Source organism: Haplochromis burtoni, unplaced genomic scaffold (assembly GCF_018398535.1).
Source record: "Haplochromis burtoni strain Fernald_Lab_line unplaced genomic scaffold, NCSU_Asbu1 Contig_68, whole genome shotgun sequence".
NCBI classification, from domain to species: Eukaryota; Metazoa; Chordata; class Actinopteri; order Cichliformes; family Cichlidae; genus Haplochromis; species Haplochromis burtoni.
In genome coordinates this window covers 2,007,815-2,079,085 of record NW_024582429.1, presented here as the reverse complement: position 1 = coordinate 2,079,085, position 71,271 = coordinate 2,007,815, and the positions used below count along the sequence as shown (strand labels likewise).

Genomic DNA, 71,271 nt, shown 5'->3' with positions numbered 1-71,271 from the left:
CACACACACACACACACACACACACACACACACACACACACACACACACACACACACACACACACACACACACACCTGCGTCAGCAATCCGTCCTGAGGCCATTTGCATAAATGTCATTTACTGGTCAGAATAAACATCTCCTCACACTCTCCCATCCAGACACATAATTGGAAAAACAGAACCAGGTGAAATCTGCTAAGCGTGGAATTGATTCGCAGGTTATTTTCACTGCAAACTGCTGCTCTGTCTCCCTCCCTCCTTTCTTTTTTTTTCCTTGGACAAGCGTGTCCAACAAGATGATTGACTGAGGTAAATACAGGTGTGAGGAGGAGCTGCAGCGGGGAGTAAACCCACCGCCAGCCCCGTATCGCTTTATGGCCAGTCTGTTCACATTAACTCGCTGCAATGCAGTCTCACAGCAGTCTGTGAAATATTCATGACTTTCAGTCTATAGATTCGTGTTCATGTACATGAAAAACAACATGGCAGTCCACCTTAAGAGACTATAGTGGGGGAGAAAGTGTCCCAGTTTTAACCCAAGAAACCAGAGCTGTGTTCATACATTACGCTCAGATAATTTTGGGGTAATTAGGCAAAGATACTCTGCTCAGCCCACTCCACATGTGTTCACACTGTCTTTTAAAAAAAAAATAAATTTCATTTTCACTACCTTCAGTGGGTTTTATTGATTTTTATTTATTACAGTTACTCGAAGCTGAAACATGGGAACAACCAACTTAAACGATTATGGAAGGAGGATCGCCGCAAGTGGCAGCAGCCACATAAGTTTATTACAGTTCAGTAGTTGTGAAAAGTGAAACCTATTCAGATTGACTATGTTTCTGGTCAGAACATCGTGCGACGCTTAAACACCTCACTGGGGATCGTCCCAGCTGTCCAAATTGGCCTCTAGAGATCGTGCACGAGCCAGACCATAGCAGCACAAAGCGTGAAACTCGATCTTTGGCCTCCAGTTTAAGCCTCGAATAAAGAATTCGGGCCTCTACAGACTCAACATTCCCACATATCTACATGGATAGGACACCGGTCAGAGAAAAAGTCAAGAAAAAGATCAATTTGGAGCTCAAAAAGGCCAATGGCATCAGGTTTAGCAAACGCTTTGGTTCAGAACTCTAAACACGGTTCATTTCTGCTCCGACGCAAACTGAATATAAAACAAACGTCTAATGAGAAGTAAATCCGTACTCGAGTCCCAAAGATCTCAGCTCTAAATCTCGGCTCTCCGCTGACCTCAGCGCTGCACCTGCATTTAGATGATCTTACCAGCTTGTCAGTCACTTGTAAAGTTGACACAAAAATAAAGTTTTATTGATCCGAGTCTCTGACCTGAACCACCGACTGTGATTAACTACAACATTCACTTTACTTCACAGAGCCGAGTTTCATCCAAGGTCACTTTGAGCTGGCGACGGCACTCAGCCACGAGCCGAACGTCCGACCGGGTGTTTACCGCATCACATCTCTGAGCGGGAGATAGAAATGAGCAGAGGTGCTGAGTGCATTTTTCCACCTCTGACATCTCCTACAGGGATCCAGATGTTGACCAGAATATTTCCCATGAGGTCTATTTACCTGCAGTCAGACCTCAGATGAGTTCTGTGGATAAGAATACGTCACTTTTGTCCGTTAACTTGTGGCGTATATTTTAATGAGTCATTACTTTTCTCTTCACTTCCTGTTTTTTTTTGTTTGTTTTTTTAGTTCCTCTGGTGCCTTTGTGGGTTTTCACCTCCCCAAATGTTAGACAACGTGCTCATGCGTATAAAAAAGCTCTTGTACGAATGTGTGTGTGATTGTGTGAACGAGATTAAAGACATGCTCTATGTTGATGCCTTTACGTTCATGTTTTGGTGATGTTCTAAACGTCTTCTAGAGATTCCAAAATGGGAATTCGTCTGTGATGTCCTGGTACCTTTATTACCATTTTATCACTGCTGCTCGCATTTCATTATCCACAAGGTGTCTTTGGACACTGGTGCTTTGACGTAAGAGCAACCTTGGCCCTGCTTAATAGACCCAAGAAGAAAAGTTGGAGATGTACGGAGGCACAAGGTGAAAGTTTCAAGCAGAGAGACTCTCTTATTGGTGCTGATGTCAGCCCTAACCCTAACCTGAACACTCACCCTCGGCAATAAGAATATGTCATGTTTTATTAAGTTGTCCTCCAGAGTCTTTTCAGCCAAGGCGTAAAGACGTATCATTTTAAATGTCTAATTTCTTTTCAGTCTTTTCTGCAAACATCTGTTTGGACTCCAATTAATAAACTCAGAGCGAGGGCAGGGTTCGTGTTAGCACCTGTGATGACTTGGCCCTCACAGGGTTGAGTGCCCTTCATCCCCGAGACCACAGAAAGTCAATAACATTCAGCAACATTCAGAAAACATGTCTGATGACTCAGATTTGTCCGGTCCTGAATCAAACTTCTCCTCAGCTGTGAGGGAAGTGATTGATCCGACAAACCAATGAGAGCAAAGAGGCTGCTGATTGACACGCAGGAGAATTACCTGCACAGCTGGAGCCTGTAATGCCCACAAGTGATGCACAACGAGTGGATTGCTTTATACGTGCTTTAGTTTCTTATTTTCCATCTCGTTCTTCTTCTCTGTGCAGTTTCTACCAGATCAGGGTTGAGATTAAAATCAGGACTCCTCGTGTGTAACTAAGACACTGAGCACTGACGTTTCAGAAATGACCAGTCCAATTGTTTAAGCAGAAACTTGCACTTGTTTGCCCTTCATGTTGCTAAATTACAAATGATTTGTTGTGTTAGGGTTAGCTACTTTAGAGTTTCCACTATACCTGCTTTCCAAAAATCAGTAGCCTTGCTGACTGCATCAGGCCTCGTTATCAGCAGTCAGGTAAACGGCAAAAGTTGATCCAAGAAAACTGGAACGAGGCGTAAAAGATTCCTGAATTTGAATTTCCTCACTTTAAGATTCTGGGTGCACACTTGAAGATAACTTTGGGTGGTGTGTGGATATTAGGGGTGTGTCGTTGTTGTTGTTGCCACCTGGGGTATATCGTGTTACACACCGCCGCTGGAGGGAGTTGTGTTAACTTGGCCATCGTGATCAACTCGCTGGTGCCAGGATTCATTTCAGACGGCAAACAAAGCCTGGGCGAAGCCACAGATGGTCCCATACATCCAATGGGAAATCTAGTCAGGGGTATCAATCCAGCAGCACTGCATTTATATATGTGTGTGTGTGTGTGTGTGTGTGTGTGTGTGTGTTTTCAGGCCAGGAAGGGGATTTGGTCCTTGCACAGATGAAATGATTCAAAGATTGATTCAAACCGAATCATGTGCTGACGTAAAAGCAGAAACTAAAATATATTTCATCCTCTCAGTGTGTGTTTAAAGCACTGAGGTCACAGTCACCATGTTTTCTACTCTTACTGTGATGTAAACATTTAACAGGACTTGCAGGGATGATGTTAGATTACCCTGTTTGTGTCCAGTGGTCTCCTGTGGGGCTTTCCTGCTTTCTACCAACTCTTCAGTCTCATTGTCGGCTCTTCGGCTCGCACTGCTCATGTGAAGCTCATCTTTGAGTAAAGTAACTGCTGCCCAAGGGTTCAGTGTCCCAGACACCAAATATTTAAACACTTTAGAAAAGCATTCAAATATTTGGTGCCAGGCTGACTGATTGTTCGGTGTGGACATGAAGCTGAGGATCAGCAGAGTGATGCAAACCATTAATGACTAACCTCATGTTGTGACCTCAGACTCTCTGCTGGCTGAAGTTTGAACGTTTCTCAGGATCTTATTTCTGCCACGTGATGGCGTTTGTGCGTTTAAACCAGAAACATGAACTTAATTATAATAATAACTCTGCAGCTTGGCTAAGGCGGCTCTCTCTCTGGGGAGTATTTGCTTTAACTTTCAGTATATTCATTTTGTTTTCTTTTGTCCTTTTGTACTTTAAAAAGTTGACAGTGCAGTAAAAACCAGATAACAGCAGCATGACTGGCTTTGATACACAAACATGACGCAGGAGCAGAGAACAGTTATTAACTGTACCTGAACAACTTGAGCTAATTATATGACTTTTTATAACTTTTTAACTGTCGAGTTTACAGACATAATGACACGCAGACACCAAACACCATTATGAGTGTTTAGTTGTGTAATTAGCCCAACTTCACTAACCCTCCAAACATGGCTGATGTTTAGTGTTTGTCTTTTTGTCTTAGTTTTAGCAGGTGTATCATCAGATACAGATAAAGCTGAATTCCTGCTTCTAACCTTTAACTCAACCCCCAAATGCAAAATGACCCGAGACTGGAAGCATCTGAAAAATAAAACAGGGGATTATGGGAGACTAAACACAAATAAAAACACAAACAAACACAAACAAAAGGCACAACTAACACCATGAAAGCTCGTTTCTTGGTTTCCTCTGCTCTGATATCAGGACTTCTCCAGTTTGGACTTTTTCCAGTTTGTACTGGAGTTAAAAGTGAGCTGGTTGGTCTCGATGAACCAAGCGTTAATATTTTAAGTGTTCAGATCTGACTGCGGATAAATCCAACAGCATTATAACACATTTATCAGTGCACCCTGTTCTGCTCTGTTTATTGACTCTCCTGAGGTTCTCTGTCAGTCTGAATCGGCCTCAGCTTCCACACATCACATATATAACACACACACATACTCACACACTTGCCGGCTGTATTGATCTGGAGGTGGGAGCCATAAAATGAGCGGTGATGGATCGGAGCGGTGGGCGGCTCGGCCTTGTCGCTGGTGATTTTCGCAGCCGGAGACGTGAGCTCTCTGCTCGGCTGATCGATAAGGAGGGACGCTCGGTTTCTACATATTCATCGAGCAGGTCACACCTGCACAAACAAACAGCAGAGAGGCAATTTCCCTTCTTTCACGTATACAGCCTGAAATACTCATCGTCTCCTTGGCACCATAACCTCAGCGTTGCCATAACCTGACAGGTTGATTTTGAGTTCAAAGCTTGCACTGTCTTCTCTGTAGGGTGAGACTGATAAATCTTCTTAGACTTGCATAAAGTAAAAACCACGAAGCCCTGGTAGGCTGCAGGACACTTCAATCTTTATCGAGCCTTATAGAAAAGTCACGAATGCTGTGCAGATGAAAAACAATATCTAATGCCACAAGCCTTCACATAACTGCCCTCCCGTAAAAAACGACCCTGCAGGCTGTTTGTGCACGCGGCGTTTTACGAGCCCCAGTGATGTTTTTATCGTGACAGCGTGATTAACGACGCATGTTATATAGAAGACATCAGGTGACGTAGAGACGAGGCTCAGCTCCACCCCCTTCTGTTTTTAAACATGACCAGCGCCGTTTTCCAAAAAATGATGCATTTAAAGAAGCAGTCACCAGGTAAAACCACGATAAAATATAAAATCTGAAATGGGTGGAGCTTCAGTTTAGTTAACACATCTGTATCTACTGTTTTCACCAGTAGCAGGCAGCTAGTAACCACCAGGATGCCACCCTGGACTCTGCAAGTCTCACACTGTGTTGGCTTATGGACTCATTAAGGAAGTGACTGAAGTAGCTTCTGGGTTTGCTTGGAAGTGGCTTAAACCCGCCTCCTTTTTAATGGCCACATGGGGGTGATATCTACAGAAGTGTACGGGAAAACAGGCTTCAGCCCAGAATCCTGCTGAGGTTATGGGCTCAGTCACTTATCTGACACTTACTGGTCATACTGAAGACCCAGAGAACTGCCGGTTAATCCATTCATGTTGAGTCTGAGTCTGCAGAGGGTCCCATTGCTGAGGATGACATCGTGGCTTGTTCTTGTAACAAAGACGTCACGTCCCAGTGGCCCCCAGGATTACAGACCTGTGGCACTGACCTACCACGTCATGAAGACCCCCTTCAGTTTGCTTACCAGCACGCCTTGAAGCTCGGACACCATCATCTACCTGCTCAATCGTGTCTACACCCATCTGGACCAGCTGGCAAGCACTGGGAGAGTCATGTTTTTTCACTTCAACATTGTGTATCTGAGAAGGTGATCAGCAACACAAGGGCACCACAAGTTACCGTCCCGTCCCCATCCCCCCGGACTGGGTTAAACTTCTTTAGGGTGGTGTCAGAGAGGCAGATGTTGTCCAAGATAAGAACACTGCTGAACAATACACCGAAAATCATCCCTGCCTGTGGCTATCTCTGTACAACTCCTCCATCTGATGCACAGCACACACTGCAGTTGTAACACCCTTTTGCACATCCTCTACAGTAAAATAACGAATAACAACGCTTTACAGTTTAGAGTAAAATGTCAATCCTTGCAGGCAGCTTGCAGCTACAGCCACCATCCACCCGTCAGTAAAAGATGCCACACCTCTAATAACGCAAGCTTTAAGCAGGTGAATTATAAGAAAAGCCCTCCCCCTGTACAACTGTTATAATGGGGGAAATTATCTATAGAGACCAAAACATTTCTGTCTATAGCAGGGGTCTGCAGCCTTTAACACCCAAAGAGCCATTTGGAGCCGGTTTCCACGCAAAAGAAAACACTGGGAGCCGCAAATACTTTTTGACATCTAAAATGAAGATAACACTGTATATATTGTTTCTTACCTTTATGCTTTTTGTGAACAACTAAGGTGTGTTGCTTATGAAATCCATGAAGTGCTACAGAGAAAATTGCATTTTATTTATGTAATGAGCACATTTTGAACTCTTAAAGAAATATAACAAAAGGAAAGCTGAAAATGATCCATGTAGCAAACAAAAACTGCTGTGAGCCGCCATCCTTATATCGCCTTTGGGCTTTTGGAGCCTTCACCTGACTTTTAAAAAATAATTGAAGAAAAAAACATTCAGCCTAAATATGTATTTTACCTGGTTAACGTGTGTGTCGGGGCGTGGTCTGCAGCGGCGCTGCAGGGGAGGCGGACGCACCTGAGCGGCACCCGCAATCACGCCTCGCCGCCTTAACGTCTGTGCCATCTCGGGTACACCGGCGAGTGTGACGCTTATTTTGAGCGATGAAAAAATAATAGAATATAATTTTATTTTTATATTTCAATATTACAATAATCTTCCAATTTAGAACTATTAAAAAAAGAACTAACATAAATAAAATACACTTCAGCTAAACACTTAATTTATTTTCCCAAACCACGCGGAGCCGCAGTATAAGGACTAAAGAGCCGCAGGTTGCCGACCCCTGGTCACCCCTGGGACTGACTTACTGCTGGAACCCCTAGTGGACATGCAAGGAACTGCAGGGTTTTTTGGCACTTCTGTGTTGGTTTAAGTTTTTTGCTGCTTGGATAAAAGTAAAATTTCCAGTCCTTGTTGCAGTTTCAAATCCCTCTGTGGTCTGGTGATGAAGTGAAGGGATGGCCCATTTTCATTCCCAAAGTGTTAAACTCTGCTGTACCATCGAAACTGTTGGTGTCTCAAAGTGTCCTTCTGTGTCCATGTGTCATGGCACCAACACTGAAAGCTTGTCATGCTCAGCTTGTCATGAGCATACTTAAAAGGGTATCACAGTACCCCAGGATCATATTTAGAAGCAACTGGTAAGCTTATTTTCTTGTTTAGTGCCTTTGAAGCCAAGCCAACATCTTTTTCTGAACATAACCAAGTAGTCTTTGGTGCCCAAACCTTACCAAGTTCATAAACAACACACAGACTTACTCAACTGTCAGAACCAGAAAACCAAACACCTCCAAATTTATAATTAATCAATCCTTAAGAGGATTGTTCATTCGAATATTGCTTTAACCCAGTTCACTAACCTCAGAAAGCATCTTATACATGTCTCTCTGATGTCAGCAGCATCTTTCTCATTTCTGGCAGCCTGTGACTGATAAGGTGTGACGAGCAGTCCCAGCCAAAATACCCAAGTGTGCGCTATCTGCAGGGGGCATGGATGTGCATGTGGCCTCACGGCTTCACAGCTGTTACTGACTGGATTTAGGGATGTTTTTCTCAGATGGACAATTAAAGAAAAAGCACAAAAACCTGAGGTTTTTATTGCTGTTACCATGACGATGATGATCCTGTAACCTTAGAAGGTAGTTATTTTAACCCTGGCTGTGATCGTTCTCTCAGTCTAATCAAGTTGTTTTTGTGTTTAAACCAACTCTTCACCACTGCTCGGTCACATGGTGGCTGTTTATCTCCTGTAGCTGGTGTTTTTCCCCTCCAGCCTCTCTCTTCACGCCCTGCAGAATCAGAGCATCACTTTGAACTTTTTACTGCAAACATGGTCATTGTCCTCTCTTTCTCCTGTCTCAACTCAGAGAATCAAAGGGTTTTGTTTTACTTGAGCTGCTGCCAACAGTTTTTGTTTAACTGTGGAGATCAATCTGCATATAATGAGACACTGTGAGGAATTTCTAAACCAACTAGTAGATGGATATGTAGATGTGGACACAAACTATCGTGCAAAAGGAGTAACTTTAAAGAACTTAGAAATAAAGAAAAACAGCAAAAACAAAATGAGAAACTAACAAATGGAAACAAACCTTCTTAATTCAAGCAATTAACACACAATTAACACACAATTAACACACAATGACTAAAGTAGGAGTGTCGTCACATGGACTTACCGGAGGTGCACACAATCATCAGCAGTAGGACTGAAACCAAGACAAATAATTTTACAAGTGAAACTGTCAAAAGAAATCATGAAGAATAATCAAAACTGAAGAAAGACTGAACTAAATGCTGGAATCACAAGAAGATCAATATCAGTTTTCTTTATCACATTTAAAAGGAACAAAGTTGACCAAAGTGCTCACAATTAGTTAAGAACAAGAGGATCAATAGAAGTTAGATGAATCGAACTCTGTGATGTGTTTTTACTGTTTCTGGGTTTTTGATGTCTGACTGCGGCTCCTTGTGTTCTTGAACTGTTTGTCATCCTGTCTCTTTGGTGGATACATTTTTATTTGCAACAAACTCAAATGAAACTTTGGGGGGAATGGATGTTTGTGTCTGTGTGTGCCTGTATGTCTGTGTCTCTATGTCAGGTTGGGTATCAGACGCCACCTCTCTGGGGACATCTCAGGCCCTCCAAGGTTTGGAGGCCTATCTCCACCCACCACCACTTCCCCTGCCAGTGGCGGACTCCCTCAGGTGTCGGTGCGTTGGTGGTTCTTTGTGTCTGGGGGTGGGCGTCCGGGTACACACCGGCTCACTCCTTGGCGGCCGCTTATCGGGGCCTGGAGCCTGGGGCTCGCTCGGTCACTCAGGCACAGCTGGCTGCCGGCGGAGCTCACGGGCGCGTCACTGCAACTCCCCCTGGCTTCTGCTCCGCGGCTGCTGAGTGAGCCCTCATCTGGGACTCTCCTCAGCTCTTTCTGGGACAGTGGCGCGGCTGCCCCTCTGTTGGTCTTCCTTGGTCTCTTGTGTTCTGGGGGCCTCTGGATGTCTGGAGTTTTGATCTCCTCCATACCTGCTTCACCCTGGAGGACGGGGCTGTGGCCCCCCCACACTCCCTAGCAGATCGTTACATGGAGAAACCTTTGGAATACAAGCGCGCTGATCCACACAGGTATGCACACGGGTGTTCACTGCTCGTAGACCCAAATTACACCTTTCTTGGCTGCTACTTCGAAGCACATCTGTCCTGCGTGCTGCACAACAACATTGAATATTTAGTATTTACTGCTGTTTACACTTAGCTAGATTAATGCGATGGTGTTGTGTTTAGTATGTTGCTTTGTTTTTGGTTTTTTTGTCTTTTTTTGCTTGTTTTCTATTCTTCTCTCAACAGGTGATCCAGGAGATTTTTATTTTTTTTCTCCCCCCCTTTCTCACTGTCCCTCTCCCCTTCTGTTTTTCCTTTCCTTCCTCTTTCTTTCTCCCTTTCCTATCTCTCACTCATGTCTGTCCCGTCTGTAACATCTGAAAATAAAATATAATAAATAATAAAAACAAAGATCGACCAAATGGACCAATACGGCAATGCCACGATGATCCATTTGGCAAAGTAAATCCATTGGGTATCCTTGTTGGTCTTCAGACAACAATTCTGATGGCTAAAGAACCAAATGGGACAGGCGAAAAAAAAAAAAAAAAAAAAAAAAATGAAACTTTGCTGGTATTTGGTCATAAACTGGAACAGCACAACCCGATGATGGTCCCAGTTATTAGAATTCATCCTGAGTGAAACGAGTCAGGCTCGTCACTCTGGAGAAAAAGTCTGATCACCAAAGTCACTGAGATTCTTCTTCCAGTGAAGGTTGTGACTGACGCTGTAAGGACTCATTTAAACAGAAAGTAAGGTTAGAAGTTGAGTCTGGTATCCAAATGTAGGCAAAAAGCAGAGCTTTAATGTGCTCTAGAGCACATTAAAGCTCTGCTTTTTGCCGGGTGTCTGCTCAGAACATGTTAGACTAAAATGTTCTGAGCAGACATCCGCCCCACGAGGGAATCTTTAAGGTTTACCCAGAATACTTGTTTTGAAGGGAGGAAGGTTCAGGGCTGAAGCAATCAGCTTCATGGGCTCATCCGGTTAGAATAAGAAAAGCAGCCATCTAATGCAGAATTATTTTCAGGGTACTCCTTTTATTCTCAAATAAATAAGGCAAAAAAGGAAGGAAACAAAGACACACATGGACTGCCAATGCTGAAAGAAAACAGAGATTCAAGTTACTCATTACCTTAACATTACATAAAATAAAAACCCAAACAGAACCTCACCTCAGCTGCCGCCCCGTGTGGAAGTGAGGAAAGAGTGAGCCAAAAGTGAATGCAGTCCTTATGTACTGTGTGACATATAATGTGTGACAGGTGAGTGCAATCAAGGACAAGCACCACACCCAATCAAAGGTGAGAGAACTAAACAAGGTGCATCTGGTGAAGTGAGTGGGTGTGCTGGGATGTGCTAAAAGGTGGGTCTCTACAACAATACTCTTCTTGTTTTCTACAGTAAATGATCAGAAAACAGAGCAAACATCCAGGGTACCAATGCTTCCGCTTAGTGAAATTATAATATTTATTCTGATGCTGAAACTGATGTTCAGAGAAATGAGATTTTGCCTTTGCATTGTGACACGTGGAGAAAAACTGATTTGATGACATTCACAGCTTGTAACAGAGCCTAAAAGTGTTTTTCAGTCTGGAAATTTCACGTGGGCATCTACTGTACTTAAAAAGCATCAAATTTTAACCTTGCAGATGTTTTTATGGGGGCTCTTACACTCATCATTTATATGCAGGTAAAACTTAACTTGGCTTCATTTGATATGCAAAAGTTTTTATAATAAAAAATCAGCTCATCTTTGGGTTTTTTCCATTTCTGATGGATTTTGTTTTGGATTGACCCAGTAACACTGTGTTTACATACACTCACTGCCTGACTGGGTCATTGTGTTAGTGGCTGTCACAGTTGGGTTCTCACTTCTATAACGTTACAGTAATACTAACTGTGAGTTGGTTGTCGAGCTGTTCCTGCGGCTGAGGTGGGAATCGGTGCCCTTTTGCCAAAACTTTTTTTTAACCTCAAACCAAAGGCGCTTGTTAGAGCTTAAACCAAATGTTTACGCAGTTTTTACCTTCTAGTGTCAACCAGGAAGGTCAAGTCAAAGCAAAATGAATGAATAAATAAAATAATTTAAATAAATAAACAAAACAGATTAGATTAAACTAAGAGAGTAAATTAACAAAATAAGCCAAAGGAAAAAATTCACAAAAGTGCGAAACACAGTGGTCCCAAACTGGAGCCTCACCTCTCCAAGCTCCTAATGCACGTTGTCATTAAAGGTTTTTCAGTTTATTGAGTCTGTTGGCATCTGTGACCCTTTGTCTCTGAAATGAGACTAAAATTAGATTTTTGACTTTCGCAGGACACCTTGAAGGTGGAGAGGAGATGCAGGTAGCATCAAACAAAATGATATCATATTACCTGCTGTCACATTTGAGCTGGGTTTCTTTGTGATGGATTCAACACCCCCATAAAGAGTCACAGATTTAATACCAAAAGATCCAAAATGACTGATTTCTAAAAGGGAAAACGGGAGTAGGTGTGGCTGAGGTGTGAGCTGTCTGGGTGACCGGTCACTGTGATGACGCACACGCAGGGAGGGAGAGCAGGAGAGAGAGAGGTGCTCCGCTCTCAGCATCACGTCTCCTCAGTGAGCCTCCTGCTCTGTGACGGAGGAGCAGCTCCCCGTCTCCTCTCCGACGCCGGAAGCTCTCAGTTGTGACGCTGATGGAAGATTTAAATTCTGGGTCCGGAGCTCCTCACTGAGGACACGCGCGTAATTTTCTGTGCGTCCTCGCAGCGCCATGCCGCTCTTCCTCGTCTGACCTCCTCGCTCTCCTTCTTGGATGAACTTTCTCGCTGCCTGCGGGGACGCGGCCGCTCGCTCCGAGATCATGAAGACGACGCGGAAATGCCGCGCGCTGCTGTCGGTGGGTCTGAACCTGGTGGCCCTGTTCTTCTCCACCACCGCCTTCATCACCACGTACTGGTGCGAGGGCACCCAGCGCGTCCCCAAGCCCAACTGCAGCAAGCAGCGGCACCACAACTGCATCGACTACGGCGTGAACGAGACGGACCAGAACAAAGTGCACTACAGCTGGGAGACCGGGGACGACCGCTTCCTCTTCCGCCGCTTCCATACGGGCATCTGGTACTCCTGCGAGGAGAACATCCACGAGTCAGGTGGGTCCATCAGTCCGAGAGGCTGGGGAGATTCTGGGGTCGCTTAAAGTTGTTAAGAGAAAATAAAACTAGAGCAGTGTCGGCTTTAAGATGAGTGTGAAGTATGTGGAATACTTTTTCCTCTTCACTTCAGTTTTTATTTATTTTATTTTTTAGCTCACCTGCAGTAACAGGTCAGACAATGTCCCCCTGAAATTAAAGCTAACAGGCCAGTCACGTCATTTTTACGCACAACCAAAGGAAAATGTTTGTGCGTAAAACCTGTTTTCACTTCGAGTTTGAGCCGCACTGATGTTTGTTTAGTCTTTGGACAGAATTTTAAAATGATAGGATGCGGTGCGTTCAGAGGACACTGCTCTCACTCATTGCACGCTGATCGATGTGGACAATTTAAGTCAATGCACTCTCATTTTTCAAGCAGAAATTGAGCTTCTAAATCTCCGTTTCCCTCAATAACAGGACAACAAATGAAACATTTTTAGATTTACATTGAAAATAAATATTTTATGCTTTTTCTTCGGTCTGTGCTTCATGTCATAAAGATAAAAGTTGACAGAATTCAGGGAATTTGTTAGTGCCAGAAAGGAGCACAAAATCTTCACTCCAAACCACGTCTGAAGTCAAGCAATCCTAGATGGAAATTCATCAGTTAGGACCAGAGAGTGTGGCTGCACTGAGACTTTAACCTTTCATGTGATGGTGGATGATGCTGGTGTGGGTCTGCTCTGTGCAAACATGATGTATTCACACTGTTTTGGATAAATGTGGAGAGCGGGGTGATGAATATGACTGAAGCTGGAACTCTGAAAAGAACAGCCCCGTTTACCTCCATACTCTTCTCTGCTCTGGTTAGTTCCTCAGAAAAGCAGAAAGATCTCAGCTTAAACACATTCAGCATACCTGCTGCTGAATTGAAAAGCATCATAAGGAGTGCAGTGAAGGAGATGTGAATGTTTTTCTTGTGAGGTCTCTGGTGGGTTTTGTTGTGGGTGTTTGTATTTTGTATAAATTGTTGTAAATCTTGAATTTTCTGTTGTAATTGGTGCATTTTTAGCATGTTTGCATCATGGCTGCTGTCTTGGCTGGGTTTCTTTGTGAACCTTCTGGTTAAATAAAGGTATAAATAAATAAATAACACATGAGGCTCTCTGCTCACATTTTCTCTTCCTGCTGATGAGACGTTTAATGGAAAACTCAAAAATTAAAAGTTCAGGTCTTCAAATCACTTATTTTCCCTCAGTCCACAGTGAGGAGGCGCTCAGGTGATGTGCTGGACGCCCTCACATAGAAGCTCATACCAGTGGGACTTTTTGCTGTAACCGTGTTATCCAAACGGTGTGTTGAGGAGGTGCTGCCCTCTCCAATCTCCTGGATTTCCTCTCCTGTGTTTTTGGATTTATAGTTCCAGCAGTTTGTTTCCTGAACTTTGTTATCAGCTGCTGAAGCTGGCTTCCTGTTGAATGGTAAATGGCCTGTATTTGTATAGCGCTTTACTTGGTCCAGTTCTGGTTAGTTCTAAAGCTGCCAAACAAAGTGCTTCACAGGGGAAACAAACTTCATAACAAGCAGGTTTTAATAACTCAAAGTTAACTTCTGGTCTTTTGAATGAAAGATGGCAGAGGATGAAAAACAGAGATCACTGATCAGATTGTTTTTGTGAATGCTCTGATGGTGGACGGCTTTGAACTGTGGGGTGTGTCACCTCCTTACCTTTCAATAAAGGATGGTCTAATGTATCCTCTGCCAAAAGAGGCAATAACTCTGAAGCATTGTTCTTAGTATTTACATAATCCGGTGAGACTTATTGTGGCTCCCTCACAGACATTTCCACATCTGTCAGGACTCTTATTAAGAAAACCGTTTCTACCTCAGCCAGTGTCTCTTTACTTTCTGACTTTCCTTCTCTGTTTCCATCTTTGTGATGAACTTCCTAAAACTGCTCCACGGTGCAGTTTTTGACCAAACAGGAGAAACCTCTGCTTGTCAGGGACTACTTTCAGCTGCGGATTGATCCCCATTACTTGGAGCTTTAGCTGTGAAGTCTACAGTGAGCTTTGCCTCTGTGGGTCCTGTAAGTGTTTCTGATATTTTGTCCCATGTGAGAAGCTGTAGACAAACAAACAAACAAACAGGATCTGTTCTGTGCAGAGACGAGTGGGAGTGAAGAGGACAAAACAGTCTGTGTGGATCTGTGCGCTGTAACTCTGTGAGAGTAAATAAACATCCCAGGGACACAGAGGTAGGTAGGTGTGTGCGTGCGTGCGTGTGTGTGTGTGTGTGTGTGTGTGTGTGTCTAACTGATATTATGAGCTTTCCTTCTTCTCCACATTTAAAGACCACACCGTGCAGGAGCAGCAGCATCTGTGAAGTTAAAGTGTAAAAAAACAGCAGATTTTCTAAAATCCTTTAACTGTAAAGAATCATTATTTGCATCAGTGGCACGCGGCATTGTTCAGAATGTGAATGCATTTTTAACCTTATTTCTCTGTGAGAATTTTCACATCAGCGGCAAATAGGAAATAAAATGCTCAGCCTGAGGCCTTAAGTCCTGACTGATGACCACCAGTAACCCACATGGGAGGGATCCTTTAATTCTGCAGAAGCAGAAACCAGAAACTCGTATTTAAGCTCTTGCTGTAGCGCCCCCTTGTGTTTTTAATGTGGTCTTTTAGCTTTTATTGCGATAGGAAGGTGGAGGACAGGAAAGCTGAGACCAGGGGAGCATTTCTAAACATCACAGCACCTAAAAACTATTATTCATGTTTAATACATTAAACCATATTCATATATATTATGTAACTGAGACTTAAACGCTCATATCTCCTCAAGCATTACTTAAAATAAGTTATTTATGAGTTTATTTAGACACAAGTTGTTTTTTTTTTAGTTAGTTTTAATTTTGAGCTCATTCTTTGCATTATTTGATGTCAGAGGTCTCTCCTCTGTGACAGACTGGATATCTGGGGGCTGTGCTACTAACTTCAACATACCCAGGATAACTTTCTTATCTGGCTTCACTTATCCTAACATCTGCAGTCAGTTTGAGCTCCATCTAGTGGCTGTTCAGCGGCCTTGCACAGTGTGAGCAGGAGTGTTGCAGATTCGGCCTCAGGAAGGTTGAATCTGTTAATCTGCTCTAAATTTTCTGTTAATACATCGACTCAAACTGAGCTCTGACAGCTCAGATCTCAGTAAGTACAACACTAAGAAAGTCTCCCGTCCAGCACATCAAGTATTGAACAAACACACATCCCGTCACGCCCCGAAGCTTAAGCTTGTTAAATTCCTCCCTCACATTCTGAAAGGATCGGTTTGTTCCAGCTCTTCATTAAATCTACAGGATGTTTACACTGAGACCAACACTGGAACAGAAGCTGCTGATGGAGCAGCACCTTTTTTTGTTTAACAGGGTGTTTATATTTTTGCTCTCGGCGCTGCTCTCACCAACAGGAATGCACATTTTATTAGACTTAAACCCAAAGCTGCATTTTCATCAAAGATTTTATGCATTCATCTGTTTGTATTTTAGATCAATCCCAACATCCAGTCTAAATTATTGGTTGTCTTTGAAAACTTTGGGATTTGCACTAAGATTTCTCTTTGCTCTGCTTTGTTTTTCACTTTCTTTTTGCCTGATTAAATTTTGTTGCTATCGATACATGTGTATTTGCCAACTGCCCTGTTGCTGCTGGGTGAAACTGGTTGCAAAGAGTGTGGTGCACCAACCTCAGCAGGAGCTTGCAAGGAAACACTCCCCAGCGGACTCTCAATGAATAAGTTTCGAAAGACGCAGCTTTTATTTTGAAGGCGACAGTTTCCATTTCCAGCTTGCATCAGGTTTTTTTTAGTCTCATTAACATTGTGCATGTAGTTGGTGTCACTGGAATCAGTTTGTAGTGTTTGGGTCTTGGGGTAAAGTCTGATTCCCACTTTGGTCTTGAAACTTACCTGAACTTGCTCACCTGTCTTCTCCGAGTCAATACTTCCCTGTTAAGGATTCTTTCAAGGAGTCTTACCTTCTTGCCTCACCTGCCTGCAGACCCTCCTTACAAACCTCAAACAGTTCCTGGAGAACAAACCAGCACCATTCTCTGAGATTACACTCACGATTCTTTTAAACTGTCTTCGAAGCAACTCTCTGTGAACCATCCAAACACCATCTGAACTGCTTAAGTGTCCAGCTGCCTGGCCTGGCCTCCACGGCTTTCCAGGAAAGCTGGTGTCTTCCATGAAAACTGTGGGTAACCATGGCAACCTACAAGCAACCGAAACAATTGTGAGGAAGTTTTTGGTCCAACACCGTGCACCGACCGGTCTGTAGGCCGGTGTGACTGAGGCGCTGGGCGCTAAAACTTCTTGGTTAGGTTGAGGAATGCCAGTTGAGGTGATTGGATTCAAACTGAGTTGAAGACCGCTGATAATTTGTATTTGCACTTTTTAAAAATGTTTACAGCGCCTGTCACTCTTACTAGTCCTGATGGCTGAACTGAGCGTGTGCCGACTTTAATCAAACCATGTAAACAATCCACATTAATATGCAGATATTATACATGTGCTGCAGAGGCTGAATAATGATGGAAGCAACTCCAAACACCAGCTGTTTAATTATCAGCTGATAAAGATTCAACATCATACCCGCCTCCTCATTTAACCTGATGCGTAACAGACCAAAGAGAGTGTTACCTGAGATCAGGTACGCAAACACCTGTGACACAGCGCAGAGCTTTGGGAAGAGCCGGAGAGTTTGTGTGTGTGTGTGTGTGCGTCTGTCTGTGAGTGTGTGTCTGTGTGTCTGTCTGTGTGTGTGTGTGTGTGTGGTGTGTGTGTGTGTGTGTGTGTGTTGTTGTTGGGTGGAGTGTGAGTGTGTGTTTTTGTGTCTTCTGTCCCAGTGATGATGAACTCTACAGAAAAGCCCAGCAGCAAAAATATGGTGGATTTCCTGCCAAGCCCAATGTTTTATTCAGCTGTTTCCTCAGCTCTGGAACAAATTCAGAATACTGGAGATGCTGGCTGTCTCGACTGTGATAAAACAAGTATACGTATAGTTTATTTGTCTGGACGACTTCTTTGGCGTGACGCAGCACTTGCTGATTTGCAGCTTGGCCTGGATGATAAAGTTGATGTTTGGACCAAAGGGTTGTGGATTTTTGCCTTTTTTCCTCACAGATTCGAGCTGCTGATTGGTGATGCATATAAAACTAATCTTGGCTCATTCTTTGGCTCTCCCTGTGTTGTTAATGATAAAGAGGACTTAAACCTGTTAATGTGTGGTAGTACTGGGGGGCTGTGGATCATAATTCATAAACCTAACATGTTTTCCCACCATGAAGGCTGCTGCAGTGATTCCAGACAGTTTAATGCAGAGGCTGGGATGAAGCTTTGCTGTGTGGCTGAGATGTGCTGCAGAACCTTTAGACTAAGTGCAATAACATCAGTGTCACTGGGTCATTATAACAAGCCTGCTCCGGTCCCTGAGAGGGAAAAGATTGCTGTACTTTATCCAAGTGTTTCCTGTTGTCTGCACGTGTAGCGCATTAGCTGTTGCTAACATCAGGTTAATGCTAACCAAAGCAGGAGTAAAAATCATTTCCTCTGTGTGGGTTCAAGGTGCATTGTTTTGGTATGAGGTGTTTGCACTTCTACAATTTTAATTGCACTTTGTGTATGTTAACAAGGTTCAAGGTTCTTTATTTGTCACATGCATAGTTATACAAGTATAACACACAGTGAAATGTAGCCTGACACGCTCCTCGACATGTGCAAAAAAATTGGGGGGGGGGGTGTAGAGGAAAAACATTATATATATATATACACACACACACACACACACACTGGGTGAATGTGCAGTAGTAGCAGCAAGCAGGTGAATTCTGTACATTAATATGAATAGACATCTGACTATTTTACAGGATAGACAATATAAACATATTTAAAATTAAAGGAATTGAAATGTACATTGTGCCTTGGTTTAGAGTGTCTGGAAGAGTCCTGTCTCAGTCAATTATAGATGATGTGAGAGGGCGGGTGTGTGTGTTTAGGGCACGGATGGCTTGGGGATAGAAGCTCCTCTTGAGTCTCTCTGTCCTTGCCCGGAAGATGCGGAACCTTCTACCAGATTGCAGAAGTTGGAACAGTTTGTTGCCAGGATGGGACGGGTCCTTCAGTATCTGCTCTAGTCCGGCATCTCCTGGTGTAGGTGTCCTGAAGCGGGGGGAGAGCAATCCTGCAGCAGCGTTCTGCTGTACGGATCACTCTCTGGAGAGCTTTTTGGTCCTTCACACAGCTGTTCCCAAACCACGATGTCATGTTCTGTGTGAGGATGCTCTCCACAGCGCCTGTATAGAAAATCCTGAGGATCTTTGGAGAGACCCTGAACTTCCTCAGTTGTCGTAGGTGATACAGGCGCTGCCTAGCCTTTTTGGTCTGGACCTGAATGTGGGCAGCCCATGTCAGGTCTGAGGAGATGTGGACACCAAGATACTTGAAGGACTGCACCCTCTCCACTGGAGCTCCATTGATGATAATGAGCTTGTAGTCTCTGTGCTGATCCTTCTGAAGTCCACCACCAGCTCCTTGGTAACATGAGTCCAGTGGGAACCTCCAGGCGGATGAATGGGGTTAAATGTAGAACTGTCACACAAGAGACTGAGGTTAGAGTCTAGTATGAAGTCAAACATCAGTAATGGCTCATTGTTTTTAGTACATCACAGCCGTACGGGAGAAATGTTTTTATAATGCATCTATTTGGATTTTGTTAAGGCATAAATTTAGGAGCATGGGAGCTGTGGTTAGTGGGTAGCGACACAGGCGGCTGTAGCTGCTAGCTGTCTGCTCGGCTTCACCTCAGCTAACTGGAGTCCCTGAACTGGACCTCTGGACTGTGTTTGTGCTGTCGGAGCACCGTCCAAGAAAATTAAGAGGACAAAAACTGTCTTTAAAAACACAAATCATCTGTAAAGTAGGGGTGGGCGATATAAACGATATACGATAGAAACGATATAAATTTGGCCAACGACAGAGATTTTGACTATACCGCTCTATCGCGATAGCGCATGTTGATGATGTCATCAAGCTGCGCCTGTTTTGGTCAAAAGCATCGCAGCGGCTACAACCATTATCATCTGCAAATTATGGCGGGCGACAGTCATAACAAAGAGATGAAGCACTTTTGAAATATGGGGAAAGCCAAAAACTGCGCTTCTCTACTTCGGTAACATTGATTCATTAATGCTGAATTCTCTCACAGCTGCTCTGTTCCCATGTTGTTGCAGTATATTAATGACTAACCTCGTATTGTGGATGAATAATCTCAGTTGTTCTCCTGACTGAAGTTTGGCCCGTGTACAGCATCCTGCTATGCGATTGCATTTGTCCCTGACCACCAGAATCCCTCACGTTAACTTTTATCGAGTGGAAAAAAGTTGGCGTTCATCCTCCAGCTTCACTGTGCTAATGTTATGCTAACATAGCTGTGTCGCTAGCAATCACGTAGCACAACATTATATACCAGCTAGTCCAACTTCAGTAACCCTGCAAACGCCACTGCTGTTTAGTTTTCTGTCTTCATTTATGTTGGAAGTGGTAGCAGAGCTGTACGTTTGAATTAGTTTCAAAAATCTCTCAGTCAGAACATGGTATCAATGTTTAGGTGGAAACTAGCGAGCTAACTTCCTGTAACTTCTAACTCCGTTAAATTTAATAAATTCTGTTTTCATGGATGCCTGGATGTTAAACTTAATTGTTACACCTGGTAAAGCGTTGCTGCTTTACCAGGTGGAATTTAGACCGTTTTTAACTCTTAGTGTTCGTTTGACTTTGGGAGCTGAAGCAGACGGAGTTTTGGACCCAGATTACTCTGAAGCTCCTCACTACGGCAGCCGTAATGCTCTGACAATCCATCAAGCAGTGCGGCTTACCAAAGTTGTACTAAAATATTTTTTAACAGATTTCTGCAGCCCAAATCGGTTCGAGGTCAGTAAGCAGAACCAGAATTCATACATAAGGCACACTCTCGATTTTTGAGAAAATTAAAGGATTTTAAGTGTGCCTTATAGTGTGGAAAATACGCTATACAGAAGAAAAGAATATATCGCGATATATATCGTTACCACACATGCTTCAAATTATATCGCGATATGAATTTTAGGCCATATCGCTCAGCCCTATCGATTATTTCCCGGTCTGCACACAGACTGTGTTCACTGTGCTGTTGATGGGATTTTTTCTGAGTTTTTGTTTTAAAAAAAATCAAACATCTGTTTGAATATAACTCACTATGAATTGCCTGTTAGTAACTGGTAATTTCTCCTTTCAGTGTGATTGGTCTGCGAGCTAAAGGCCTGTATCTTTATTACAGTGTGGTTCGCCCAGCAGTGCTGGATAAAAAGGCATTCTGGCATCGCTGAGCGGAGAGTTATAATAATAAAATTTTACAGTGTGACTCCCTCTCTCAGCCATCGATTCCTTTTTCTTCTCTGACTTCGCTCTGCTTGTTTGTTTTTACAGAAATAATTATTAGCATCACCTTTGAGGATTACGAATGAGATCATCCTGGGGAGGTGATGGAGACACCGAGAGCATCACTAATTAACATTGATTAACCTCCAAAGATGTTAGGACTTAAAATTACATGTACGTTATACATAATTACTGTATGAATATGACACTGTCTGTCACAGATTTAAGCAGACTCTCGGTTACCTTTGTTTGCAGTAATATTCTCTATAATATTTTGACACCACTTTTATCAGTTTTGGGCTCTGTGTTGCTGCTCGTGTTGTTCACTGAAAGCTCAAGAAGTCAACAGAGAAGCGCCAAAACCTGCAGTACCTCTAGTGTCCAGCAGAGGTCAGTCCCCATAGACTCCCATGTTCAAATGTCCAACTTCACAGCAGAAATAAACACGTTTACAGCCTGATACAGAAACAGTTTTGGTCTCTACAGATAATTTCTCCATTTATAACAGCTGTACGAGGGTGAATTCCTCTGTATAAAGTTTGCATTATTATGGGCGTGGTCTTTTGGACTGACAGGTTAATGGTGACACAGGCAGCTGGAGCTGCTAGCTGTCTGATAGGCTTCACCTCAGCCAACTCAAGTGTTTGTTTTTGTTCTGTTGGAGCTTCCTGTTTGGGATTGAAGTTCTGCTTGCCTGTCTACAGCTTATGGATCCTGCTTTTAAGCTACTAGAGTCCACGATATAATATAATTCTACAAATGTATGTGAGTTATGCAACTTCCTGATGAAGCTGCACACAAAACACAAAAACAGCAGTATTTTATTTATTCATCACAATGTCATGAATTTCTTAGAAGAAGTGTTTCAACATCTTTATCTGTTTTTTGCATTCAGCATACCTTGGACTTGAAAATAGGATCCACTTTTAAAATGATCACGCCGATCCTTATCTCTGATGATACTTTAACAGACATATGGGCCTTAAGTTCACCAGTACTGAATATGCTGTTGTGTGCTATTAGTATTACCTAGTAAAATAAATTTGTCTTCTTTTAATATTTTCTTTTGTTTGAAAAAATATTTGTAATTGTTGTAAAGCGGACCCGCTGAGCTCAGTGTAGCTCTATTAGAAAGTGGGCCAATTCATCCTCTACCTGAAACAAGCCATTTCGGTGTGTTTGATGGCTGCACATACGCTGAGCTCATTATTGGAATACGTGGCCATCAGCCATTGGAGCTGGAGCTATATGTGACCTGTTGCACAGGTGATCCGTATATTACAGCAGCTTATTATTAAAAATAGATTAATAATTGAATTAATGATTCAAGCTTTTCTGCTTGTGTGAAACTTATCCAAGCACTACACAGTAATTATTTATCAGTCTGCTTTCCTATGAAAGGTCCGTACTTTGGAGCCACTGTGAAAAATGACACATGGAGGGAAATAAATGATTCAGTGGGAGTTTTTCCTTTAAAAACAGCCATCGTCTCAGAGCTTTGGACTGCTTCAGAAGGGGCCAATCTCAGAGTTACTGAAGCCCGCTCGGGCTGATCGATGCGTACGACTTTACTGCTTCTCTTCATCAGTCTCCCTGTGCTGCTCCTCACTGTCCCTGTTCTCTCCTCAAACACCCTGCTGGGAGACTCATGTTGGAGTCTCGCCGTCAATCCAGACTTCACTGAACTTTTAAACCTTCTTTGACTATGATTTGATATCGCATCTGAATCCAGACATGCTGTATTCCACCCAGGCAATAAGAGGTTAAGTGAAAGCATGCAGCCATGGCGTCATGAAAGCTTCAGCGAGGCTTATTCACTTCATTACATCACTTCAATCTGGCACGACTGGCAAACAGACTCCTAAGGAGCTCATCTCGCAGTGACAGCAGTAATGAGAACAGAGTCGGTCGCTCCAAAAAGAGGCTTTAATTTGCAAAAAAGTTCAATTTACATCGACGTGACCTTTCTGTGAAATCCTCACTGTCACTGTTTGAGCCTTTTAACAGCCTGTTTCATGTCTTTTCTCTTTTTATTATATTGTAGAAGGAAGAACCTGTTTCACCCCAAGACCAGAGTGCGTAATACTCAGAGAAACTGCAAACAAACCCAAGAGCTCCATCAAAGACTCTTCAGGCCAGGTTAATGGTTCAGGACAGCACAGTTAGAAAAAGACTGAACCCACATAGCAAAATTGGTATGGCCCGGATCTGGCCCACATAATGTGCTTACACATGGTCCACATACCGCAAAGAATGACGGCCCATGTGTGGCCCAGATCAGGTTTGCCAGATCTGGGCCACACGTGGGTCAGCACAAGGCCAGTTGAAGACACACTGGTGGTCCTGTGCTGGCCCATGTGTGGACTACCTTTGGCAAACCTGATCTGGGCCACCAAAGGGCCGTCATTCTTTGCAGTATGTGGACCATGTGTAAGTTGTGTGCTGGCCCAGAACAGTTTCAGCTCTGGCCCCAGATGTCAGCCTAATGTGTATCTTAATCAAGCCATGTAATAACAACATGTGCCAGAACATGCAAAACAGTGCAAAAGTAACACGATGAGACTCTGTTCAGACTGACTGAACAGAGCGCTTTTCTAGTCTCCCGGATTACTCAAAGTACTCTATACAACATACCACATTCATACACGGAGTGCTTCCTAACTACATTCATACACATTCACACTCTTAACATGCAGACTAGAGGAGCCAGTGATCGAACCACTAACCTTCCGATCAGTAGGTGACCTGCTTTACCTCCTGAGCTACAGCCACCCACTGGCAAAGATGAGTAAACCGTCACTAGGTTTTGGATAAAGTGTACACAAACCTGTCAAACCTGCATTTGAAACGTTGGCTACCATAGCAGTATAGTATTGCAACATGGCATTTGGGTCTTTTAACAAAAATAGGAACATAAACAATGGCATCATTGCGGTTAGAAGTGCCAGCTTGATGCCGGATCTGGGGAAGACCTGTTTTCTATGGGCCTGGGCCACATACACTAAACCACAATCGGGCCAGATATGGCATGCCATCACATAAGCAGTGGCATCATTGCCAGACCTGGCCCATATCTGGTTGACATACACTCTGCCATGACAGTGGTAAATCAGAAGTGCCAGCTTGATGCCAGGCCTGGCCCATATCTGGATGACATATGTCTTTACATGCCAGAAGTCAGCCAGCAGTGCCGGCTTGATTCCAGATCCGGGCCAGACCTGCTTGCTATGTGGGAACAAGTATGGCTGTGTGGAAGGGATGCAGGAGAAAACCTCTTCTCTCTATAAACAGCATGGCAGCATCTGAACTACCAACAAGACTTCAGGACCAATGAGGCCAAAGTTCAAACCCAGCCTTCACCACAGCGGTGGACCGATCATGATTTGGGCACCTTGCAGTCACTGAGTGTACTGTGACCTCACCAAAGTGTTCTAGAGCCAAATGTGAGGCTGTGTCCCACAGCTAAAGCAAACTGGGTCATCAACAGGACGACGATCCCGAGCACAGCAGCACATTTCCAACTTAAAAAAAGGAGGAGCTGCAGTGATCCAGACCTCAGCCTGACTGAGAGGCTGTGATCTTTTCAGTCTTTTCTGTGCATAAATGAATGTTGCAAACCTCAATGATCTGATCAACGCTATAAAGAAGAGTGGGCCAAAACTCCTCCACAGTGATGTGACAGACTGATGAAGTCACACAGGAAACCATCACTGCTGAAGGAGGTTGCATTTGAAAATGATTAGGCACATTATCAAAGATGCACAGCAGAGGTTTGTGCAGACATATTTACTCATTATTGTAGTGACGATGAAGGTAAAAGTACTGTTCTTCCTTCCCGGACCCATAACGTGAATCAGACTATTAGTTGTGCTCTGGTGGGCGGAGCTGGAGATGCTGATTGTGTTGTTGCCGTGGATGGAGCCTTCAGTGAAGCTGTGTGACTGTGACGTAGAAGTATAACCTGTGGAGGAAAAAGTCTTTAAAATGTTGCTTTGAGGCAAATCCACCAAACCTTTGGAGCTGATCTGACTGATGATGTTTTCATATCTGTGAGCACAAAAATTATTCAGTTACAAGCGAGACGGCTCAGGATGGCTGCTGAGGACTCTGGCATGGAGCAATGTGTGAAATACTGATGTTCTGTCAGATGCTGCAGGCGTCTCACCATTGCAGACAAAGTGTCCTGACTCTTGGGTTTATTTGTGTAACCTTGTGTTTTCCTTTTGCTCCTGATTTCGGTGCTCACAGTTAGTTAATTAGGTTTAGGTAGAAGTTGTAGTTTCAGTTCAAAGCACCGTCCTTCACAACATTAAGCTTGCACACTGCCACTCACCAGTCAACACAGACAGCCAGTCAGTCACACCCGATGGGTACTTTAGAGTCACCAGTTAACCTAAACCCACTAACTGTATGTCTTTGGACTGGGAGGACGTCGGAGTACCCGCAGAGCAAACACTGGAAAAAGTGAACACAGCCACATGGTTGATGTTCTTGCTGTGAGGCAACGGAGTTAACCACCATGCTGCAACTCCTCGGGCTTCCACTGGTCCGTTGCCTCGCTCTGTGGGCCCAGTAAACACTTTCCTGATGGGTTTATGGTCTCAGTCGCTGGTTTGAAGTCTTGTTGAATAAAACGTGGTGTTAATTAAGAAATTTATGATCCAATTAGAGATAGAGGAGGACGTGCTTTAACGCAAGTCATAATTGTGTGACTGTGCAGCGTTCCTCAGTTTCTCAGTCACGTCCATCGATCACTCGGCACGTCCAGTTTTGAACTGCGGTGTTGGATCAGCACAAATGAGACTGGAGCCTTTATGTTCTTCAAGTTCATTCTCAATCTGACGTTTTATACGGTCGGTTTTAAATGTAGAAGTAATGGCACATTAGGTGTTGTTTCACAAAAGCATTCATACTCATTACAGCTGCAATTAACCCCCAAATGACATCGGATCATTGATTAAACAGTCTGCAGAGCTGCAGGAAGGGAGAATAATGAAAGAGTGGTGCAAAAGTGAGAGCCGGGACTGTGAACCAAAATTACAAGAGAAGACACCTGAAGCTTCTTTAAATGGATCTGTTTCATTACAGCCTGATAGACTGCGAGCGTGATTTTCTCTCTTTTTTTTTTTTTGATAATTGACATTTTAGAGCAGCGCGGGCTTCTGTGTGCGGCAGGAAGGCGTAGGAATACTGATTGTGCTGTTAGTCCTGTCATCAGGTCACAGACGAGCCCGCTCACTCTTTAATTACATTTTAGATTCATGTCCTAATCAGACGCTGAGACGCTCACCTTTTGGCTGCATCACAGCTTCACTTCAGTTCACCAAGGTGTGAGCAAATTCACATTTAACCTTGAAAAGATGAAATATGACCATCCTCTTCAGATTCTGTCAAACAGGCGCTTAGAGGAAACAATCAAAGAGCTGATTTTAGCTACAGTCATACATTTATTCTTATTTCAGTTTAGTTCCCAACAGGAAGCCAGGGGAGAACAGAGGAAGGAAGGATACAAGCACCAGGTGGAGAACAGGTAACAGGAAGGAGTGGGTTAAGGGTCATTCGGCTCATTTCCAGCAGCGTTTTTACTCTGTTATAGGAGAAGCGGAAATGGCCCATCAGTCATGAGATGGGCTTGACAGGGGTAAGTGTTTTGTGGTTAAGAGGTGACCCAGTTGCCAAAGAACACCTGAAATTTGGTCCATGTGAGCTGAAGCTATGGCTAAATTTAGTCAGCCAGACAGACCCTGAATCATAGCTGTCAGCCAAGTCTGAATGCAGCCCACATTTAGGCCAAACACAGATTGCTCTCTAGGTTAGAATAACTGCCCATAGGTGATGCAACAGTAGATTAACAGGAATCATGGGAGCTGAAACTGTAGAATAAAAGTACCAATTAGACATAAAAGCTATTCTTCTGAATGCACTGTTGAGCTAACGGGACTTCCAGAATCTCAGAGAGTTTCTGCAGGACTGACGTTGAGTTTCTGTTCTTTTTCTTTCACCACAGGAAACCTAAATCGTCCTCAGCATCAGTGTGATCAGAGTGTGTCTTCATCTGCTGTTCAGCGAGTATGGCTCTGTGCGTGTGTGGGCGTCGGTGTTTGGGCTGGTTATAGATGGGCCCGCCTGCTGCCCGTGACACTGCACGGGCTGAATTATAGCTCGTGTTGTGGCTGCTGATCTGTGACCTGCAGGGTCCCGTGAGCTCTGATGAACTCACCGAGGCCCGAGTGTGCCAGGAAGAAATATAATGAAGCCAAGAGGACACTCGAACCTGAAACTAGAACAATCTGAGAAAGAGTCACACTTTTTCTTTTTTACACATTCAGTATTGCTCCACATCACAAAGTTATGAGGTTAGCAACCACGAGCAAAGAAGTTTAATCACATGACAAACTTGTAATTGACAATTAGAACTTCTTTCTGACTCTCAATAATCCCAGAACATCCCATGGAGCCCACCCTGTCCGAAATCCTCACTCTGATCTAAATACAAGAGAAAGCGAAGCACTTCCTTAAAAACTGTACTCAAAAACACACAAACTAAAAATGCTGTTGGATATAAATTGCTAATGCTACCCAGTCATATGCAAAGTGTTAAGGCTAATATGTGACCCACCTGCCACTGAGACAAACCTTAATACAAGAGCAGTAAATCTAGGTCAGAGCAATGAGTAATATCACAAACTAACCACCTGCTGTTACCAGTTTTAATTGATGATAAGAGGCAACGAGTCTTTTACAGCTGTGGAGGAATTTTGGCCCATTCAGCTTTGCAGAATTGTTATAATTCAGCCACACATGAGCCGCCTTCAAAGGTCATGTCACAGCATCTTAATCGGATTCGGGTCAGGATCGAGTGGCTTAAGAAAAGCAAAATGAAGACTCTGGATCGGCCTAGTCAGAGGTGGACTTGCTGGTGTATTATGGTTTGGTGTAATGGGACACACACCTTCCAAAAACTTCAGCTTTTGTCTCGTCAGTCTACAGAATATTTTCCCAAAAGTTTTGGGGATCATCCAGATATTTTTCTTTATGTTCCTTTTGCTCAGCATTGGTTTTCTGCCATGCAGGCCATTTTTGCCAGGTCTCTTTCTTACGGTGGAGTCATGAACTCTGGCCTGCAGTTCTTTGGACGTTGTTCTGGGGTCTTTTGTCACCTCTTGGATGAGTTGCCGCTGCGCTCTTGGGGTACTTCTCTTCTGCTGGCCAATCCTGGGAAGGTTCACCACTGTTCCATGTTCTTGCCATTTGTGGAAATTGGCTCTCACTTGGCTGGAGTCCCTCTGCTTTAGAAATGGCTTTATAACCTTTTCCAGACTGAGAAATCTCAGTTACTTTGTTTCTCATTTGTACCTGAATTTCCTTGGATCCCGGCATGATGTCTGGCTTTTGAGGATCTTTTGGTCTGCTCCACCTCGTCAGGCAGGTCCTATTTAAGTGATTTCTTGATTGTGAACAGGTATGACAGTAATCAGGCCTGGGTGTGGCTAGAAACTGAATTCAGCTTTCCAAAGATGTGATACATGACAGCTAATTTATGTAATGACGGGTCGGTGACAATCAGTTTTTCACACAGGGACACGCAGGTTTGGATTATTTTCCTTTTAATAACAAACACCATAATTTAGAAACTGCATTTTGTGTTTACATTTGTTATCTTTGTCTAATATTTGAATTTGTTTGATGATCTGAAACTGTGACAAACATACATTCGAAAAACCCCATGACATAACACAACAATGGAGGACATCTAGGCGATGTTTTGTCAGACTGCCGGAGAGATCGGGTGTCTTGGCTACACCTTGGTGTCCCCTTAGAAATGGTGGAGGAGGTGACTGTGGAGTTGGGTGGATGTCTCTGCCCTCGTGACCATGACCCAGATTTTTGTCAGAAAATGGATCAACAGATCGTTCTAATCATTTAAGAAAGAGTTCTCTGCTTTGGGATTTTCATCCCGACTCCAGCTCTGTGCTATAAACATCTTTTGTTTAATGCGATGGAACAAAAGCAAATGAATGTGACTAATACAGCTTTTAAAACGACTTAATAATGCCTGGCAGTGTGCAGAGGATCATCTTGAGTCACTGTGTCTTTATTTGTGAGCCTGACGTGGTTTCAGTTCGTATCAGTCCGCCACACTAACGTTCATTTTATCCTTTTCTCTCCCCCCATGCATTCATTTCCATCCTTGTCTCCTGCCCACTAATCGCCTCATCCTCTGCACCTGCTCCCCCCCCCTTTATTCCCAACTCGATTCACCTTGTTTCCTCCACCTCTTCTTCCCTCTTTACATCTACATCTCCCTCTCTCCTTCCTCTCCCTTTCTCTCTCCTCTCAGGTGAGAAGTGTCGGAGCTTCATTGATTTGGCCCCGGCATCGGAGAGAGGTGAGTGATGATGGTCATTAGGCAGCTTCTCCACTCCCATGCCAGCTCCCCACTGTTTCATGGGCAAGGGGAAAAAACCAAACACACACACACACACACACACACACACACACACACACACACACACACACACACACACACACTCTTTCGTTTTTGGACTCTTTCACTGTTTCAGAGGGTTTTCACCTGTGGTGCACTAAGAAAAATGTGAATTCTGGACTCTCAGAGTTTTTTATTACCTCTCACCTCCTGGACGACTGTAGTGCTGTGCCCTTGTGTGTTATGAGTTCACATCTAAAATGACAATAACAAGCGTGTTTGTGTGGGACACGTCACCAACGCTGCACGGTCATTTTGACATATCAAACTTGAAATAAACTCACAGTGGAGGTTACAGGTTTGGTGTTTACCTTGTGATTTTAATCTGAAGGAGACTTTTCCAACTCTCTCTGGAGATAAAAGCTGAAGTTTCTTTCTTCTTCCTGCATATACTCTTTATTCCCTTTTTCTATCCCTGAAACTGTTAAACTTCTTTTAACTACTAAGTAGTAAGTAAGTAAGTAAAATTTATTTATATAGCATATTTCACAGATAAAAATCACAAAGTGCTTCAGAATAAATTCAGAAATACAAATAAAATATAAAACAGTGAAAAAAATGTTTGTATAAAAATGTCTTCAGCTGCTTTTTAAAGGAGTCGATGGAGTCTAGACCGCGTAACGACAACAGCAGGGAGTCCCACAGCCTGAAAAGCCCGATCCCCACGTGTTTTAAACCCAGTACGTGGGACCACCAGTAACCTCTGACCTGACGACCTAAGTGCTCGGGATGAAGCATGAGGTTTCAGCAGGTCAGAGATATACTGGGGAGCTTCACCGTGCAGAGCTCTAAAAGTTACAACTAAAATTTTAAAATGACCCCTAAAATTTACAGGCAACCAATGAAGAGAAGCCAAAACTGGAGTAATGTGTGACCTCTTGTTTGTACCAGTTAAAAGTCTTGCCGCTGCATTCTGTACAGACTGAAGGCGATCCAGAGCTGATTTGTTGAGACAAGTAAAAAGACCGTTACAATAATCCAAACGAGAAGAGATAAAAGCAGGAATCATCTTAAGTTCTGCCTTTGACACCAGTCTGAGTTTGGAAATGTTTCTTAGATGATAAAAACGGTTCCGGACAAGTTGTTTCTCAAGAGACATTGAACTGTCAAATATCTACGTTTCTGAGACGCGACTGAAATGAAGGGTCTAAAAAAACTGAAGTGCTGCTTATTTTCTGAGAGCATGTGATCAGGTGCAATAATCAAGGTTTCTGTTTTATCTGCATTTAACTGAAGGAAATTGTCATTTAACCATTGTTTGATCTCAGACAGACAATTATTTAAAGACGACAATTTATAAAACTCAGAAGCTTTGAAAGAACAGTACAACTGAATGTCATCAGCATAGAGATAAGAAATATGTAACGTCTGATAATTTGGCCTAGAGGGAGGATATACAGCAAAAAGAGAATCGGACCTAAAACGGATCCTTGAGGTGCCCCAGAAGGCAGAACTGATGTTTCAGACAACACATGATTCATACAGACAGTAAAGGATCTCTCAGATACGACATAAACCATTTAAAACAACACCAGTAATCCCAAACAAGTCCTTCAGCCTATTTATCAGGATGCTGTGATCAACAGTATCAAAAGCAGAGCTGAGATCCAACAGAACCAGAACAGTGTACTCTCCTGACTCTGCTGCCATCAGAGACACTTTAAGCAAAGCGGTTTCAGTGGAGTGTAATTTGCAGAACCCGGACTGGAAAATACCTGTAACTGCTTGGAAGAGATGGGTCCAAATTAGGTTTCTTTAACATTAGTTCAACAATAGCTTGTTTAAAATAGCTGGAAACTGAGCCAGTATAAAGAGAAGTATTAATTATTTCCAGAATGCAGGAGCCAATAGAGTCAAACACACTAATGAAGAAGTACATCAAGGTGGCTTGAAGTCAGTTTCATCTGACCAAGCAGACACTGATGTCCTGTAAGGTAACAGGAGTAAAAGAGGAGCAGGTATCAGAGGTAAGCACGTGTGATACTGAGAGGATGATGGAGAAATATTCGACCTGACGGCAGCAACCTTATTAACAAAATAGATTAAAAAGTCATTACAATCAGATTTAGTATAGACTGGTACATGAGGAATTTCAGGAGAGACAATGTTCTTAATCGTATCAAACGACACTCTGGGATTTTTCTTTTTTAAGCTATTAGATTAGCAAAACATTTTTTATCCTGTCGTTAAGTGAGAAAATTGATTCCTTGAGATGTACCCTATGAACCTCAAGCTTGGAAGCCTTCCATAAATGTTCTAACAGCCATCTCCTGCTTCCAATTATCTCTGTCAGGTCAGCGGGATGCATCTGACAAAACTCAGTGTCTCAGTATTCCTGCTCACTTGACTTTCTTTGTGGTATCTTCCATCGTATCCATCTGGAATCTGCTCAACACTTCATGGTGATCTGCAACTTTCACTGTTAAGCAGCAAAACCCAGGTTAACTTCTACTTTACTGCTTCCTTCACATCCATCAGGAAATTAAACTCACTGCAGGGAAGTGAAAGTCCTTTGAAGCCGATCAAAATGTGGGACATCGACATTCAGCCTCCTTGTCTGATGTATTCAGACAAGGAGGCTGAATAAAAATGTCCCACATAAACTGTGACATCTGCTCGGCCAGACTGCAGGGCTGCAACTGCCTTTCCAAAGCTCGTTCTACAGGAAGTATGCGGAGAGTTGGGACATGCTACCTTAAATAAGGTCACGTGGACTAACCTTTGACCCCTTTCTGTAATTACAACTGGTGCTGAAGTTTGTGGTACCATGCAGGTAAGATTGATGCAATCTTCCAAAAGTAACATAGCTGCATTTTTTTGTTTTTTAAACTGCATTTACCACAAACCCCTCTGTCTAATTATAAAAACAACTCAAAGCACTTTAAAACTTGTGATTAGAAGATTCCAGTCATTACCGCCATCATTGCAGAGGAAAGAGTGTGTATTTATTTATATGTTCAGTTTACCAAACGTAGCAGGAGATGACAGTCAAATATATAGACTGTTTATAAAGGTTGGACTTTAGTCCTTGGATAGTTTCAAACTTCATCTTTCACGTTTTCCACGAACAATTTAATATTTTTCTGTTTTTAAAATACAGAAGTTCTGTATTTGGTACAGAGGGTGGCTAATGTTAGCTGTCGTGAGTAGCGTGTCAGATCCTTGGACGTATGCATGCAGAAAATAGACACAGATACCTGCTACCTGGTGCTAATCAACATCCAGTCAAATTCATGAAATTTTACTCACTATAACTGGAGCTCAGACTCCTTGGACAGCCTGTTAGTCACCTCACAGCGGCCATATTATTGGACAGATGATGTCATTAAAAATGCTCCAAAAGGCTCCAACAGCACAAACACGGTCCAGAGGTCCAGTTCAGGGTCTCGCCAAGAGGCCGCACCCCTAAAAAAAGGAAAGAAATTTAAGAAATGAACTAAAGTGACTAAAACAGTTTTTGCAGATTTACTGCTGGAGCCTCTAGTGGACATTAAAGGAACTGCAGTATTTGGTAGATCAAAATAAAAGTTATGTCTCTTGTCTCCAAATATTTAGACAAGAGCTTCTAAATAACTGTCAAACTGCAGCCATGATGCGATACCAAGAGGCTTCTAGAGGCACTTTAGTTAAACCAGCAATACCAGCACCATTACAGCACTGATTAGTTAGAAACTGGGACCAGTGTAAGACCAGTTCCCACCACCGAAAAATGCAATGAGAAGTTTGCTGTCACAGCTGGAATTGAAATATAATGGAGCACATCTGTAGATAGTTTATATCTAAGGAAAGTCATAGTTGATCTATGAGTTGAAGAGAGAAATGGGAAAATGAGGAAAATAGTGGAATACATCTCTAAACTGGGTCTTCGGAAAAGTGATTTTAAGATTCTGAGATTCATTGAAAGCATCCTGAGGCCGTCATCGTTATTATATTGACAAAGGAGGGGGAAGAGGCAAAGTGACACTTATTAATTGATATGAAACAGGCTGAGTCTTTTCCTGTGTGGTGTCACTGGTGATTTATGGAAGTTATTGGAGCCTGTCGCCTAACAAAGGTGAGGATGTGGCCGTATGTTCACATCAAAACTTTAGACAGATTTTAAGCAACGTTTCCAAAGTTTGCTTTTGCCGACTGTAACCTGACCAGAACATGAAAGGCTTACCTCATGAGAAGGTCCTCTTGTATAACCTTAAACTCTTTTTAAACCCAAATGAAGTGCAGAATATATTAAGAAGAGGATGCTGAATAATGAGGGAATATTGCAGCTCATCAAGATTCATCCTAACTGCAGATAAGAGCAGATTATTTCATGTTGTTTATATCCTGCAGCGAATGAAAGGAATATTTGAGCATCCAGAAGAAAGGGAATATTTTGGTGCATGTGGGGCGTTGCCTCTAATTCTCTGCTTCATGCAGAGCAGGTAGTTAATAATGAAAGTTCTGCGATGGTTTCATCTGTTAATGCCATCTGGAAGAGCAGGAGTGATGCATGGAGCAGAGGTGGATGATATGATGTATTGAGCGGGGTGACCTTGCTTCCCACACAAGGATACGATATGTTAATCTGCCTTCCTTTGGGCCCGACATGCCTGCTGCTGGGTTTTATAACACGCAGCTGCTCCTCAGTCAGATCCAAGTCTGCTCTTAATGAAAAGTGAAACAAAAAAAACAACTCTTAATTTGATTAGACGGAAAGAGTCAGCGAGAGCGAATCGAAGCCAGGATTCAAGTCCCGCCCACTCCAGCAGAACCAGACCCACTTGAGAGATGACACGACAAACGCCATTTATTTTTCTTTACATCTGTGTGTCATTAAGATCAAACATGCAGATCATGCACGAACATGTAGCTGGCTATCAGTGGTGACTGCATGGGTGCTGTAAACTAATATAAACTCTTTGGAACAGGGAATTATGAAAACTGTGATTGGGATTCAGACGTGCGTACCATAGGAAAAGATTACAGCAGGGGTGTCAAACATGAGGCTCGGGGTCCAGAATCAACCCAGCAAAGACTCCAGTTCAGCCTCACTGGACATCGAAAGGAATAAGCTTTGGACTCTAACTGTATTTTTATGCTACACAAAAGTTATTCGATCATAGATTAAAATGTTTTTTTCTATCTGCTATAGAAATGTTTTATATTAAAATATCTGAAGGATCAAATGTGTAGTTAAACTTCTTTAAACTGACACTTAACATCAAAGTGTGCTGCATCTGATCCACGATGTAAGATGGGTCTGACATCCTGGAGTTTAAAGAGGTTCAGCTGCTGGGCCACTTCTGTTTATTTTCATATGCAAACAGACTTTTAACTTTTCATGAGACCCTTCGTTGTCTGCTCTCATCTTATTTGCCAAGTTACATTTGTCAGAAAGGTGTGGGTAGTTATCGTCTTTGGTCCCAAGACTTATTTTGTGCGAACGTTTGCACTAAATTCCAAAAAAATGTAAATTTGCAGCCTTAGCTGCTGCATCTTTTTGCGTCTCTCAGCTTTCAGTTTTGTAACTGAAAAGCTGGTGGGTTGAGATCAGGAAACTAACTGGGCCATCAAATCTCATTTCGTTTCCTTGGGAAAGTCTTGAGTTGCTTTTGCAGTTTGCTTTGGATAATTATCTGCACTGTGAGGCTCTGCCTGATCAGCTTTGGCTGAATCTGAACAGGAAGTTGAGCTCTGCTGCTTCTATCAGCAGTCGGTGATCAATAGGCACCAGTGACCCGGTGCCATTGGCAGCCACACAGTCCAGTGCCATAACACTACTTTTTCAACTGTCTTAAATATTAGCCAAATCAGAGGTAATATGATTAGATAACTGGTCAGAAACTCAGTCACTGGTCAGTCTCCACCAATGGCAGAAACAGATATTTTTACACCCTTGTACAAAAGGTCATTAAATGTTACATTAAATGTTTGGTCATTACTGATAATTTTACCGTTCGTGGAAACTCGATGCTTGAAATAAAGGGCATGGCCTTAATGGCTGACAGCTGGATGGTGAAGCGGGTGGTTATAGTTGTAGCTGGTCCTGGTACTGTGCTCACAGGCCATCCAAAAGTCTCCAGTTTCTAGGAATTTCAGGAATTAATTTGGAAGTTACTGAGCAGGCCTGTCTGTCTGTGTCCTGCTCCCATACAGTCTATGGATAACTAAGCTAGTTAGTGTTGGCCGAACACTTAGCACTCCACCCTCTCATCCGAATTTGGACACTTTCAACTCCTAAAATGTGATAAAACTGAAAGCCAGTTTGATCCCAGGAGAAGACACAAATCCCTTTGGAACACTCAAACCTACCTGCTGGGGTGACAGCAGGTAAAACCATCTTATCGAGTATCAGGTTAAACTGTTACAGCAGCATTAATTCACCAGAATTTGCATTTGATGACATGAAAATGTTTTTAAAAACTCTAAAACCCAAAAAATGAAATGTATTAACCCAAGAAACTGTTGACTTCACACACCACTGACAAGCTCAGGCAAACACACACACTCGCGCGCACAGAGTAATTAAAGGTGTAATTATATCATTTACATGAGACTTGGTCTGATGAGCTGCTTCCTTCCTGTTATCAGGAAGTGTTGGTTTAGTCCTTCACAGCACATTTTATTTTCTGCCTTCAGTCTAATGAAGTCTGCTCAGTCTACTGGTGCATATTCAATAAGACAGAAACAGGGGAGAAAATTGTTTTTGGTCAATATTGTTGCACTCTGAATTCCCCCGCAGGCGGTTATACCTCTGGAATTTGTTTGTATCGACTGTGTGGAAATTACAGCGGCGGCTAATGAGAAATCAGAGAGCGTGGAGTCAAATTCGTGCGACCTGCGGGGTCACGCCGGTTACAGGGTTTCGAGTCAGAGCAGCGTCTCTTGTCATCTTTCATCTCTCGCTGGGAGTTTGATGTGATTAAATAAGCGGATTGATGCAGGACGAGCTCGGAAGCATCTGAATAAAATCTGCTCGTGTGGCTGATGAGAGAGAAAGTTTCCGAGCTGCTTCTTTGTGTCAGCGTTGGGCTGCCGCTGCACATGTGCTTTATTTTCCTCCTCTCAGCACTTACACTTCACATTGGGAGAAACTCACATGAGTAGAAGACACTTTGTGCGCTGAACTGATAACTGACACAGGGCATGCTGGCCTTGCTCGTACTGGGAAATATTTATCCTGTTCTCATTTCCGGGGTGTCAGATTCTGCTGCGCCGTCAAACCTGCTCGTATCTCCACAAGCACAAGGCGTCCTTCGGCATCTGTGCCCGACGAGTCTCGCAGCACCAGCTCCTGACATATAAAGCACCGGCGCATTTAGGTTCAATTTATTCATTATATATTTTATTATATTTTCAGGTAATAACATCTTTAGATGCTTAATAAAGCTGGCTAGATTCTGGTTTCCGCTTCAATAGCAGATGTCATATGAGTCAGTCAGGTGCTCTTTTAGTTTGACCATTAGGTATTTTTATTCATGCGTTCATGCATCCCTCCACCTTTTCCACCTGTCTGTCTACCCTAGCCATCCATCCATCCTTTACCAATTATCAGGTCCCCATCGCAGCAGAGACGTCCTGGGTCTGTCCCAGGACCTCCTCCCAGGAACACTTGACCTAGGAGGCATCCAGGAGGCACTTTAGTCAGATGCCCACGCCACCTCCTTCCTTTTGATGTGGATTGATCTAGTCTGAGATCATCCCACATGACTGAGCTCCACCTTATCTGTGTCACTGCTCGTGTGAACTGTGATGTCAATGCACCCGATAACTGTTGTTTACTTCTAAACAGCAAAACAAACTAAATTTGTTGTGCTGGACTGTGAACAGGTTTCTCCTGCTTATCTGACAGCAGTCTAAGCAGAGACACACAGACTCTTCCTCTTTATCTCCATGGTGCCAATATTCAAATGATCTGTATTGGCTAAAGTGGATGGAAGTGTCGTTCCCTGACTTTAAAGCAGTGCTACCACATGAAATACACAGTCTGGCTTCTCCTTTGCAGTTGTTTGAAGTTAAAGATGCTCGTTAAGATTCATTAAGGAGTCGGAAATGATTATTAGACCGTTTGGAAGAAATATGTCCACGTGGAGACGATGACATGGATGAAAGGTTAGCATCCTGATGCAGAGGAAACAGTAGTTGGTTGCCACCTTGCCTAGAGAAAAGAGCAAAGACAAAATTAGTGATCATTATTCCCAGTTTGGGGGTTTTGAAGCGCCGCACCAAAACTCACTGACATTCAAATTGAAAATTCAGCCTGGAGGTTGTAATTTTACCTCCTCTTCATCCTCAGCAGAGCAGAGCGGAGAGGAGCAGATAATCCTGTTTAATTCTGTGTCGTGAGGAGCTTTTTGCCTTTTTAGAAATAATACGTGTGGAGAAAAGAAGCGTGGTAGTGAGAGCGGACCCCAAGGGCAGCTTCTGCTACTGGATGACATCTCTTCTGTGCTTTAAAAATGTCATACGGTACAGCGGGGTTGTAACAGCTGTTCATCATCCTTTATAATGTCTCTCTGAGCTCTGCAGGGTTTTTTCCCTGTCTATGACCAGAGGGCTCAAACACCTTCCTCTCCTCCTCTGGGATGATGAGAAACAAATAACCTCACCTTGTTTTGAGCTCTAAGTGCCGTGTCCTCACTACAGAGGAGAGATGTGTCATTATCCGAGAATTCATCAAAGTTTCATCACAGGTTTGTGGCTTATTGGACAGCAGATGAATGAATGGCTGAAGTTGGAACAAATGGGAGACAAAGTTTCTCTCCAGCGTTTTGAGCCCTCGTAGCTTCAGAAGTCCGGGACGCATCCATGTGAGGTCTGTCTGACTGAGCGCTCTGTTGGTGTCTGTAGGCGTGCTGTGGTTGTCCGTGGTGTCCGAGGTGCTCTACATCCTGCTGCTGGTGGTCGGCTTCAGCCTCATGTGTCTCGAGCTTTTCCACTCCAGCAACGTCATCGACGGACTCAAACTCAACGCCTTCGCCGCCGTTTTCACCGTGCTGTCCGGTAAGATGCAAGTTTCCTTTCTTCTTCTTCTTCTTCTTCTGCTTCCTCTTCCTGCTTTTTCTCTTTTTTTATTCTTCACTTCTTCTTCTCTGTTGGTTTTCCTGGCAAAAGATAATTCGTGTCCAGTGAAATTTGGCATCAGGAACATCCTTTAAACACCACTGGGCATCATTTACATTTATTCTGAGTATTGCAGTGAGAATCAGCAGCAGAGCGGACAGAGCCTGAGGCAGATTTGTGAGGTCGTCCAGGGTCAGAGGTTATCCCATGGCAGCCTCGGATGTGGCGGTGCCAGGGATTTTTTCCCCAATTTACGCTAAACCTCTTACACAAGAAGCTGGCGATGCGTCCGTCACTCTGCTCCTCTCAGAGGACAGCGGCACATTTTACAGCATTTATGCAGCAAACCTCTGAAGCACGCTCCCTTAATCACTTCATATCACAAGTGACACTTCTGCTCTGAATTATGTAAAAACCTCATGCTCATTCTCCACCAGGGAAAGGTAATTGACATTTTGAAAACTATTACACAGCAGAGATAAAAATCCAGGCCTTCCCTCTGCTCACGTACTCCAAAAACCAGGCGTAGCCAGCGAGGGCCGGATCTGTCTGTGGAGCTGTCAATCACACATCATTAGCTCTGATCATTTACAAAAGACACTTGATGATTTGTTCAGTTTGACCTAAAATAAGCAACAGAGGTCACAGAGAAAAGAAGCCAGGGTCATTTTGCCTCAGACTTTTTACAGCCACAGAGGTCGCCCCCTGGTGGGCACTAAATGGAATGCAGGTTTAAAGCACTTTTGCATCGGCTTCACTTTTCAGACCTGCAGCTACATCTAAGGAGACCAACGTGTATACTCCACACCTGAGCCCTGCATTCTCAGGAGCCCAAAACAAACTTCTGCAAAGAGCCCCTACCCCACTGTGAGCCACATAAACTATTTATCACTGCCACAAATTAAGTTTCCCTAAAAAGTTTTCCACTTCTTCGTGCTAAATGCAATACATAATCTCACCAGCAAGTTGTGGCTCTACCCAAAGGCCTACTCGCTGTCTGAGAGCACCCAGGCGGCGTCCTGATTGGATGCCACCTATAGCATTTGGCCTGAACCCAGCCACCTGATGAGGACTCCCACCTGTTTTACCAGGCTCCGCCTTTCCCCTCCCACCCAGCCAACCTTCTTCTTCAACCTTCTTCGTATACAAGGGCCAGCCAATCAGAGGAAGCTGAAAATTAAACTGTGACTCATGCAAATCTGCTCTAGTAGAGTTCAGGAATACAAATATGGAGTATTAAAAGTGAAGACATCAACAAACAGCTTTGATTTACTAATAAATAAATAAAAAGCAATGGTGGGTGTCTTAAAGCTGATGAATATGGAGCATAAAGGACCCCCCCCCCACACACACACACACACGTGATTGTGATGTATAACGCCTTCGTTAATGTCACATCGACTCGTTTGTGCCGCGGCGTTTTGACTTTGTTGTAATTCTGCTGACTGATTGTGTCGCTCTCTGTAATTGATTGGATGTTTCCGAGCGCGCCCATTGATTCAATTGATTCTGTATAATGACTAATTATGATCATTACATGTGTTCTGATTCATTACTGTTGGGCTGCAGTGATTTACTGTTGTTTTTGCTTTGTGGTAATTATGGTGGCAGACTGTCTCGTGCTGAGGGTTTCTGTTGTTATGTAAGAGCAAGAAAACACACTAATGTGTCTCCAAGCCGTCCTCACAGGGTTTGAACTGACCTGGGACTAAAGAGGACTCATTAAAACAGGAATATTTAATGTGTTAAAGACATTTTGTCTAATGGTGATGCTTAAATGTGTTTATGCGTCCAGAAAAGTTTTTAAAAACTCAATTAGCCCCCCCAGAAAAAGCCTTAGAATAAATCGTGCTGTTACTTGATTTACTGATGGATAAATGTGAAGCGCCTGTCTGACCCTCGGTTTCATTTCGTCATTTATAAAGTTCCTGAACATTAAAGTCAAACACTGGACATTAGATTGTTATTTTCTGTCCTTAACAAGAGCACTTTTATGATCATTTAGTCCCCAGTATGGAAGGACGGAGACGGCACATATGTCACAGGTTTATTATCAGCTTAGAATAAAGTCTGTAGTGTTCATTTGTCTGACTCTGTGGGCAGTGATGCAGCTGACACACAGTCGTTCTCCTGCTCCTGATCCTGTAAAGCTTTAGACACGTAACACACTGATCAGTGATCAATCATTGGTCGTGTTGTAATCAATCACAGGGATGGAAAAATGTCTGTCACAGCTGAACCTCAGAGATGAGTATCTGAGTGAAGAAGAGGCTGAAATGACTTTGAGACTCTAAAACTGAACTAAAATGTAACTACTGATTGTAATCAAATTACATTTAATGTTGAAATGTGTTTACAGACTGAGATTCAGTCATTAAAAATTAAGGTCTCCACATTTCACCGAAATCAGTCTCAGCGGCTTCACAGAACCAGATCCGCCTGAACGCAGTCTTCCTGCTCAAAGGGAGTTTTTCCTCCCCACTGTCACCAAGAGCCTGCTCAGAGGGGGTTGTTACAGCACATGCAGATCAGTTTCATATTATATTTAAGCAACAGTATCAGGCTGCTACCATGGCTGCACAGGGGCACTGACTGTGCTGTACGGTGTGTAAATTTGGCTCCAATATTATCTGTTTTGATCGGTTTGTGTCTTAAAAGCCCTTTTTAATGGTTTCCATAATGAGTGTGCGTGTGCGTGTGTGTGTGTGTGTGTGTGTGTGTGTGTGTGTGTGTGTGCGCGCGCTGCAGGTCTTCTGGGTATGGTGGCCCACATGATGTACACCCAGGTGTTCCAGATCACAGTCAGTCTGGGTCCTGAAGACTGGAGGCCTCACAGCTGGGACTATGGATGGTCCTTCTGGTCAGTCCACAGCCCCCCACACACATTAACCCCTAACTAGCTTCACCCCAACATTAAACCTGTGTCCATAATAACGTTTAATGACTGTCTGTCAAAGATGTTAAAGTTCTTCATGTTATGGCTGCCAAATATTTGATATGAAGAATGGAATGTGTCTGACAGGCCACAGAGTCCATATTTATGTAAGAATTCAACAAAATGACACATAGATGTTCACAGACAGACGCATCACGTCTCCAAATACCTCGTTGTAATGACTGTTGGTGGAGGTGTGCAGCCGCCTGTCAGCAGGTGGTCTGCAGGTACGCAGGGAGCTGCTGTTAATAATTGTCTTTGCTCTCTGCTGAAAGCTGAGCTGCAGCTGCTGAGTTCCAACAAAGTCCTTTTTTGAACAGAGAGAAGAAGCGACTGTGCCTTTATAAAGAGGTGCATAAGTGATACAGATGAGCAGAAGTAAAGAAGCACAAACATGGATTTCATCCAAACACGAGTAAAGCAGGACAGAAGGAGGGAAACACCTGGAACGAGAACACCTGCTCCTGTTAATAGAAAGATTTTCAGTGTTAGTCATTTAAGCGAAAGCCTCCATTTACCACCACGAGGGAGCCATTCAGGATCGTTAAAGTGGAAAGGAGGATTAACCTCTGCTGGAACAGAAGGCCAAAACGCTCCTTCAGGATGAATGAAACGATGATGGACGCTTGATGTGCACTCAAACTTTCTGCTTAAAGCTCCACTGAAAGCAATAACCTTAATTTGATTTTAGCACGAGCAGTGTTATAGAAATAAGAGAAAATGCTTAATATGAAGATGGGGAAAAAAACACAAACAAAGCAGCTCTTCATCTGCTGGCAGGAGGTCGCTGGAAGGTTTTCTAGCTCTGTGCCTTTAGAACAGTTTGTGCTGAAGACACAGAAAAGGCCGAGTGTTTTTTCACGGGGAAACAACCTCTGTGTCACGTTCAGACAAACTCATCAGGACTGAGCGTAACCCCTGTTACGCCTCTACTGTGAGGACCTTCTTTATGCTTTGCAGTAAGAGAAGTCTGTTTCATTTATGTTGTTAAAGACATTATAGTCCAAATTATTTTGGATATTTTTTAATAACCCCACCACATCTACCTCTGGTTCTTTGGTTTTCATTTGAATCACATTTAAAGACAAAGAAAAATCCCCTGAGAAAAGGCAGCGGAGCTTGTGGAGGTACAGTGTGTGGCTGACGGAGCAGACATGCTCAGGAGGGATTTGGTGAGAAACAAAACTCAGGGAGGCAGTAAAAACTGCAGTTCCTCTAGCGCCCAGCAGGGGCTGCAGGAGCAAGTCCCCATAGACTCCCATGTTAAAATGTCCAACTACAGCGAAACAAACATGTTTACAGTCTGATTTAAAACAAAAAAACAAACACACACACACACAAAACAAAAACAAAATTGTTGAGGCTTAAAGTTAGGGGCGTGGCCTTTTTGACTGACAGGTGCTAGCTGGATGTAAAGCGATGTCCTTTTAAAACACTTAAAAATAAACGTCTGGTGCTTGGTGTGAAAATTCAGTGCTGGACAAATAAAAGCTGCACTATCCGAAAGGCTTTAAAGTATTTTACAGCTCTGGATTACCACTGCACAGTTTTTAGATGTTAGTTCTACTTGGTTTGTGTTTTTATTTATTTTGTTTGAAATTCAGTTTAGTTTCAGTTAGTTTCTACAGAGGTTTCAAACTCATTTTTATTAGTTCAGTGTTAGTTTTAGTCTTTTTAATGATTACTGTGTTTGGAGGACATATGCCAAATATTCATTTTATACTTAATAAACATATCAAAGATTCGTCAGACTGTAATATTAAATGTTAACGAACTAAAACGTTGACTATAATAAGCTTGTAGCTCCAACAGTAATCGGGTGTAAAACTGAAATGTAATCAGTAAACAAAAGAAATAAAGAAACAGTGTCATCGACTGAGGGTAATTTATATGTTTTACGTTGCGGTGACTTGTTATATGCTTCACTGCGGTGCTATACGTGAAGATTTATTGCTGTAATTTCATACTGTTTATTTGGTTTTGCCTTTAAACAGTTTCTCTGCTTCCTCTGAGGAACAGTAATGGTTCAGTTATAAACATAATCCTACAAAAGGGAAGGGAAAGTGATTGAGTTTATAGCGTATTATCCAAATTACATCGCACTATGGATTCCTGTTGTCCCAAGATAAAAAGTGATGGATTTTATGCGTCATTTCGTTTTATCTCGTGGTTTTCTTGCTCAGCATGTTTAAAGACCTTTGCCTGTTTTTTTGTGCTGTAGAGCATTTATTTCCCACACTGTTTGCTCAACATTAGGCTCTCCAGAGTCACCACACACTCTGAGGTAGCTGAGCATCGATCATCGTCCTGCTAATATGTGAAGGAATGAAGATGAAAAGCTCAGAATTACATTTCGCGGTCGATTTGGGAACACATCGGTGTTCCCCAGCAGACCTGGAGGCTGGGGGACTGAGCTCTGATGAACAAACGATGCCCTTGTTTGTTTGTGCTGAATCGAAAGATTATTTTATTTTAAATGGGAGCAAAAAAATCTATAAGTGTGCAAGTTCTCAGTCATTCAGTTCATGGTAGTTTGTGTTGGTAGAAGGTGAAGATGTTTCACCTCTCATCCAAGACGGTTCTTTAGACACAAAAGGTCGAAGGTCCCTATCGACTCCTAGTGGGCGTTGTTTCTGTCTATGTGGTCCAGATGATGGTTGGCCCACCACTGACTATGTGAGTCGTCACATAACCCACGGTTTGAAAAGGGGTGTGGGTAATTACCGTCACTGGAGGTTAAGGGTAAAACCACAGGCCCAATCTATGTGACCTACATAAGTCCAGTTGCCTTCTTCTTTCAAGCTTTCAAGTAAAATTCTAATTACATTTTTCCAAAGATATATTTCATACTTATTGATTTCTTCTCTCTTATTCCACTCAGCATGGCGTGGGGATCCTTCACCTGCTGCATGGCCGCCTCTGTCACCACCCTCAACTCCTACACCAAGACTGTGATCGAGTTCAGACACAAGCGGAAGCTCTTCGAGCAGGGCCTGCGTGAGGAGCAGAACTACCTGGACCAGGAAGCTTTCCACTACTTCCGGGACCGTTCACTCCAGTCCATCTCCAGCACCGTGGAGGTCTACCCCGGCCACAGCGGCACCAGAGCCGGGCTTGTTGTCGGGGGGCCCGGCGCGGGCCCCGGTCCAGGTCCCGGACCGGGACGCGGGAAGATGAGAGCGGGGTCTGCCTCAATAGACTTGGGGGAGAACACGGACTCACTGGGGGAGGAGCAGTGCTGAGTCACACATTGGAATGAGGGGATTGACTGGGTTGGGGGCGTGGCTACACGATGAGGTGAACTGCACCTTCACATGTGGACCCGGCCGCTAGTTTGTCCACTGTAACTGAAAGCAGAGGCAGAACTTATTTTCTGTTTTAAGAGGACAACTAAAAGGCAGATTAAACATGGATTACAAAAAGAAAATACAAATGTTCTCGCTGTGTGTGAAGTGAAAGTCAGTGTAAAGTGTGAGAAATAGACTGTGGGTGAAAGTAGGCGTTCTCCTGCTTATTTTGAGGTGCTGTGTGTAGTATTTTAACATCAATACATCGTCACAGTTTTGAAAAATGGTGAAAGCCTTTGCTGAATAGCGACCCTTGTAGCAAGAAGCGGAAATTACGGTGGCCCTGAAGTCCAAAACACAGAAGTATTTCAGAAAATACAAGAATGTTTTCATTAAGGTTTCTTCTTTGTTACCAGCAAACACCCTTGAACATCCTTCTTGGACTTTCTGGCAAACACAATTATGTGTCCGCCAACTGTTTAATATTATCCATGTAAAATAAAAAAATATATTTTTATTTATTTATTTATTAAATAAAAGATTCTTGGGAGGAATTAAAGAATTACATTAAAATTATAATAATTAAAAAAACATTATGAATAATTTATTAATCATTTATATCAAATTAATTAAGAATCAAATGTAATTGTGTTTAAAACTAGATTTCTGATTACGCCGCATCCCTCCTGAAGGAGATGGTAAAACATGACTGTTCGTGGAACTTTTTTTTTTAAAAATCCAAGAAAAATGAATATTATCAAACTGTTGCTATGAAATGTATGAACAGCTGCATACCCTGTTATTGGACTATACACAGTATAAACGTTATTTGTGGTGTCTTCAGCAGTAACGATAATTTATTCACAGTTAATTTTTGTGTGTGTATGTGTGTGTTTTGCACCTCAGGGCCACCGTAGAGGAACAGCAATATCTAATTTAGCTAACATTAGCCACATATGCTACTTGTCATATCAGACCGAGTTGTACTGCTGACGTGCTCGAGCATGTTTGTCCCCCGAGTCCACTTCGATGGAGTGCGATCACTTTGCAGTTGGGATGGTCGTGATTTTTAAATATTCAAATAGTCATTAAAATATTTAAAAAACGCAAATATGTTACACAACTTTCTTGTCTTAAAATTGTTTTCAACAGACACAACTGATGCAGTTTTAGAATAATTACTACTCATTATTTGTTACATTTTTTAAAAAATGTAACAAATATGTTACTTAATTACTGATTTCTTATCACTTTCTTTGTTGTGGGTGCTGGGCTGTGAACACACTTTACACCACAGGCAGTATAAAGATGAACGTAGTTACTGTGACACCACCTGTTGGTTTTTGAAGACAGAGAGGAGGTATTCCTAATACAGAAGCCCCGCCCACCTGTTGTTCAAATCTTCTTTTTTTGGTTTAAAAGTTTGTTTCAGATCTATGATGGGCGGGGCTGAGTCATGCAAAGCTGCTGTAGTAGGGTCCAATGAGCAGAAACAGCCACGCTAAATATGCAAAACAATATTTTGAGTTCACTCCTTCCTGTGTTAACAGATGATAAATCATTAAACTACATCATCCCAGCCACATTTATTTGGCGCAGTAGTGAACAAGCCTGCAGTAGACATGCTATTAGATTAACACACTGGCTTTGTAGCTCATGTGAACTCTCGATTTTCCAGGTCAAATCAGTCCCTGGAGAATCTCCCGGGAAAGCAAGACTGCCAACCGATCAAGCATGCTCCAAGCCATGCTTCTTTGTGAGCCTCGGTATCTCTTATCTGATGTAGTCTGCAGAAAGATGAGGCAAAGTTTAGCGAGAGAGAAACACAGAAACTGTGGGAAATCAAGAAAAGCTGGCCTCAGGACAGGAAGCAACAGAGATTATGATTATTTTTGGCCTGAGTCAGATTAAAATGAAATACCACACGTTGCACTTTTACAGGTCGTGTTCAGGCCACATCCTGTTGCTGACGCTGAATGTGGAGCTGGTGTTTAAACTAAAATCTTGAGCGCTGAGGGTTCAGTCCAGTCTTCTTTCATTTCTTTGCCTCCATCAACCACCAGCTTCCAGGACTGACAAAAGAAGCCACTGAAGAAGACCTGCAGTTTCTTGAGTCAGTGTTTGCAGATACATGTGTTAAAATCTCCAACTTTACTGCAGTAATGCACATGTAACCCAGGCTTTAGGCTGATAAATTAGTCCTCCACCATCTGATCCAAATGCGGCAACTTCTGGTCCCCAAAACAGTCCACAAGTTGCCGACATTCACCTTTTTTCGATACACATGATTTAAAAAAAAAAAGGTGCTTTATTTTACTTATGAATTAATGCACTCTATTATTTTTACTAATTACATTTATTTTTCCAAAGAAATTCTCAGTTGAATGTTAACATGTTAAATTTCACTAGGAAACACTTTATGGATAAAGATCTACTGGGTAAAAGAAGCAAGGAAACACGATGAAAACACCTCGGTACACATAAAACTATAATATTGGAAAATTGTGCATAAAATATCAAAGGTAACAATGTTTCTTCTGCAGAATAATGTCCATAAATTAAAGGTAGAGTGTTGATAAAACAGCTGGATAAACATTTTAGATTCAGTCATTCGCACGGATGCTAATCCGAGACTGCATCCGCTCAACTTGCCTGTTTTATGGACATGGTGAGCGCTGCCGTCCTTCATCATCATCACAGCTTTCCTAACTAATGAATGTATCAAAGGAGTTATTAACAACTTTTAAAACTCCATCTTCTCTACATCACGCATGTTAGCAAGAAGCTCGTTTACCTGCTAATGCTAGCTGTGTGTCCATACAGCACGATCTGATATCGTCGTGTTGGTGTTGTTCCCAGATCAACATAGTAAATGTTGCTCCAGGATCAACATTGCAAGTGACCAATCAGAATGTTGTGATGTCATACTTTTGCGACTTCGGGAAAAACCGCCGTAAAACAAAAAACTGTAGTTAAGCTGTGAGAAAGCTCCTCTGTCCGCCGATCAATGGACCCTCACCCTCACCCTAACCGTAACCCTTTAATAAACGGTAAGCAGAACTGATATTGTCCTTGCAACATTGGAATTTCATAAATGCACACATGGCTTGGCGCGCCAAATGATAACGTCACAACAATGTGATTGGTCACTTGCAGTGTTGAACCTGGAACAACATTTTCATGATGATCTGGGAACAACACCAACACGACGATATCAGATCATCCATAGATACAAAGTGCAGGTGGTTACTGATCTCAGAGCAGTAACAGCTGAGCCAGAGGCAGTTTGCTCTCCCATCAGTTTACAGTAAAAACCAGCAATGTGCAAACCACAAAAAGCTGCTGGAGACCAGTCCAATCACCACTGAGACAGATCAGTTGGTGGAACTACTCAGTGCAATCACCAAGCAGCCGTGATTTTTCAGAGTTCAAAGTAAGTTAGCGTCCTATTTTTAATAAGTGTAACTGACCCATAATACACATACCATACATAAAAAGTGCTGATAAAGGCTGTGGAGACCTTACCTGTTTCCTTCAACGTGTGTCTGACTGGGAGGTTAATAATCTCTCTCTCTCTGGGACTCCATTTATCCTGATTTAACTCGCTCAGCTAATCCTCCCTCTCTGCATGTCTGCCGGCCATCACGCTCCACAGAGTCCATTCATCACATCAGATGTTATGGATCAAAGCGAGTCTAATCAACACGTCTGTAAGATGTGGGCGGGAGAGAAATCCATAAATGCAGGTCGGCGTGGCGGAACAAATCAAAACAGTTCAGGTAATAATGCTAATTAGTTTTTAAAATTGGAACTCGGGATTTCATGCACTCGGATTAGTAAATTTGCCCTCATATTATTTAATTTTCTCCCTTGAATGAATCATTAGAGTGCACATGAACAGTCTGTGTAAAGAGATATTAAAAGACTTATAACAGCTGAAGGTCTAAAAAACAGATATTAATGTCAGTCAGTGAATTAAACATGGAGATAAAATTCATTGATTTAAAACAAATTCAATATAAATGATACATTGTACTTAATATTTAATTAAAAGATGATATAAATATTTAAGTAAATACATTCAATGCTAATGTTTTTTTTAACAGACACCGGTGTACAGAGGACTCACGACCTTCCACAAACCGACCGTTTTCAGTCAGGCAGCTTTAGACGTTCTGTTTGGATTATGTTGGCCCCAAAATCTCAGCCAAAACAATCCTCGCTGTTTCCAATCCATGCGCTTACATAACACACACACTGGGCATCTTCAGGCAGCGCTACACTGTTAGTGACTGTTCTCGTCTGTTCAGGTGACTAACAGATTATTTGTTTTTTTCTCAGTTTTCTTATCTTGGTTGAGTCATTTCATCAGATTTTTACATTACACATATACCAATAAAATCCAGAGACTGTATAAAGAAGATGGACATAGCCACCGTGATGTCATGATGTCTGTGGGGAAATTCCTGAAGGCCAGAAAGAGACTTATGGTCCTACGGAAGTCTGCGGTTAGAGGGCAGCCCTGGTTCTCTGTGACATCGATAAAAAACTTTCTGACTTTATGGGCTGAATCCCAGGTCTCAGAACAAACTGAATAAAACATGAACTAATATCAGAAAATCATCACGGAATATGGAGCTGCCAGGCAGGAGGAAAAGAGTGAAGAGTCATAGATGTAGTCAAGGAGGACATGGAGAAGATTGGTGTGGCAGAGGAGGATGCTGGGATACTTCTTCACTTCTCAGTAGTACATGGGGGGTGTGATAGGCTCGGGAGCCGCCACCAGTACCCTCCTAGGCTTTCCTCAATTCATGTTCAAGCCATTCACCTTTATCTACTAAAAAAACACTGTCAACCCTAAACCCTGTTGGTAATTGACTTCATCATGCGACGATCAGTTGACCCAGCTGGCATCGGTGTGCCCTGGCACGAAGCGCGTAATCTCACTGACTTGGACTTCGCAGATGACGTCGCCCTGCCGGGCTCGACTCAGGAAGACCTCCACGGCCCTGCAGAGGGAGGCGACGAAAGTTGGATTAAGAATCAGCGCCAAAAAAACCAAGGTACTCCGAGTTGGCTCTGCACGTGCCCGCATTCCTGTCATGATCAACCAACAACGTGCTGAAGAGGTGGAGAATTTTACATATCTTGGCAGCATCATCTCGAATGACGGGGTCTCTGATCGGGATGTCGACGCCAGAGTAGGGAAGGCAGTTGGTGTCCTGCGACGTCTCCAACCTATTTGGAACTCGACCTCCCTGAATGTCAGGGTCAAGATCAGACTACTGAACTCTATCGTCTTCCCTACTGCACTTTACGCTAGTGAAACCTGGCGCTCAACAAGTGCAATTATTCAACACCTGAACGTGGCCTGCGGCGAATCCTGAGAATTTCCTACTGGGACCGAATAACAAATGAGGCGGTCCTACGAAGAGCAGGCACCCGCCCATTAGCCGATGTTGTTGCAGAAAGGCGCTTCCGCTTTGCGGGCCATATTTCACGCCTACCCCCTCATCGCCCAGCTAAGATTGCCATGACATGGCGTCCACGCACTGGCAAGCGAAAGCAAGGCCGACCAAAGACCACATGGCGTCGAACATTCACGGACGATCTGAGAACTGTCGACATTACCTGGGACGAAGCTGAAGCAGTCGCTGCTGACCGACATCGATGGAGATCACTAGCTGCCCGATGTGCCGCCCGGCGTAGGAGGAACTAAGACTAAGACTAACCCTAAAATGAAGACGTGGGCACAGCTAGTGAATCACAAGTTGTGGGGAAAAATGTGGCTGGTGAGTGGTTTCTGGCTGTCATGGGTGTAAACATTGGGTGGTTATAAAGAGTGTGCTGCACCAATCCGGTCTTCAAGTCTGACGTCATTAGCCGTGCCTGGGCCCAAACACTGCTGCAGGTCCCGGAGTCAAATAATCACTGCAGCATTACTGAGAGTTGAAAAACTGTCTGAATTCTTTCATCTGTAATCATGGGTATCCTTCACTCTCATTGGTAGCTGCTTCAGTCCTCACCTAAAGTTTACAAAAGTTTATTTCACCCGTAGTCGCTTATCAGGCTTTATGATTGGATGATGTATTTTGAGATATAGGCCATTTCAAACAGCAGCATCATCTAAAAAAAATTAGATTTAATAAACTGCTGACAACTCTGCTGCCCAGCGACCATTACTGAGAGGAAAACATCCAGTGATATATAATCTCACCGACACACTGATAGAATCATGGAGCTACCCACACAGTCCAAATATTTAAACATTTACTCACTTTTTTATTAAAAATGTCTAAAACCTTGGAAGCATTTTATTTGCTGGAGTCTTACGGATGCTTAGTATCTGCCTGCTGGATAAAAGGAAAGTTATTAAACTTCTGTTCTGCTGTGTGTCTCCTCTTCCTCCTCAGTGGGAATCTGCTGCTGCTGAGCTGTTTTCTTAAAATGGTTGTTTGGTTCAGCTAATTAACTAAATTGGCTAATTAAGATTTTTAAACTCTGCGCAGCTTTACTCTCAGAAAAACATCCAGTCTCATTCACCCAAACATTGCATGAATGCAGCAAACATAGCTGTTAATAAAAGGTGTGCCTGCTGGAACAGGCGGTCTGTGAAACCAGCAGGTACTTATTTAATCAATAGTGTGGCGTAATCAATACTGATCAGTGCAATCACCTGTTTCTGACATCTTCACCACTCAGAGACATGCAGAAAATAATAAGGAGGAGACAAGCGCTTCATTTCCAAACCGTCACTTCAACAATGGAGCTGTGATTAAAATGAATGGCTGGTGCTGTTTTTGTGTTTGTGTGCAGCAATCAGTCTCTTTGGTGTGTTCAGCAGATTAATCTAGCGCTGAAAGAAGGTGATTTATTCACTAATGTCACAGCAAGAATTCCTTTCTGCTTTGTCCACTCAGATATAATGACGCATGGGAAATTCATCTAAATTTTAAAGTGCTTCTGCACCGCAGACGCAGTCTAAATATACTCCAGGAAAGGTGAACTCAAGCAGATAATAATTACAGCAGACAGTAAAGAACAAGGGAAGGAAATAAAAAAATGGAAAGCAGCATGAGGACACAGCCTTCAAAATTAAACCTGAAATAACTGAAAGAGGCCAAATATATCCACACAAGCATTTTAGCAGCGACTGGGGCAACACAGAAAGCAAACAAAAGAAGGAAACACACAAGTCCCAAAGTGCTGCAAGATGCAACAATAAATAAATCTAAATTGAAGTGAGCCTGCACAGGTGGGTCTTAATGTAACAGAGTGTAAAGGTTTCACTGGTAGATGCCAGTAGATTTCATGTAGACTGTCCTCCATAATGATCACAGCCGGCTGGCATGTTTTTACCATTATTTATGTAAAAAAAAACAGTTTTGTACAGACTATATTTTTAATAAAATTAGCATTTAGCAATGAATTAGATCAACTTAAAACGAGATACTCTCGCCATTCACCTGTAGTGAGTGTACGCAGATAGCAAAGTGACTCCGGACTGTGTCGGCCCCAGAGGTTTGTCACTATCTGTGGAAGGCTGTCAGTCCACTGTTTACTGTGAACCGAGTCTGATATGTGTCGATGAAACAGTGAAGCCTCTTACTTTTGTCCAATGACGGCAACACTGAGGTGAGTTGTTGAGCTCATGCTAAACTTTTATGTCGGTAAGTGCTACTGTTTTGCCTCTATTAGCCGCTGTTAGCCAAAGTTAGTTGCTATGAGCCCCTTTTAGCTGTTGTTAGCTGACACTGGTGGCTGTCAGCCAGTGTTAGTGAAACTATCTTTGAAGTGGATGTAACTTGTTGGACTCTGACACCTAGTGAATAAACTCTCACACAGAAACAGGAGGGTTATGTGTCTAATCTGCTACATCTGAGTAATTAATATCATATCCTGAGTCTGCAGGTCTGAATACTACAAAAGTGTTTTTTTCTATCAAATAACCTAAAAAATTGGACAGCTGTACCTTTAAGCTTTTTTAAAGGTATCAAAGTTCACAGATCTTAAATCCAGTCAGAGTGAGTTCCTCAAAAGCCTCATTTGTCTTAGTCCTTAACCTGGACCGAGGTGCTGCGAACAAGCAGTGATCAGCTGACCACAGAGACCCCACTGTTTTGTATCACTGTAGAAATTTAGAAAAAAACCTGACCATGAAAGCGATCACCAAAATCTTAAACTGAACCCAAAACTTAAGGAGTTTAAGACAGCGTCAGTGTCACCTGGGACCTTACAACAGCACTGCAGACCGTTTGAAAGTGATCCAGGGAGGATTTCTCAGTGAAAAATGAAAATAATCAAGGCATGACAAAAATAAGCATGTATGACAATTTCCATTTCAAATTGAGACTCAGCATATTTAAGACAGGTGATACTGAACAGGTGATAAAAACTGTTTTTTTCAAGATGGCTGACGTGCCTCATCAGAATTACCACCAGATGTCTCACAGCTGGGAGAACCGAAGGTGAAACAGTCCGAGATTCAGAGAAGAACTTTAGTGTTTTGTGCTTTTCAAGACAGACAATTGGCTGCCACCCAGTTCTTTAAAACATCCTGAAAGGTAATTTGACACACACAGCTGGATATACTGACCTAACAGATGTATGAGATATCTTCAAAATCATTCCTGTATCCAGCACGTCACATCTGCAAAACGATGCAAGGTGTAGTCATTTCAGAGGTGTATAAACACCAGATTACTTTGGTTTGATGTTATAACCTGCCATGTGTGGCTGGAAAACAATATTTACTGCCAAGAAAGGTCAATATTGGACTGACAGTGTTCTTCTGTATCTACTGGATGTTGTAATAAAATGTTTAAATGTCACCAAAATGGCTGTAAAAAGTGGCATTTCTGCCCCCTAATGGTCAAAAATTGCTACTTTTATCTTTAGGAATTAATTTTCTGTTGTTTTTATCTGCATAAAAATTAAAGTAAGTACACTTTGCCTATTGTTGTGAGGTTTTTGTAAGCCTGCACGCCTACCTTTTGTAACCTCTTGATTTGTAGAGTCCTGTTTTTAGTTTTGTTGTTGTTGCTGCTGTGGTTTGATGAGCAGGTGTGGACAGAGGAGAATATTTTTCTAAATAATAAGTATAATTATTATAAGCTGATGTTCTGAATAGCCACAAAGCTTCTGTTGTGTGATCAGACCTGCATATGCTGACACTGAAGTGCTTCATTTGCTCTGTTAGAGAAGAGCATTGATGACGTTCATGTTTGTGTAATACAAGACCAGAGCACGCATAAAAAATACATAAATAAACCTCACGGTCAGTAAACTGTAGAGCCACACAAATCACAGCGACACAGCGCTGGCTTTCCAAAGCCACGTCCCTGAGTTTCAGCTGGAAATGAAGTGACACACAGCTGCCTCCTCTCCAATAAAGCTTACACAGCCAGTGGGATGTTTTACAGTTGATAAGTAACAGGCTTGTAAAATAGTCCCACTTTTAAAGAACATAACACGCGGCTGCTCTCTGACTTTCAGATGTCTTTTGGGATTCACCTGATTTGTCTCAGAGCTGCACTAAACTGCTTCGCTGCTCAGGGATGTTTGATCGGCTGTAGTTTCAGATGGATGAGACAAACTGTAAAACACTGCTGATGTGGCTCAAACGTTACTAAAGCTCTTCAGCTAAATGTGTTTTACATCAGCCCGGTCAAGATTTAATCCAGTTAAATAACTTTAACCAACCGCTTAAACATAAAGTGGCGTTAAATCTCAGGGCAGCTAATCACGGTGATGCTCCAAAGAATTATCGCCTGGGTTTTTCACTGTTCGTGTCTTTGTTTTCAGCTGCAGTGGGCAGCAGTTTACACAGAAAGCTGCTGTAAACAACCTGCTCAACATAGCTAAACGTAAGGTAATGAACAGCTGGAGGAGTTAGCAGCTAAACAGAAGATGGTGGAGACCAAAACTGAGCTAAAAAAAAGGCTGAATATTGGACTTTAGTTCATTACACACTTAAATGTGTCACCTTGCTCTCTGGATTTCAAGTATTAAAGCACCTACATGCTTGGAAAAGGTTAGCTTTTTATGTAACAGTGTATTACAGCAGCACTGAATGAAAACTTTGAAAGCCAGTGTCCTCCTTTGTCTCTGTTTGATCTCATCTCAAAAGGAGGAAGCTGTCTGAAGAAGGTAGTTGTTCACAGTGTTTATTGCCACAGTGAGAACACTTCAGTCTCCTGACTCATGCCACAGGAAGGGATGAGCAATTGGACTGAACTGAACTCTGAAATCCAAGAAGACATGCAGTCTAATCCGTTTTCTGTGAAAGCTCGAGGTCCAAACACAGATCCACTGGGTGACCTCACAGACAAAGTCACTGTCAATAGGAAGGATATTGATCACTCCCTGGAAATCCCAGAGTGAGACTGAGTCCAGGCCAAGATGAATTCATGAGAATACAGGGCATCGATCACCGGGGTAGACCTCGCTGAAAATAAATTGTCTCATTATGAGTCCTCCTTGTTTCTAATGGAAACAAATAACCTACTTCCAGCTCATCTGCAGATAATTTATTTGTATTACTTATGCCCACAACACAACACCCACTGATGTATATCCAACCTCGCTGCAGTGTTTAAAAGCTCTTATGCAATGCTGCGCTGTCATTAACAGAGAAGGTCACGCAGTCAGCTTGTTTGTACGCACTTAAAAATGCAGGTCCTCCTTGAGATGAAGCATTACTATCATCAAGCCCCATTAGGCCCAGGGGCAGCACAGAAATATGCATCTAATGTACGATATCCTCCAAGGACTGACACTGTGCTGTACCTCACTTAGTGCCAAACAAGAGGTTTATGTCACCATTTGGAGGCTGCATGAGCACAGCATGCATCACCGACAGTGGAGGAGGTCTGAGGAGAACTCAAAGTTCTTTTTCTTCTTCCCAAATATGCAAATATGTCACATTTTAAGATGCATAGATCAATAATTTCATATTTGCAGTGGCTCAAATGACTAAATGTCAAGTGAGAGGGCTCAGTGAAGACATAAGCCAAAGAACTTGATGAAGATTTTTAGCATCTTTCAGCTTTGTTTTGGTTTAACAGCTTGTAATTTTGCTGTTTCTGAATCCCTGCCTCTCCTGCCGTGTCGATCAGGTAGACTTTGCTTAAAGCCGCACACAGTGACCGAGTTCCTAAAGGTTCTGGTTGTTGTAGGGCCGTCCTGGTTGACGCGCCTCTACAACACGGAGATCTGGGCCGGTGCCTCTGGATTGGCAGACTGGAGTAGTGTTCCCATCCCACTACAGGAGGGGGTTACATTCCTCAGGCTCCTCTCTACGCCAGGGTACTGGAGAGGAGAGAGAGCTGAGCGTAAAAGCTAAGCTGTCAAATTATCGGTCGATCTATGTCCCTGCCCTCACCCATGGTCACGAGCTCTGGGTAGACACCGAAAAAACAAGAGCATGAGCAGTGGAAATAGAGCTGCTATTCCTCCACCTCAAAAGGAGCCAGTTGAGGTGTTTCGGGCATCTGAAAATGACGCGTTTTGGGCATGTCCCACTGGGAGGAGGCCCCGAGGCACACCCAGGACATGCTAAAGAGATTACATCTCTCAGCTGGCCTGGGAACGCCTCGGTGTTCCCTTGGATAAGCTGGAGAAGGTGGCTGAGAAAAGGGAGGTCTGGGAATTCTTGCTCAGGTGACCAGGTCAGGATAAGAGAAAATAAGAGAAAGTGGATGGATGGATAAAGGACTGAGATGGAGTAACAAATGTTTATTTGCATCATTTAATGGGGTTTATTATATGCAATAAGAGTCGTCTTTTTTAAATAATTAATATGTGAGTATTAAGTATTTATGGGAAATATGTTTAAAGAAAGGAAATGACATCAAGGAATAAAACATCATTGATTCAGATCATCAGAAAATATTTACAAAGAAGGTTTAACATTTGATTCGCCCACAGATCCTGTTTACAGCATTTAAGAATTTATGAAAGCTTCATGTGTTTTTAAAGAAGTTTCTCCTGACAGAGAAGAAGAGGTTTTTAATCTCAATGGGTTCTTCCTGGTTAAATAAAGGTTAATAAATAAAAAAGAAGTTGGATTTTCAGCAACATGTTTCCCACACCGGGCTTCAGCAGATCAGCTCCCAGAGTCTCCTGGCTCTGTGTGAAATGTCAGGTAAATATCAGGAACATCAGTTTCCACTGACCGTAATACTCCCTCAGAGAGCTGCGTCTCATAAGACCGGTGATGAAGCGCATGCAGCAAACAGAGCGGGCAACAGCTGGCGGGCAGATATTACAGCGATCTGTTTTCCAGCCCTGAGAGAGGAGAGACTGCTGAGCCGAGATATCACCCACCGGGCAGCCTCGGAGCTGCAGGGTGCCGTGATAAATTATTTGGGTGAAAGTAGTCTGAGCAAACAAATAACCATCGGAGGGATTGCAGTGCGGAAAATAAACAGCTTCATCTCAGGAGATTTCCCACAAATGAACTTTTACTGACATCTTATGGTGAATTGTCGTCACTGCAACCACCTCTAAAATCATCTTTAAATCGTCAGCTGCTGAAATCTTTTCAAGTTAAAGATCACATTTGAAACCATTGCCTAAATCAAGTTTCCAAGTATTAAACTTTAAAGAAGAATCTCTGAAAAAACAATTATTTGAGCTGTAGGAAAGAAAAACAAGAAAAGATAAGTGCAAGTCCCACACAGATGCACTTACTTTCACAGTTTATGATTCTCGTTCACAGATTTATTTAATTTTCATTCAATGTTTGGCACCAACACTGTTCAACTGCAACTATAGTGGCTATTGCTCACATTCAAACTGAAAAACCACCATTTAAAAGGACACTGATGCATGATGAGCAAATAATGTATGCAGGAAAAAGAACTCAAATAAAATCAGTGGAATTTATGGTTTATTTCATCCTTTGCACTGCTAAATAAATGGATTCTTTAGTGCATGCTGGTCCTGTACCTCTCTACCTTCTCAAAAACAACTAAAACTGTTTTCTTTTGCTGTAAACCTGCAAGTATGGCTCGTCTGTGAAGCACTTTGTTGTACCTGTGACTTTTAAATGTGCTATAGAAATAAAATTGAAATTGAAATTGAAATTAAACAACCAAAAGAAAAATAAGACTAAATAACAAGCTAAATAAAAATAACCTAATCAAAACACATAAACATGTATAAATACTTAAACCTTCAACATATTCTAATCATTCAGCTACAAACTCCTACAGCAGCAGCTGCCTTGTTTTTTAAAGCTCTGAGGTGGTTTGAAAACAGCTGCAGACTCGTGCAACACTGAAGGTTAAAAACCAAAGTAAAACATGTCAGTTTATGCACACATTACTTTTACGCGACTGTTTCATGCTTTGTCAGGAGACAGAGATCCACCGAGATAACCACTTCTAGCATGAGCTGATAACTCGACAGCTCTAAGCTTTTATTCAAATACCAAGATGACGATGACAAAGGCTTCAAAAAGGTAGTCTTATAGACCAGGGGTGGGGAACTGTCCTGGGCCGGTGTCCTGCTGGTTTTAGATCTCACCCTGGGTCAACACACCTGAATCAAATGATTAGTTCAACCTCAGGACATGTTGACGAGGTCATTTAGCCATTTCAACTAGCTGTGTTGGATCAAGGACACATCTAAAACCTGCAGGACACCGGCCCTCGAGCCCAAGAGTTCCTCCACCCATGTTATAGACTGTACATAAAAGATGGACACAGCCACTATGACATCAAGCACGGGTTTGGAGAAGTTCTATTTTGAACCTCCAGGTGAGTATCACGGTGTTTTCAGACCACGATGATGACAAGAGACAGATCTGAGTGCAATTACCGACGTAACTGCGCTCTCAGACAGGCCGCGGCTGAACGGGACAAACTGGCAGGTGTTCCAAATTAAGGCTGTCCAAATCTCAAGGAGGAAGATGTCGGACCATTCACAGAGTCGCAGCCCAAAGTAGGTCTGATTGGATGGTCACGGCATTATCACTCATAATCCAAATGGGATTGGTTCTCTCAATTTACAGCACACTATATATACGGTCACACTGCAGGTCTTAATGCTCAACTCCGATTTTTTGATCAAATCGATGTTTTTGTCTGCTCGTTCACACTACAGATAAAATGTGACAGCAAACGCGCTCTAGTGTGAACCCTCAAAGCGGCCGCATGCGCAAAAGAAGACGTCACACACAACGCGCTCTGTTTAGACCCAGACCAACAGTATGTTTGACTGATGCCCTTAATATAAAGACTTCGGACTTTACGTTTCCCAATTTTTGCTTTAAGTTATTTTGTTATTTACATAATAATGTAAATAACCTAATAATGATCCTTATTGCTGTTTTAGAGGAGCGGTGCTTCAAAGGATAGCTGCAGATTTCTGTCTGAATCTGCAGATTATACAGTACAAATAAAATGTTCACGTTGTCTTCCCAACAGTTTCACTGGATGGCCAGGAAGCGTTCACGATGTCTTCTCCGGCGCTGATAATTAGCGTCTGTCTTGTGTCGGTGACGTAAAAGACGGATTTAATGCGACTTGACCATCAAACAGCAGTCGCTTTCTGAAACATCAGATATGTATCGAATTCAGTACCACATACAAAAGTGAACCAGATCGGATGTGAAAATATCGGATTTGCGATGTTCACACTGTCACACCATGATCGGATAGATGGGTCGCAGAGGGTCAAAAAAATCGGATTTGATGCGCTTTCACCTGCAGTGTGAACGTAGCCTAAGAGGAGAAGTGTTTTTGAAACCTCACATATCTAATATAAACTCTGTGTGAGCTATGATACAGAGCCAAGCCTGTTGATGTTCATAATGGTCTCTTTGAGAAATAATTTTAACTGAACAAACACACACATCCACACATGTGCAATAACACTAAGTGCAATAATCTTTTCTGGCATCGTTGTATTTTTACTCAGTTGTATATAGCATTCGTATTCTATTTTTATCTTTTTGTATATTTTTATTCTATTTTATTCTACTGTATATAGTATATTATTTTATTCTATTCTGTACAGTTGTGTACTGTATTTATTCTTATCGTATTCTAATTTTTGCGTCATAACTTTTGCACTGTCCACTTCCTGCTGTGACAAAACAAATTTCCCACGTGTGGGACTAATAAAGGTTATCTTATCTTATCTTATCTTATCTTATCTTAATGAATCATACTTGTAAGCACCTTTCAAGCAGGTTGGTGAACTTCAAAGTACTTCACAGATGACTGACAATCCAATAATAGGACATAAGAAGAAGTAATAAAGCAATAAAGCCCTTACCGAACTTCTGTCAAAGGTTATGGTAAGATTGGGTCACATTAGGATCTCCACAGCATCCAATATTAAAGTTTCAACAATGCCATAAAAGAAATGATCATTAGGAGAGGTACTAGTGACGTTCTTATTATAGCCAGCGCTGAAGGGCATTATTGATACTCGGATACTTGGATTTTGAGTGGAGGATCACTTTAGAGTCACTTAAGAGTGACTTACTCTCACAATCTGGGTTTGAGAGGTTAAAGAGTGTTTGTAGGCGATGGGCTTCTGTGCGCTTTGAAAACTTTAACCAAATTAGCTCAAGTCAACAGTCAGCAGGACTCTTCTTATCCTATTATGGTCCGCCCTTCTCCACTGGACATTTGGAATTTGAATATCCACACAGGCTTCACATCACATTATGTAATGCTGTTTGAAGCAAACTGCTGTGTACGCTGTGTCTGACACCAGTATCAGTCTAACACTCCAAACACAATCAGATTATTCTTATTTACATAAAAAATCAGATTAAAACTACAAAACACGCCTCATCTGTTCTCTGTGTGAAGCTAATTAGCAGATATAGTTTCTTATGACCCAGCAGCTCATCAGCAGAATAAATGGGTTTTATTTTTGTCCGTGACATTTAGGAATATTTTTAGAAAGCAGAGGTTGTTACCTTTCCAATAAAGAGTGCGTTTTAAATTTTAAATAAAACCTGGTAAGACTTAGATCATACAAGCTTATAAAACTTGTAAAAGTGTGTGGTATGGCATGTCTCTTCAATGAAAGTGATGCTGTTGGGTGGAAATATCTATATTCTTCAAAATTCTTCAAACAGCAGTGGATGTTAATCGAACACTCACCCCCTAAACTTAGATGGGCTGCTGGTGACTACTCAAAAATATTGTGGCCTATAAAGCATCGTCTTTGCATATAAATGTAATGTGGTTCATTTTTTTAGTTAAACAAAAAAGAAACATTTTAATGGCCAGATATACTTGAAAATGTTATCAGCCCAGTGAATTAAAGAGGTCCCAGAATGGATCCCTGAGGAACACCTGCAATAGAACAGAAGACATGACCTGAACCATTTAATTAGGATAGCAGCTTTTATTGCATAATGTAATGTTATTAAATATTATATAACTATATTTACAGAAGTGCATTCTTTAGAAAAAGAAACAGCAAACTGGTCTCCCTCATTTAAGTTTTAACCACTTTAGTCCCATTTTTTGTGACTTCCGGTTGTTCAACAGGATCGTCAGCAGATCAGTATTTAAAATATTATTTAGTCGCCACCAGAGCTGTTTGGCTCCCCTTTATAATACTTTTTTTACACTGCTTTACATGTCTGTTTTTCCCACAGTGTGCCCATACTGAAGCAGTCATATGGATAAACTGGTTTTGATATATTAAGGCAGTGTGTGTGAGAGACGTTTTGTTGTCTGAACACTTTAAACTAATCCTGCAGTTTATCTCAAACACACCTGCTCCTCTCTACACTCCCAGTTTCCTCCTACTGAAGCTGCCTGACCAGCTCCCTGTCCTCCTCAGAGTTCTCCTCAGGCTTTTCTTTTCCTTTGTTTTCTCTGCCGACCTTCCCTTTGGGCTTGAAGGCCACAGAGAGCAGCTCCTTCTGGATCCTCCGCTCCCTCTGCCTCCTCAGCAGAGCCAGGATCTCCTTCCTCTGGTCCCCCATGGCCGCGTACCGCTGCCTCTCCTCCTGCCTCTGCCGGGGATCGGGGACTCTTTGCGGCTCCGGAGCGGGACCGGCGGCGGTGCTGCCGCTGCGCTGCGGCCGAGACACCGGCAGCCTCTGGCGGATATCCGCCGACACCAGCCGCGACTCCAGCGGCGGCAGCAGGGACAGGGAGCTCCACAGCTGCCTGGCGTGGGACACATCCTCCGGGGAGGATCCTTCAAACACGATGAAGAGCAGATCAGTCTCCTCCTGCTCCGGAGGATCCGCCTGAACGGACATCTGAGCCTTCGGGCCAGAAACAGAGAAACTTTTAATTTAAACAGATAACGGCGCTCTTGTTTACTGTTGTCACCATGGAAATAGACTACGGCAAGCCAGCAGGAGTCAAGATTTTCTTGACGCGCGTAAGCCTTCAAAATAAATGCAAAAGCAGGATTAATGTCATCATTTCAGTCGCTTTTGTCTGTCAGTGCCAATTTTTAGAAGAGGAAAAAACACAGTGACAGCCCATCACTTAATTTCATGGATTTAAGCTGTGATCGAGTAAAATTCACAAAACTGTTTCAGTTTATGCAGACTAGAGTTGACTGTGCACATAAACCTTCCTGATCACATACAGTAGCCTAATTATTATTATGTTTTGGCGCTCTCTTTTGAGCCATTCTTAATGTTTCTGACCATCTGATAAACAAAAATGTCAATTAAGCTTAATTAAATGAAACCCCAGTTAATAAAACTGGTTAAAAATAGGGCTTGCCAAAGGATGGATATCCAGGAAAAATCCAGGAATTTGTCTTTTTCATAAAGTGGATTTCCTTAAACTATGATCATAATGAAAATAAATGATCTAAATAAATGAATAAGAACTGAAATAGTCTGGCAAGGATTGAATTTGGACTTTCACGAAGCAAAGAAAAAGCAAAGAAAAGTAAAATGATGGCATTATTGAGAAACAGATTCGGACACAATAATCATTTTATTTTAGTTGTTTTGTTTTAAGAACAAAGATGGAGACTTGTTTTTTATGTCTGCACGTCCGGGTCACACTACGATTGCTGTAACCCGTAGTTATTCTCTCCTCGTGACCTTTGACACTTGTCTGGACTACATGACATGTAACTGAGCCATCAGTGCTAAAACTAGCCCAGATGTGTCTCCTATTTAAATTTGAGACACTGTTTAAAACGTCAATAAAACGTAATGATTTGCATGATTTTATACTGTGTGAATGACCTAAGTTTACACAGAGAAGGGTTTCAGGTGTGGAGCCAGTTTAAAATATTTTATGGACTTTTATTCAGTTTGATCTAATAAGATGTTTTTAAATTTGTGAGTCTCATAAAAGCTTAATCTCGGAGTTTCTGACAAAAAGAGTGGGATGAAAACATTGTTTTCTTAAGAAGACGAAACCTGCAGTTCCTCTAATGTCCACTGGACACTCCTGAGTTCCTGCAGACTCATGTGTTGAAACTTTACAGCAGAAATAAAAATGTTTACTGCCTGAAATAAAACAATTTTGGTCTCTATCTTAACCGATATACAAGGAAGAATGTTTGTATAACTCACCTGCTTAAATTGCATGAAGGTTTAAAGTTTGCATTATTGGAGGCGTGGCCTATCTGTGACATGAAGGAGTTCAAAACCAATGGGTGAAGCAGAGGCGGAGGCAGACATTTGACACACCCGGGCTTCTGAAAAAACAACCCAGGCGTCATAGAGACCATGTCCATCTTTTATGTACAGTCAGTGTAAAAGAAGCCTGTCACGTACAAGAAAATGCAGGTAGAAGAGCAGAGTTTGAGGATCATTTAATAACACTGGTTATTGGTCATGTGTGCAACATACTAATGTGAAGCCAAGTTTCTATACTTTCTATATTGTTAGTTTTAACAGCTTAATTTATGGATTCCCAGTGTGTTGTCGGCACAAAACAAGGAAGTGCTGAAAAATCCTGAAATGTAGGCACTTTCCAGCACCTCTGTGTAATAACCAACTCAATTTTGTTATCACTTTAGCAGATACATGTCATCAAGCTGAGCCAGAACAACCGTGGGCTCTTAATTTGAAGGCAGACTGACTGAAGCTCGTTTGATTGGCTGAATGAAGACCTGCTGCTAACTTTGGATAGGAGGTAGGCAGGAGCCCAAGGGCTCCACCCCCAGGTATCGCGGCTGATTTAAATGCCAGGGGAGGAGGAAGGACATCATCATCATCTTCATCCTCATCATCACCATCACTTCATTTACCTGACATGAGAGTCTCATTTCCCTGGAGCTCAGCCTGCATCCTGCACTGAGGACTGAAGCCCTGAACGGTGAGTACGGCGCTTTAATTTTAATTTTAATACTCCCACAGTTTTGATGCCAACCTACAGCTGCTGCCTTGCTCAGTGAGTTACAGCCTGTGTGGATGCATCTAAACTTGCAGAAATGTGTAATGTTCAGTAGATGAATCTCCAACAGGTGGCTATTTTGTGTCAAGACAAAAGAAATGTTCTATTTTATGAGGTGTAATTAGGAACTAATGGCCTTCTGCATGACCCTGAATCTGTTATTCGTCATTAACAATAATTCCAGGCTGACCTGTTCTCAGTTTAAACTGTGAAAAGTGTCAGAAATGATGCAGGATGCTGATTTCACCTGCTCTGCATAGCCCGTGTGCCAGTAGCCACACATGGATGCTCCCCCCTGACATGTCACCATTTTGGTGTAAACGGTAAGCTTGGCTGGACACATGAGCTGCACCTTATAAGGTAGTATGCCTGCTAAGTCCCTAGCATCCCTCTTTGGGCTACCAAGCTACCAGGAGCAAAGGGTTAGCCAAACATGGGCATTCCAGCATGGCAGCTCACTTGTTTGATACTCGGGGTTATCTGTGTGCTGCTTTTCATATTTTATTGCCTGCTGTTCAATGGGAGGTCAAAGCAGCCTTGTGACCTGCACGCAGAGGCACAGACGAGGATAAGTGAGTAAGTAGCTGTATGCAAACTTTAGGGAAATATGGCATTTATTTATCAGATGTAATCTGTGAGACAGTTCACTGAAAGTGGATGTAAATGAGCTGTGAGATGCAAAGGCAGCAGTTGGAGGCACAGATGGAAGAAGCGTGAGGCAGAAAAATGAGCTAATGAGTCAGTTTTATTGATGCTGGCGCGTCTTCATCACTTCTTAGCCTTTATGTGCCCCTGAAAGGTTTCAGAAGTCTGTGAGAAAGATGCTTTTATTTCTCCTCCTCTGCTTGATGCTGTGTGAGACTGTGCTACAAAATAGTTTGGTCTTTAAATCAAGTTGCGCTGAAGGCGTAGGCGTAGTTTTTTCCTTCAGAAAACTGAACAAGTCATCCATTTGTCCTGTTCAGTAAAGGCATGAAAAAAACAAAAACACATCAACAGTAGTCCGTATGGGAAAAAATGCCTCCAACAAGGTCTTTTTCTTTAAAAATTGGTCTTTTTTACTCCCAAAATATAAAATATGAATCTTGTGTGGGAAACATAATTATCTGCAGCGCACACACTGCTGTGAGTCCTGGTGCTGGCAGGTGGAAAACTATGGAGAAACCAGGAGATGGATTCTTTTTTTAAAGTTGTGAGCTGCTGTTTTTGAATTTGGGAGTTTGAAACTCATTTTTCTTTTATAGAGCACCAGTTCTTTATGCTATGACTCTGGGCTGTTAGTGGGATGCACTGGGCTCAACAAAACCACCATATTAGCCTCTATATGCAAAATAATTCACTCTAATTACAGTATATGACAGCTACTCATCATCTGATGTAATAAAACCAAGAGCATCCTGATATAAAAACAAAAATAATGAGCTCAGGGGGTGTGTAGGAAGTTTCAGGGAAACAAAATAAATGTTGTAATTTACATGTACTAAACTGTCCAACCTTCTGGGATGAAACTGGATGCCGATAAAAGCTTTCCTTTAGAGTGTCGTAACACTGACTTTGGGCTCGATTGAAGACAATCTCAGTTATGGGTGAATGGATACACAGAACTCTACTGAAACTGTTTTCAGCATCAGCTTTTCCTTTTTTTCTGTAATGCATTAGATAGCTTGTTGGCATGCAGGTGAGCACAGGTATGATCCTGTAAGCAAAGTGCAGGATGGAAGAAAATTTGCAAAAGGCCAATGATATGAAGCATGTGCTGTAAGGTAAGTACCATGTAATATTACAGAGGAAACTCCAGCAATTAGATCAACCCCTTATGAGCAGCACTTGGCAACTGCGGGAAAGAAGAACTCCTTTTTAACAGGAAGACACTTCCAGCACCAGACTCAGGGAGGGGTCTGAGAAGAGGAACAGAGAGACACAGAAACAATCATGGGAGCAAAGACATAAGCTAATAGATATAAAAATGTGAACACGTGGGGAGTGAAAAGAGGTCCTCAGTGCATCATGGGAAATCATCCTGCAGCCTGAACCTGTAGCAGCATAAAAATAGATAAATGGCAGGTTTATGAGTACAATAAGGCAAAATTAAAACTGCAGTGAATATAAAAAAGCAGAGAAAGAAAAAGTGTCTTTTTTAATTCACATTTTTGATTTGTCAGCAGGTCAGAGGTCAAATCAACTCACATATCAGAGGCTGAGCCGGTCCCAATCGACGATTCAAACGTCAGCCTCACTGCCTCCGAACCACCAGCGTTAGACTCCGATCCCGCCGCTGCTGACCCGCAGGTCGATCCGACCGCCAACATGGCCGACACCGACGACAAGTACCTCTTCCTGGAAAACGACTTCCGCAACAGCGGCGTGGCCCAGGCCGACTGGGCAGCTAAAAAGATGGTGTGGGTGCCGTCAGAGAGGGAGGGCTTCGAGCCGGCGAGCATCAAGGAGGAGAAGGGTGACCAGGTATGCATGGAAACAAGAATGATTGACAGGAGCCATCAGAAAACACAAATATGATGTTGATTACGTCAGAAACAGCGTGAAAAGAAGGAGCTGAAGCAGAGTGGGGTTGCAAAGCAGCTTGCAGACAAACATTTACACCAACTGTTTGTCTTTGTTACTTTATGAAGAGAGTAACAGTGATTCTGGTCTTTTAACAGAGTTTTACCCTTAAACTCTTTAATTAAATTTAACCTGGCACTTCAGTACGGGACCGCTTTCTGCAAACTGAGTAAACACAAGAACAAATGGAAAAGCTTCCATATTTTCCAGAATACTCTATGGGAATTGTTTTGTTATGGACGAACATGAGACACAGCGGTTACAGACATTTCTTCCTCGCGTGTAAAACTTCAGAAATTACTTTTTAAAGATTAAAAAGTAAACTTGAGATAAATTAAATGTAGAATTTCCACATTTTTAATTTTCTTGTGAGATTTTCTTCTCTTCGTTGTCTTTTTTAGTTTTCTCTCACTTGTTCTCAAACCTGTTTCCTCTGAATGACACAGATGTGCAGGACACCAACACGTTTGTTTGGTTTGTCAGGCGATGTGATGTTTGAATTTTTGTGCTGAATACCTGCCGCTGCTCTGCAGGTGCTGGTGGAGCTCTCCAACGGTCAGAAGGTGACGGTGAACAAAGACGACATCCAGAAGATGAACCCGCCCAAATTCAGCAAGGTGGAGGACATGGCCGCCCTCACCTTCCTCAACGAAGCCTCCGTCCTGCACAACCTGCGCGAGAGATACTTCTCTAGCCTGATCTATGTGAGGAAAACACTCAATGATCACCTGGCGCCTGATTTATCTGGTGCTCAAGTCAAACTTGCACCCATGATTTTAAGTCTCTTTGTTATAAACGGTGTTTAAATTACATTAAAAAGGAAGTTTGTTCTATAAAAACCACACAGGTCTGTGTTTATAGAACTAAAGTGAAAACTCTGCCCCCATATGTTGAAGACAAATTGAAAGAATCAGGTGTTAACCTGAATGTGCTGTAAGGTTTTACGTAAAGAAAACTGCAGTAAAGACAAAGTCAGCAGGAGACGGGAGAGCTGAGGGCCCCTCATAAACTCAGAGGCTGAAGAGACTTAACGTTCAGGTGGAAAGTCCTCGTTTAAGGACTGATGTACTGGAAAGATCAGCAGCTTATGTTTGTATTATTTTAGTCAGTCTTTCAAAGACTAATAAGGTACTGCATGTAAAAATTTGAATCCGAGCTCATGCATCTCATACAGACCACCGTGCAGATCCCCGAGAGTTAGGAGGTCCAGTTCCTCCAGTCCTTATATGAGCAGAGGACTTCAGAGCAGCTAAAACCATCTCTGACGTTAACTCAAGCCACCGCTATTGTTCAACCTAAAGTTGGATTATTAAGAGAACGAGCTGCAGGGCCTGTGCAGTTTGAATTAATGCAGCAATATGAAGTTTTCTCTACAATGTTGTGGTTAGAAAGGAAGCGTGTGATTAGGTTTAAATATATTCAGAAGCAAAATAATCTTGTTTTAATCATTAAAGCCATCAGATTAGACAAAACAGGGCATTGATTCACACAGATTACATTCATTCTTACCATGTATCAGTATAATTAATCCCATCATTTGACTCTAAGGCTGCTTTATTATTTTGTCTCTACTTGCTGTAAAACAAACTGAATGAAACTTTATTGTTATAAAAGACGAAGCAGCAACAAGAAGCAGTCAGGAAACAGTTTATAACGAAAATTAATTTATAGTCTTGACTTTTAAACATGTGAACGAGGTGGAAGTTCTTATAGTCACAGGTTAATAAAGCACATGAACCTGCTCGTGCATGAAAAGAGCGAGGCGCCAGTTCAACACTTCACACTGTTTTGATTTTGAATGCACCCCCGTCGAGGTGTGGCCAGTCCCTTAAGAAGGTGGGAGGAGTCAAACAATCAGACAGGAGCTCTAAGAAGGAAGCAGAACACACCTGAAACTGAGCCACAGCTGAAACAACACTTTTACTTTGGAAGTGTGACCTGTCAAACACGATGACTCCCATTATTAGGAGCACACACCTGTTCATGAACTATTACAGGAGTACTAAAATCTGCATGTACAGCATAAGATAACCTTCCTTATTCCTGCTGTGCATGAGTAATCAGATATCAAAGCACCAGTTTACTGGCCGATGTCTTAACATTTTAAAAACTCGAGTAGAAAACAGACGTCAGAATGAGCTGGCAGCTCCGGCGTGGTGATAAAGTGATGTTTCTTCCCTCCGCAGACGTACTCGGGCCTCTTCTGCGTGGTGGTGAACCCCTACAAGATGCTGCCCATCTACTCTGAGAAGATCATCGAGATGTACAAGGGCAAGAAACGCCACGAGGTTCCACCGCACATCTACTCCATCACGGACAACGCCTACAGGAACATGATGCAGGGTAACTGTCTGCATGCACAGACAACAGATCACACGGTAAAACGCATACGACTGTTGTTCTTATCAAGAGTCCAAGAAAAGCAGCTACAAACTTTGTGTTTGATACAGAAAGTATTTAAATACTTTTTTATCTCAAACCAACAAACATGTCCATCAGCATCACTGGAAATATCAAAGATGTTCCCAGATGACTGAAAATCAAAGAATTTAGTCAAGTTTATATTAAAGTTAGACCATCGAGAAGTAAACAACAGGTGGGAAATGCACTCAGGTAAATAAATGACAATATTTCACATTGTAGAAAACTTTTTTTTAACCAAAATTACCTTTAAAATTTGTAAATAAGATGCTGAATTATGAATATTTCAATATTTTAGCACATAAGTGACCAGTTTTATAGTAACTATAAAGATACAGATCTCCTTAGAGGCTCTGTGACGATAACAAAAACATTTTTATCCATCCAACTGTTCTTCACCTGTCCCAACAACCGTTAACCTGAGCCACTTCAAACTTGGAAGGTGCACCAGTGAGTCCAAAGCACATATTTTGAGCCGAGTCCAGGTGTGCCACGGGACTTTAGGAGGCATGGAAACTGTAAACAAAGAGAGAGATGAGGGTGAAAGTAAAGCTGAGGATCCATCTTCTTGCCTTCACCTGTGAGCAGGACCTCTGTGTCGTGACTAAAAGAATGAGATCACAGATATAAGATGTAAGCAGCACTTGCAAAGGAATCAGATGAGGTGGTTTGGGCGTGTGACCAGAAGAGTGTGAGGAAGTTGGGGACCTGCAGAGAATGTGTGGATGGCACTCCCCCTGTTTACCTGTGCATCGCACTGATAAACGGTGTGTTATAGAGCTCTGTCCATGCTCTCTCATATGATATATTACTTGATAAGATTTCTTGAAATTTTTTACAAGGTCAACTTTGACCTTGGGAGCTAACAGTGAAAGTCAAGGTCAAACGCTCAGCCACTCTAGGTACTCATGTCCCCCAAGCTCCAGTGTGTTGTTGTAAAGTTGGAAGATGTTTGGTGTGACTTTGACCAGATTTTCACCTAAATTAAATCCACTCCAGCTATTATTGGTCGATACCATCACATGGAATATGACAGTTACATCTAGACTGCTAACAACCAGACAAATGGAGCGGTGACATACTCCCTCCCTTTGGGGAGAAACAACGTGTCTCTGTTTTCCCACCTTCATTGAACCTACCGTTCCCGTACAGTTTACAGCATCTATGAAGGCACAAAACCTTCATGTGCAAAGAACTTTTCACTTTCTTTGTGTTTTCATTCCTGTGTAGAAACGTTACCCTCAGAATAATGACTGTCGTAAAATTTCCACACTTTCAACCCTCCAGTGTGGGTTGGATTGGACTCTGTGGTTCTGCATGTTTGGCACCCCCAGCCTGAAGCAGTGGGAGTCAGCAGCACTGAGAAAGCCCAGAGGAGCTGGATCATGCTAACATGCTTTCTTTGAAACACTTGTCAGATTCAGAAGCGTGCTGGTCTCTGTGTCCAGAGACGTGACTTTTGATTGGGTGTAAATGTGAGAGTGTGTGGTTGGTTTCACATCTGGGATGTACAACACCTTTTACCCTGTGGCACCTGGGATAGGCACCATCCCACCCCCATGACCCCGAGCTGGATGAGCGGATAAGTCCTGCTCATCCACTTCTGCATCATCAGCCAACACACAAACTGACTTTTAAATCGCAGCACGCTGGTCGGACGTTTGACTCCTGGGCAGACCTCTCACAGGATTTTGCACGGCCAGCCTTTTCTCTAATGACATACTCTCTCCACTAAATGCTGCATTTATCATGTGTTTTATGACTTTTGATGTAAGAGCGCTTAAGTTTTCAAGACACATGAGGCTGGTGGGTATCAGATGAATACACAAACACTCATCCTGTCCCCTCAGATCGACCATCACTATCCCCAGATGCCCCCATCTCCTCCCACAAATATGAAAACACATTCAGTCCCATAAGTCCTGCTGCTTCTGACGCTAATGTACAAAACATGAAGCAGCCACAAACAGTCACATCACAGCTCTTTCTCAGAGGTGAGCGATGGCGTTGAGCAACCTCGACTGAAGCCTCGGAGCGTGCCGTCTGGCCTCCGTTTGGTCCGCCGGTGACCTCAGAGCA

At 42.6% G+C, this 71,271-nt stretch overlaps 3 protein-coding genes across 7 annotated transcripts in view; 2 read left to right on the top strand and 1 right to left on the bottom strand.

Moving 5' to 3' along the window:
• Positions 1-11,868: 11,868 nt before the first annotated feature.
• Positions 11,869-47,313, top strand: gsg1l (gsg1-like). Of its 2 annotated transcripts, XM_042221499.1 has the most exons (5): positions 11,871-12,642; positions 29,441-29,488; positions 38,417-38,569; positions 41,378-41,489; positions 44,446-47,313. In XM_042221499.1, exons 1-5 carry the CDS (start codon positions 12,306-12,308, stop codon positions 44,804-44,806), a joined length of 1,011 nt encoding a protein of 336 aa, XP_042077433.1. In that variant the 5' UTR covers positions 11,871-12,305; the 3' UTR covers positions 44,807-47,313. The 2 variants fall into 2 exon arrangements, with proteins under 2 accessions (XP_014189656.1, XP_042077433.1); XM_014334170.2 differs by lacking the exon at positions 29,441-29,488 and having other exon boundaries at positions 11,869-12,642.
• Positions 47,314-60,712: 13,399 nt separating this feature from the next.
• On the bottom strand, positions 60,713-62,171 carry hoatz (HOATZ cilia and flagella associated protein). The gene is made up of 2 exons (XM_005924143.3): positions 61,603-62,171; positions 60,713-61,173 (listed from the first exon to the last, which is right to left on the bottom strand). The coding sequence occupies exon 1, from the start codon at positions 62,094-62,096 to the stop codon at positions 61,632-61,634; it is 465 nt and encodes a 154-aa protein (XP_005924205.1). The 5' UTR covers positions 62,097-62,171; the 3' UTR covers positions 60,713-61,173; positions 61,603-61,631.
• Positions 62,172-64,023: 1,852 nt separating this feature from the next.
• The window catches only part of LOC102302113 (myosin-11), a 28,426-nt gene continuing 21,178 nt past the window's right edge, over positions 64,024-71,271 (top strand). For 3 of the 4 annotated variants that reach the window (XM_042221497.1, XM_042221496.1, XM_042221498.1), the window contains exons 1-4: positions 64,037-64,131; positions 66,372-66,672; positions 67,305-67,475; positions 68,958-69,114. In XM_042221497.1, coding sequence (XP_042077431.1) covers positions 66,517-66,672; positions 67,305-67,475; positions 68,958-69,114 — 484 coding nt within the window. In that variant the 5' untranslated portion in view covers positions 64,037-64,131; positions 66,372-66,516. Of the gene's footprint in view, positions 64,132-66,371; positions 66,673-67,304; positions 67,476-68,957; positions 69,115-71,271 lie in introns of all 4 variants that reach the window. The other variant, XM_014334171.2, reaches the window with a different exon arrangement.

Excerpts from the sequence above, each read along its gene's own strand:
- gsg1l (XM_042221499.1), top strand. The coding sequence starts at position 12,306 with ATGAACTTTCTCGCTGCCTGCGGGGACGCGGCCGCTCGCTCCGAGATC. Across the intron at positions 12,643-29,440 it reads GGAGAACATCCACGAGTCAG|GTGAGAAGTGTCGGAGCTTC; the intron begins GTGGGTCCATCA and ends CTCTCCTCTCAG. Across the intron at positions 41,490-44,445 it reads GACTATGGATGGTCCTTCTG|CATGGCGTGGGGATCCTTCA; the intron begins GTCAGTCCACAG and ends TATTCCACTCAG.
- hoatz (XM_005924143.3), bottom strand. The coding sequence starts at position 62,096 with ATGTCCGTTCAGGCGGATCCTCCGGAGCAGGAGGAGACTGATCTGCTC.